The sequence below is a fragment of the Choloepus didactylus genome, chromosome 9 (genome assembly GCF_015220235.1).
Source record: "Choloepus didactylus isolate mChoDid1 chromosome 9, mChoDid1.pri, whole genome shotgun sequence".
NCBI lineage: Eukaryota > Metazoa > Chordata > Mammalia > Pilosa > Megalonychidae > Choloepus > Choloepus didactylus.
Window position 1 is genome coordinate 12332603 of NC_051315.1, and position 66073 is coordinate 12398675.

At 39.8% G+C, this 66073-nt stretch overlaps 3 protein-coding genes and 1 non-coding gene across 4 annotated transcripts; 1 reads left to right on the forward strand and 3 right to left on the reverse strand.

The window, feature by feature from the left end:
- Window positions 1-12124: 12124 nt before the first annotated feature.
- On the reverse strand, window positions 12125-12231 carry LOC119545059. The gene has a single exon (XR_005219036.1). It is a non-coding gene; the product is annotated as a U6 spliceosomal RNA (small nuclear RNA).
- A 4329-nt stretch (window positions 12232-16560) lies between these two features.
- Window positions 16561-26697, reverse strand: TSN (translin). Its single transcript, XM_037850160.1, has 6 exons — window positions 26499-26697; window positions 25239-25332; window positions 24347-24443; window positions 22373-22488; window positions 21591-21670; window positions 16561-19742 (listed from the first exon to the last, which is right to left on the reverse strand). The coding sequence occupies exons 1-6, from the start codon at window positions 26562-26564 to the stop codon at window positions 19509-19511; spliced, it is 687 nt and encodes a 228-aa protein (XP_037706088.1). The 5' UTR covers window positions 26565-26697; the 3' UTR covers window positions 16561-19508.
- A 9609-nt stretch (window positions 26698-36306) lies between these two features.
- Window positions 36307-45457, forward strand: NIFK (nucleolar protein interacting with the FHA domain of MKI67). The gene is made up of 7 exons (XM_037850310.1): window positions 36307-36470; window positions 38038-38166; window positions 40761-40869; window positions 42051-42262; window positions 43219-43284; window positions 43401-43472; window positions 43955-45457. Exons 1-7 carry the CDS (start codon window positions 36366-36368, stop codon window positions 44144-44146), a joined length of 885 nt encoding a protein of 294 aa, XP_037706238.1. The 5' UTR covers window positions 36307-36365; the 3' UTR covers window positions 44147-45457.
- Window positions 45458-49534: 4077 nt separating this feature from the next.
- Window positions 49535-51149, reverse strand: LOC119544293 (AKT-interacting protein-like). The gene has a single exon (XM_037849656.1). The coding sequence runs from the start codon at window positions 50959-50961 to the stop codon at window positions 50182-50184; it is 780 nt and encodes a 259-aa protein (XP_037705584.1). The 5' UTR covers window positions 50962-51149; the 3' UTR covers window positions 49535-50181.
- Window positions 51150-66073: the final 14924 nt, after the last annotated feature.

A 66073-nucleotide genomic window follows, 5' to 3' on the forward strand; every position in this document is an offset into this window, starting at 1 on the left:
GATTTGTTTTTTCTAAGTGATAGAATGTTTGTTTCCTTTGCATTGCTGTTTTGTATATTTGTGTTTTGTGTTGTTTGTTGTGGTGACTGTTAATGTGCAGGCAAGGTGAAAACCAGATGATCTGGATAATGGTGCTTGAAGAACGTAATGATTGAAATCAAGAGAGGCCTGTGCAAAAGGGTGGCATGCAACGTGGATCTCAGAGAGGGTTCCCCAACCATCTCCACTTTTGCTTGCCTCTGAACACACAGGAACCTTTAGATCTGCCAAGAAATTTCTTTAAGCAGAGAGCATGGTCTGTCAACATTTAAAATTAAATTAAACATTAATTAATTAATATTAAAACATTTAAAATGGAAAAACAACATATGGTACAATGGAATATTATTCAGCTGCAAAAAAAGAATGAAGATCTGATATATGTGACATGAATGAGCCTTAAAGTCATCAAGTTGAGTTAAATGAGCCAGACACAAACGGACAAATATTGTATGATATCAATGATATGAGCTAATTAGAATAAACAAATTCATAGAGTCAGAAACTAGAATACAGGGTTCCAGGTGCCAAGGTAAGGGTAGGGAATGGGAAGTTAATGCTTAAACTGTACAAAGTTTTTGTTTAGGGTGATGGACACATTTTGGTAATGGATGGTGGTGATGGTAGCACAAATCCTGAATGGAATTAACAGTGCTGAACTATATATTTGAATGTGGTTCAAAGGGGACATTTTAGGTTGTGCATATGTTACTAGAATAAAAATTTAAAACAAACAAACAAACATAGGACTCTGCAACACAAACAGTGAACCCTACTATAAATCATGGTCTACCGTTAATAGTACAATTATAATAATATTCTTTCATCAATTATACCAAATGTAGCACACTAATTAAAGGTGTTAATATTACTATGGAACCTATATGGGAACTTTGTATTTTCTGAATTATTTTCCTGTAAACCTACAACCTCTCTAATTAAAAAAAAGAAAAAAGAGCACATGATCCCTTCCAATTCACTGTGCAATTTTTCTTCTGGAAAACATTTCTCTGTGCATTATTTAATAAACACTTTAAGAAGAAATAGCAATCAAAAAATAGATTGGGGTGATGAACACATAACTATATGATCATACTATGAACAGTTGATTGTACACCATGGATGACTGTATGGTATGTGAATATATAGCAATAAAACTGAATTTAATTTAAACAGTAAATAAATATAGCAGTCAAAAAGTTGCATTAAAAATTTTGAAAATAAATTTAAGACTATGAAGATAAAATTCAAGAGAAATATCAGCAAATCCTCAATACCAATCTAGCAGAACAATATGAATCTTTTGTGAAATTCACAAATGATCAGATTATGTGACGATTTGGGACAAGGCCAACAAGCTACCTGTCCTGAAGGTTTCTCACATATCTGAGTACCACATTTGACCTCAAGAGATGGCTGCTGTAAAGTTTTTGCACCTGGATTGATATCACATTTCAGCTCCAACTTTGCATCCTGAGAACACGTAACCATTTCTGCAGGTCCACTTTATACAACTTGGAAGACCTTGAAACTTTCTGGTTGACACAAGCATCTCTTTCTTTCCTGCTCGTCCAATAAACAGCTGTGCAGTGTGGTGATAGATTCTCCAAACAAAAAAACCTAGATCAGCAGTTGAGCAAAATTTGCCTTCGGCGGCACTCAACAAATGGAGTTTCCCCAAGCACAGTTCTGTAGGAAGTGTGTGAGTGTGTGAGTATATGTATATGTGTGCCTATGTTTTTTAAGTTATTTGTGTTGTGCACATTTTTTGATTTGGGGGCTTCTGGCTGTGAGTTTGATGCATGACAATTATGGTTAAAAGCATTTGCTTCATCTACAGAAGATCATTAATATTTTGTGACATCTATTTTGTAACAGTGGATTGTTTTATGTGTAGGTATTATTTTTAAATACAGGGAATGTTCCAGGCACAGAATATGAATCATAAGTTAGGGTGGACATTAGATGTGTTTATGATGACATAGCAAAGGCCTATAGCCCAGGTCCACAAGTGCCTGGTGAGGAATTAGAACAAACTGAGGATGGGCCATTTGACATATGGTGCCTAGCCATGTTAGAAAAATACTTTGACTCCAAGCCTTGAAATACCCACATGGAGTCTCCACTCGCCTCACTCACACAATTATAGAGTGCCCTGGACACGAAAACCCTCCAAGGAAAAAGATCTCCCCTCGAGCAGGAACATCCATGTTTGTTCCATAGCATAGCCTGAGTAAGCATGGGGCTGGGCCAGGCCCCAGCGGCACTGATGCTTGGGCAGAATTTGGCTCCTTTAGTGAGTGTGCTGGTTTGGAGCTGTTATGTACCCCAGAAAAGGCCATGTTCATTTAATCCATCCCTGTGGGTACAGACCTTTTGTGGGTGGGACAATAGCTGAAACTAAGGAAACTCATCAGCAAAGAGAAAAAGTATTTCAAGCTCCTATGACACACAGCATTTTGATTGTACATCCCTAGTGAAATACATCCTAAGAACAAAAAGGCCATGAAGAAAGTTTAAACCACATTCAGTAAACTTAATGTTAAGAACATAATTGGACAAATCTATGAATGACAAATATAAATGTATAACTAATATTAGAAAGTTTTTTGTGATATGTTGATTTAAAGAAATGATTTCAAAATAGCATATATAGCAACTAAATTTTAAAGAGGCATAATACAAGCATTTATATATTTGTACTGATGCATAGAAAAATGTCTAGAAGGTCAAGGCCAAATTGATAGCAGGGATTATCTCTTCATGGTGGAATTAAGGGTAATTTTGTTTTTATGTTTTATTCTTGATACTTATCTGCATTTTCTAATTTTTTTCATAAACAGTTATACTGTGTATATTAGAGAAGCAAGAAACATTTAAAAACTTAAATTAAGAAATATTAAAAAATGCTTATCAAATAAAATCCCATTAAAAAAAGAACATAATTAGAAACAATATTTTAAAACTATCACACAGAGCGAGGGAGAGAGGGATATAGATAGGATAGGATAAAGCATATGAGAAATTGTGGCAATATCATAAGGCACAAAAATGTTTAGGATAAGAGAAAAAGGGTAAAATTACAAAATTCAAAAAGTTAACTTAAAACTTAAACTGTAATCTGGAAATTAATCTGGGAATATCAGAATAAACTCATGGATTATTTTTCTATTTTAAAAAGTATAGATTTCAGACTTCCTGGTTGACCAAGATGGCAGTGTAAGGAGCTCCAGAGTTCGCTCCTCCCACAGAATCTTTGAACAATTAGGAAAAACTAACAGAGTCACCTTCCTGAAAACTCCAGGAAATAGTTAAAGAGTTGCAGTAATAAAGTGAGTGATGAATCAAAAATCAAAATGTAAAAATGGTAGGAGAAGCTCATGGGGCCTTTCGGGACCCTCCCCATACCCTCCCCAGGGCAGTGTGGAGCCCGCCCATGCTCCCATCGTGGGTCCCTGGCCCTGTTCAAGAGGGAGCAAAGAAACTCCTATGCACATCCTGGGGTGCCTATACGTCAGTGCTAACATATCGGGTAGCATGCCAATCTATCTGTTCAGCCTTGAAGGCTGAACCAGTACTACTATATTGTATTTTTTGGTATGTAACTCCACTTTTTACTTCTTACAGGTGCTAAAATGCAAATGTATAAAAAGTAATGATAAATCTACAGTTGTGGACATACAATGTACAAATATAATTTGTAACAAGTACAAAAAAGTGGGTGAAACAGTGTATGGGTATGGTCCTGAAGTTAAGTTGGTATCAAATCAAATATGATTGTTATAGATTTAGGACGTTAAATTTTAACCCCATGATGCCTCAAAGAAAATATATGAAAAATATATCCAGAAAGATATGAGAAGGGACTCAAAATGGCACAATACAAAAAAAAAATCAAATAAATATGAAAACAGTCATTAATGGAAGAATTGAAGGTTAAAAAAGGTATTATTTAAAAAGACAAAAGAGCAAAATGGCAGAAGTCCTGCATTATCAGTAGTTACTTTAAATGTTAATGGATTAAACTCTTCAGTCAAAAGATAGAGACTGGCAGAATATATTAAAAAAATAATAAAATAAAAGCATGACCCAACTATATGCTGTTTATAAGACACTCACATTAAATTCAAAGACACAAGTAGGTTGAAAGTGAAAGAATGGAGAAAAAACATACCAGCTGGGGTAGCTATACTAATATCAGATAAAATAGACTTTAGGTAAAAAATTGTTACAAGGGACAAAGAAGGTCACTATATACTGATAAATAAGTCAACTCAACAAGAAGATATGACAATTATAAATATATATGCACCTAATGGCAGAGCCCCAAAATTTATGAAGCCAATATGAAGTAGAAGACTTTAATACTTCAATACACTATTTTCAATAATGGATAGAACAATCAAAATGTCCTTCAACAGAGTAGTGGATAAACAAAATGTGGTATATACATATGATGAAATACTACTCAGCAGTAAGAAGGAATGAGGTCTTGAAACATGACAACATGGATGAAACTTGAAGACATAATGCTGAATGAAATAAACCAGACACAAAAGGAGAGATATTGTATGTAACCACTAATGTGATCTCCGTGAAAAATGTAAAATCAGTGTGTATAATGTTGAATATAGGGGACCTAGAGATAGACAGAAGCTAATGAAGGTGGAATGATAATCTAATACGTAAGATATAATAATAAGGGTGAACGTAAAGGTATGGGAATGGTCAGGTGCGACTATGGTTCATTAATGGGATTATAAGTATCAGTGACACATTGAAGGTGATCATGTTCATAAATGGTTGTTTAAAGGCATGTAACCCAAAGAGTAGCTCACAAACCTGCAGCTGATAAGAGCTCTGGGATGTTTTATGTTATGATAATTGTTTGAAGTTGAGAGTTATAATGATTGTACAACTAAGTGAAGATAATGTAAGAAACTTACTGTTTATCTTGGGATAGAATATATATTAAGTCAACTTAAGAACCCACTACGTAATAAATCAGGCCCTCAACTTGAGGCTTGCTCTTGGGCTTAGGACTGTAAATAGAAAGCTGAGCCTTCCTATAATTATGCCTAAGAGGCACCTCCAAGGGACTTCTCTGGTTGTTCAAATGTGGCCTTTCTCTAAGCCCAACTCTGCAAATAAATTTATTAACCTTCCCCCACCCTCACCACACACACAAAGGACATGACTCCCAGGGGAATGAATCTCCCTGGTGACATGGAACATGTCTCCCAGGAATGATGAGCCTGGCCCTGGCAGTGAGGGATTGAAAATGCCTACTTGACCAAAGAGAGGGGGAAAGAAAGGTAACAAGCTGAGATCACAGTGGCTAAGAGACCCCAAATAGAGTCGAGAGGCTATCCTGGAGGTTTCTCTTATGCAAGCCCCAGCTAGACATTACCAAAAGTAGTCCCAAAATACCTAGGTCCCTACCTGAGAGTCTATAAAAGATTCACTCACTAAGTTTTTCTCTCAGAAACTTAAATCTACCAGAGTATGGATTTAAAAGATGGTTCTTTGAAAAGCTCAATAAAAATCAACAAACCCTTAGCTAGACTGACAAAGAAAAAAAAAGAGGAAAAAATAACTTAAATCAGAAATGAAAGGGGGACATTACTACTGACCCCACAAAAATAAAAAGGGTTATAAATAAATGTGTTTTAGTTTCCTAGGCTGCCTCAAGCAAATACTATGAAATGGGTCAGGTTAAACAATGAGAATTTATTAGCATATAGTTTTGAGGCTGAAAGAAAGTCCAAATCAAGGCATCAACAAGGCTCTGCTTTCTCCACAAAGATACACTTTGGGACTAGCTGCCAGCAGTCCTTGGCTCCACTGGCAGGGCATATGGCAGCATCTGCTGGTCTCTCCCTCCTCTCCGGGGTTTCACTGATTTCAGCTTCTTGTTTTTGTGGTCTTCTCTTATAAAGTGTTCCAGTAATAGGATTAAGAACCATCTTGATTGAAGTGCGTCACACCTTACCTGAAGTAATCTCATCAAAACATCCTACTTCCAATGGGTTCACACCCACAGAAACGGGTTAACTTTAAGAACAAGTTTTTCTGGGGTACATGCAGTCCAAAACCACCACACAACTGCATGACAACAAATTAGATAATATAGATGAAATAGACAAATTCCTAGAAACACAAACTACCTACACTGACTCTGCAAGAAATAGAAGATCTCAACAGACCAATAACTAGTAGAGAAGCTATCAGTAATCAAAAACCTTCCAACAAAGAAAATCCCAGAACCAGAAGGCTTCACAGGGGAATTTTAGCAAACATTCTGTGCTGGTTTGAAACTGTTATGGACCCCAGAAAAGCCATGATCTTTTAATCCAGTCTTGTTGGGTGAGGACTTTTGATTAGGTTGTTTCCATAGAGATGTGACCCACCCAACTGGGTGAGAATTTTGATTGAATATTTCCATGGAGTTGTGACCCCACCCATTCAGAGTGTGTCTTGATTAGTTTACTAGAGTCCTTTAAGAGAGTTCATGGACAGAAGGAGCTCAGAGAAGCTGAGAGACATTTTGGAGAGAAGCTAAAATACGTAATCCAGAGCTTGTCCCTGGGAGAAGGTAAGAACTGACACAGAAACAGATGCTTGGAGACACTGGGAGATGCAGACACAAAGACATGTGCAGATGCTAAGATAAGAGATGAAGCCCAGCCCTTGCTCCAGACAAGCTAAGAGAGGACCCCCAGATGGTTAGAGAGAAACACCCTGGGAGAACAAGCAAGGATGCACAGGAGCTGAGAGAGAGAAACTAAGAGATACAGAAACCTGGAGACATTTTGTAAAAAGCCATTTTGAACCCAGAACCCAGGAACAAAGGACCAGCAGATGTCAGCAATGTGCCTTTCCAGCTGACAGAGGTGTTTCAGACACCATAGGCTTTTCTTCAGTGAAGGTATCCTCTTGTTAATGCCTTAATTTAGACAATTTTATGGCCTCAAACTGTGTGCCAGTTTGGATCTATTATGTCCCCCCCAGAAAGCCATGTCTTTTAATGCAGTCTTGTGGGGATAGACTTATTAGTCTTTTAATTAGGATGTGACCTCTTAAGTGAATGTTTCCATGGAGATTTGACACCACCCTTTCAGGGTAGGTCTTGATTAGTGTAACAGTACTTTAAAGAAAGATTACACAGAGAGAAGAGAGGTGAAAATGCCCTGGATATGCTAAGCCAGGACATGCAGAAACTGCTGGAGCTGACAGAGATGCTTAGAGATGCTTGGAGATGTGGACAGAAAGATGTTTAGAGATGCTAATCTAAGAGACGAAGCCCAGAGTTTGCCCCAGAGAAGCTAAGAGAGGACTCCCAGATGCTTAGCGAGAAACATCCTGGGAGAAAGAAGCAAGGACACAGAGGAGCTGAGAGAGGAGCTAAGACAGATGTCTAGAGACATTTTGGAGAAAGCCATTTTGAATCACAACCGAGGAGCAAAGGACCAGCAGAAGCCAGCCACATGCCTTCCCAGCAGACAGAGGTGTTTCGGATGCCTTCAGCTGTCGGCTGTTCTTAGTGAAGATATCCTCTTGCTGATGCCTTAGTTTAGATACCTTTATGTCCTCAGAACTATAAAACTGTAACTTAATAAATCCCCTTTATAAAAGCCAACCATTTTTGGTATTTTGCATAATGGCAGCTTTAGCAAACTGGAACGCATTCCAAAAAGAATTAATACAAATCCTGCTCAAACTCCTCCAAAAAATTGAAGAGGAGGGAGCACTCCCTAATTCACTCTATGAGGCCAACATCACCATAACACCAATTAGATAAAGATACAAGAAAAGAAAATTACAGACCAACATCACTTATGTATACAGATGCAAAAATCCCCATCAATATACTAGCAAATGAATCCAATAGCACTTTAAAGAATCATACACCATGATCAAATGGGATTTATCCCAGGTATGCAAGAGAAGTACAACATAAGAAAATCAATTAATGTAATCTACCACATTAACAGAATGAAGGAAAAAAACCACAGGATCATCTCAATTGACATAGAAAAGACATTAAAAAAAAAAAAAATCCAGTACCCCAGCTTGACAAAAACACTTAGAAAATTAGGAATAGAAGGAAACTTCCTCAACATCATACAGGGCATATATCAAAAACCCACAGCTAATAAGTAAGACACAAAAGGACAAATATTGTATGATCTCACTAATATGAACTAATTATACTATGTAAACTCATGGACATAGAATCTAGTATATAGGTTACCAGGAGATAGAATGAGGCTAGAGAATGGGGAGCAGTTGCTTAAGATGTGCAGAATTTCTAACTAGGTTGAATTTAAATGAGTGGAAATGATAGAGGTGATGGTAACACATTATTGTAAGTATAATTAACATTGCTGAATTGTGTGCAAATGTGATTGATAGGGGAAGTTTAGAGTCATATATGTCACCAAAAGGAAAGCCAGAGGTTAAAACATGGGACTGATAACTCTAAATCTTGTGGTGGACAATGACTGCAATTAACAATACAACTATAAAAAAATTTCCTTCAAGAACTAGAACAAATGTAAGAAAATATTCCAAGAAGTTAATAATAGAGTGGTATATGGGGGGAAAAGCTCCTCTTGCAAACTATGGATTACAGTTAACAGTAATATCTTAATACTCTTTCATCAGCAATAACAAATGTATTACACCAATGCTAGAGATCAATGATAGGGTCAGGATAAGGGATATGCAATGTTTTGTATTTTTTCTGGAATAATGAAAATGTTCTAAAATCAATTGTGGTGATGAATGCACAACTATAGATGATACTGTGAGCCATTGATTGTATACTTTGGATGGATTGTATGTTGTGTGAATATATCTCAATAAGATTGCATTAAAAAAGAAAAAAACTCACAGCTAACATCATACTTAATGGTAAAAGACTGAAAGCTTTTCCTCCATGATCAGGAACAAAACAAGGATGCCCACTGTCACCACTGTTATTCAACATTGCACTGGAAGTTCTAGTCAGAGCAATTAGGCAAGTAGAAGAAATAAAAGGCATCCAAATTGGAAAGTGTTTCAGTTTGCTAAAGTTGCCGGAATGCAATATACCAGAAATGGGTTGGTTTTTTCAATGATTTATTAGTTTACATACTTACAGTTCTAAGGACATAAAAATGTCCAAATTAAGACATCAAGAGGAAGATACCTCCTCTGAGGAAAGGCAGCTGGCATCTGGGGTTCCTCTGTCACATGGGAAGGCACATGGCAATATCTGCCTGTCCTCTCCTGGGTCCTGGTTTCAAAATTGCTCTCTCAAGTTCTGTGGGTCCTTCTTGCTTCTCCTAAGGCATTTTCTTTCTAAGCTCTCTCTCTCCATGAGCTCTCTTGAAGGACTCCAGTAAAGGATTAAGAACCACCTTGAATTGGGTGGGTCACATCTCCATAGAAACAATTTAGTCAAAAAGGTCCCACTAACAACAGATCTGCACCCACAAGAATAGATTTAAATACATGGGTTTTTCTAGGGTACACAATAGACTCAAAATAGCACAGAAAGAAAGAAGTAAAACTTTCTCTACTTGCAGATGACATGATCCTATATATAGAAAATCCTGAAAAATCCAAAACAAAGCTACTAAGAGCTAATAAATGAATTCAGCAAAGTGGAAGAGTACAAGATCAACACTCAAAAATCAGTAGTTTCTGTATGCTAGTAATGAACAATCTGAAGAGGAAATCAAGAAAAAAATCCATCTACAATAGCAACTAAAAAAATCAAATCTCTCAGGATAAATTTAACCAAGGATGTAAAAACTTGAACACAGAAAACTACAAAACATTGCTAAAAGAAATCAAGGAAGATCTGAGTAAATGGAAGGACATTCCATATTCATGGATTGGAAGACTAAATATTGTCAAGATGTCAATTCTACCCAATGTGATTTATATTTTCAGTGCAATTTCAATCAAAATTCCAACAACCTTCTTTGCAGAAACAGAAAAGCCAATGAGCAAATTTATAAGAAAGGGTAAGGGGCCCCAAATAGCCAAAACTATTTTGAAAGAGAAGAATGAAGTTGGAGGACTTACACTTCCCAATTTAAAAACTTATTACAAAGCCACAGTAATCAAAACAGCATGCTACTTGACCACAGACATAGGGGACTGGTGGTTTGATGGGTTGAGCCCTCTACCACAGGTTTTACCCTTGGGAAGACAGTTGCTGCAAAGGAGAGGCTAGTCCTCCCTATGGTTGTGCCTAAGAGCCTCCTCCCGAATGCCTCTTTGTTGCTCAGATGTGGCCCTGTCTCTCTAGCTAAGCCAACTTGAAAGGTGAAATCACTGCCCTCCCCCCTACGTGGGATCAGACACCCAGGGGAGTGAATCTCCCTGGCAACGTGGAATATGACTCCCGGGGAGGAATGTAGACCTGGCATCGTGGGACGGAGAACATCTTCTTGACCAAAAGGGGGATGTGAAAGGAAATGAAATAAGCTTCAGTGGCAGAGAGAATCCAAAAGGAGCCGAGAGGTCACTCTGGTGGGCACTCTTATGCACACTTTAGACAACCCTTTTTAGGTTCTAAAGAATTGGGGTAGCTGGTGGTGGATACCTGAAACTATCAAACTACAACCCAGAACCCATGAATCTCAAAGACAGTTGTATAAAAATGTAGCTTATGAGGGGTGACAATGGGATTGGGAAAGCCATAAGGACCACACTCCACTTTGTCTAGTTTATGGATGGATGAGTAGAAAAATAGGGGAAGGAAACAAACAAACAGACAAAGGTACCCAGTGTTCTTTTTTACTTCAATTGCTCTTTTTCACTCTAATTATTATTCTTGTTATTTTTGTGTGTGTGCTAATGAAGGTGTCAGGGATTGATTTTGGTGATGAATGTACAACTATGTAATGGTACTGTGAACAATCGAAAGTACGATTTGTTTTGTATGACTGCGTGGTATGTGAATATATCTCAATAAAATGAAGATAAAAAAAAACAGCATGCTACTGGCACTACAATGATAGACATATAGATCAATGAAATTGAATTGAGAATTCAGAAATAGACCCTCACATCTACGGCCAACTGACTTCTGACAAAGATGTCACATCCACCCAATGGGCATAGAATAGTCTCTCTTCAACAAATGGGGCTGGGAAAACTATATGCCCCTAAGCAAAAGAAGGAAAGTGGATTCCTACCTCAAACCAAATACAAAATCAACTCAGAATGATCAAAGACCTAAATATAAGAGCCAGAACTATAAAACGCCTAGAAGAAAACATAGGGAAGCATCTTCAGGTCTTGTGTTAGGCAATGGTTTCTTAGACTTGACTTCCAAAGCACAAGCAACAACTAAATCAATAAATCAATCCTTATCAAAATTACAAGTTTTCATGCATCAAAGGACTTTATCATGAAAGAAAAAAAGACAACCTACAGAAGGGGAAGAAATATTTGGAAATCACAAATCTGATACGGGCTTAATATCCAGAATATATAAATAAACTTACCACTCTGTAACAAAAAGACAACCCAATTAAAAATGTGAAAAAACAGTTAATATATTACTGTATATTTTTCTGGATCTTTTTCTATGCATAGATTTTAGTAAAATGAGATCCTACTACACATTATTTTATCACCTGCCTTGTTTAATTAATAATTGTCATCTTTCAATGTTAATAAATTTTCATCTTATTTAATACCCAGTCCATATTCAAATTTCCTAAAAAAAAATGTGACAAAATGTTAAGTCAGTGGATCTGGGAATCTGAGGAAGGGGGATATGCTGGAGTTCTCTGTATGGGTTTTTTTGGGTTTTTTTGTTTGTTTGTTAGCAGAATCTTTTTTATTCAGAAAAAAAAACAAAAAACACAAAAAAACAAAAGTTTTTCAACCACACACAGGAGGGGTATGGGTAGGGGGAGGTGTCTGTACATCCAGCCCCAGCCCCCGCCCCATGTGGTTTGGGCAGCAATAAGGGATGTGGGGTAATGGCCCCAAAAATAAAAATGGTATGTGTGTGTGTATGGGAAGGAGAGCAGTGCAAAAGCAGTGGGGAATGGTGGGGGGAAGGGAAGGATGAGGTTAAAATATGGAACACTTCACGAATTTGCATGTCATCCTTGTACAGAGGCCATGCTAATCTTCTCTGTATCTTTCCAATTTTAGTATATGTGCTGCTGAAGCGAGCACTCTCTGTATGGGTTTTGTATTATTTTTGCAACTATCCTGTTAAGTTTGAAATTATTTAAAAATAAAATGTTTTTTTAAAACGTCTCTGCCTCATCAGATGTGGTCTCTTTCTTCAGCCAACCTTGCAAAAGAAACTCGCTATCCTCCCTGCTACATGGGTATGTCAGTTTGGATATACTTATGTCCCCCAAAAGCCATATTCTTTAATGGCAATCTTGTGGGGGCAGATTTATTAATCTTTTTAACTAGGGTGTGACCCCTTGATTAGAGTATTTCCATGGAGGTGTGGCCCTGTCATTAACTGTGGGTCTTGACTGGTTTACTGGAGTCCTTTAAAAAGAGAGCTCCAGGCCCAGATGCTTGCTGTAGCTGAGAGAGACATTTTGGAGATGGCAATTGAAAGCAGACTTTTGCTAGCCCAGAGTTTGCCTGGGAGAAACTAAAAGAACACTCTCAACACCCCCAGATGCTTAGAGAGAAACATCCTGGGAGAAAGCCGTTTTGAAACCAGAACCTGGAGCAGATAACCAGCCATGTGCCTTCCCAGATGACAGAGGTTTCCCAGACATCATCACTGTTCTTCAGTGAAGGCACCCTACTGTTGATGCCCTTGTCTGGACATTTTCATGGCCATAAGACTGTAACTTCATAACCAAATAAACCCCCTTCATAAAAGCCAATCCATTTCTGGTATTTTGTATAACAGCAGTATTAGCAAACCAGAACAATGGGACATGACTCTCAGAGGTGTAAGTCTCCCTAGAAATCAAGGACAAGACTCCCAGCGATGAGCCTGGCCCTTGCCTCATGAGAGCGAGAATGCTATCTTGACCAAGAGGGGGAAAAGAAATGAAACAAAATAAAGCTTCAGTAGCTGAGAGATCTCAAATACAGTCGAGAGGTCAATCTGGAGGTTATTCTTACACATTATATAAATATTCCTTTTTAGCTTCTAGTGTATTAGAATAGCTAGAAGGAAGTACCTGAATCTGTTGAATGGTAATCCAGTAGACTTGATTCTTGATGATAATTTTATAACCCATATGGCTTTTATCATGTGATCATGTGATAGCAAAAACCTAGTGACTGACACTCCCTTTAACCAGTTTATGGGCAGATGAGCAATAGAACAATGACAAAAAATATATATAATTAATAGGGGGGATAAGTGATATGGGGTGGCTTGGGTTTCTTTTTTATTTTTTTATTTTTTTCTTTATTTTGGAGTAAAGAAAATGTTTAAAAATTGATCATGGTGATAATGCACAACTCTGTGACAATGCTGTGAGCCACTGATTATATAATTTGGATGGATTATATGGTGTGTAAGTATATCTCAATAAAATTGCATTTAAAAGAAGTCTCTGGCTCATAAATGGCTAGATCCAAACGCACTTTCCTGTTGAGTGCCACTTAACAGAGAAATTGCCAGTGAACACTGGGCATTTCAGGCCATGTTCCCGGGAAGCAGCTGTAACTAGATTTATCCAGAATCCTCACATTCCTCTTTGAGCTTTTGTGCCTTTCACAAAGGCTGTAATCACAGCTCTCACTGCCAACTTGTGCATCGATTCTTCCGTCTCCGCTTCAGCACCCTTCAAGGCCACCCGTAGCAGCAGGTGAGGCGGCCCCACCAAGTGAGGGAGACCTTGAGCCTGGGCATCTTGTAAGGTGCAAATCGTGCCACCATCAGTGCCATGTTGCAGCTGTGGGTGGTGATACTTGCAACTAAAGCCCTTTACTGACCACGAGGAGTTACCAAATGTCCAATCTGCAGTATATTCCCAGAAGAAAAGCCATCTCAGTGAGCCAGAGATACCATTAAGCATATTTTTCCCACTCTCTTCAGTGTATCCTAGAAGTGGAATTGTTGGCTCATATAGTAGCTCTAGATCTACCTTTTTGAGGAACCATCAAACTGTTTTCCAAAACAGCACAAGTTTTGAAGCCGTTTAATACTGAGAGGTGAAAGTGGCAATCCAAATTTAAGACCAGAGAACAAGCTGACTGGCTTGCAGGAGGATGACGACAGAGAGCAGAGGGTAGACTAAGGAAGAAAAGTGAATCACATTGACAGGGAAACCGCTGGGGAAACTTCCTCCTTGGTTTGCCAGGGCCTCCACCTCCTGAGGTGTCAAACATGTAAACCCTGCTCAATTCACCTTACAGGACTGCTTTGAAAGTCAGATGATGGGATGAATGTAAAAGTGCTGTGACAACGCAGAAAATGCATAAAAATGCTTTCTAATCTCCATAGAAATACGCAGTTGTAGCATGTTTGTTTCGATAATGCCCGCTTTGTACAGAAGGGGCAATGAAAACCGTGTTGTGGAAGGACAGAAAGACGCCCAACTGGAGGACCTGAGCATCTCCACGGAGCTTTTTGAGAACTGGAGACCAACATATCCATCTGTACTTTTGTGGGAGAAGCTCAGAAAAGAAAAGCGCCATTCACATGAGCAGTTAGCTAAGTGGAAACACCACTAATCAAAAGTTAACGATAGAATCCATGATCTCGAAAAATAAAGTTTTCAAAAACTAATAGTATATTTTGGATAACTCACAATGCATTATATACATATGTATACACACACACATACACACCTTTGTCGTGGTTTGAAGCTGTATGTACTCCAGAAAAACATGTTCTTAAACCTAATACATTCCCGTGGCTGTGAATGCATTGTAAGTAGGATATTTTGAAGAGGTTACTTCAGTGAAGGTGTGACCCACCTCAATCAGGACAGGTCTTACTGTAGGCCTTTATAAGCAAAATGAAATTTAGACAGAGGGAGAGAGAGTCACAGGAAGCAAGAGGCTGAAATGTAACAAGGAAGAGAAGGAAGAGGCCAAGGGACACCATGTGCCTTGCCATGTGACAAACTAAGGACCAGAAATCTCTGGCAGCCAGTCCCAGAACACCAGTCTTCAGGGAGAAAGCACCAACTTGATGACATCTTGATTTGGACATTTTCCCAGTCTTGTACCATGAGCAAAAAAATTCCCATTGTTTAACTCAACCCACATCATGGTATTTACTTGAGCAGCCCAGGAAACTAAAACAATCTTTATAATTTCTTGTAATTTCCCAATTTTCTTTAGTGATTACATAATCCTTCTATAATCATAAAAATAACACAATCAAAAGAATAGTAAAATTTGCAGAGCATCTTATAAAACAAGAGTATGCACATTTAAGTACTTCCCCAAAAGTGTGTCCATGACCCCTGTCGTTCCCCTGACTACCACGTAGTTATCAGCTACTCCTTCCTTCCAATGTGCATAAAATATACATGACAATGAAAATCAGTTCTCCTTCTGGGGTCAGCTCACAAAACGCATGTGCCAGTTCTGTAACCTTTTCTTTGTTTTTCCTCAGTGAGGGTATTTTGGAAAACAATCTTATTTGCAAACTGTTTTTAGTTTATGAAAAGGTTAGAGAGCTGCTTGATATTGCTAAGCAGGCTATAATCCCAAGAACAGGGAAGATCCTAGGTGTCCATTAGGCCAGTTCTGTTAAACAACAGTTATTTCCTTGCCCTTTGAGGAGTGAGATTGCAGATGAGACAGAAAAGGCCCACTGAGTCACAAAACCTCCTGGGCAGAGTTGCCTGCTGTTTCCCTCCTAACATCCATCTCCAGGACCGGTCCCAAGTCTGGTGGCCAAGCTCTCCTAAGCAGAGTTGAAGAAAGAGAACTTGGCTATCAACGCTTATCCTTTCTTCTTTCTCTTTAGAACTTGAAAGTTAGTTTCTGAGTGCAAAAAAATAAAGTCTAAAAGTTTACTAATTTTTAACACTGAATACGGGTCTTTGTCTTAATGGTATTGGTTTTGGGTCTAAGTAACTTTTTAACTGCTCCCAAAACAATCCCTTAAATGATTAAAACAATCTTGCAGTCTTCCTCCAGAAAGCAAATGCAGTTAGAAAATACATAGAGTAGGGGTTTTGTTTCAGCTTCACTTCAGTTGTCCAGGTGAGCAAAAGGTTCATCAATGGGAGGTTTGACAACAGGAGTATGGCAGAAGCGGAAGGGGAGTCTTTTCTGATTTCTGAACTGGTCTTGCTGACAGGTCCAGCTGGTATGTCCCGATAAGGAGGCCAGTATTCTGCCACTGAAACACTCAGCTGATTCAAATGAATGAAGGCAGCACTCCAGCCAGAGCAGATGGCTGTGGGTAAATGTTAATTAATATTAAATGATACCAGATGATCCTGAGTAACTGATGCAAGTGAGAGAGTAGATAAGTTACTCCTTTTGTCATTTTCTCTACCAAGCCCAAATTTCTTGTTTGGGGAGTATATATTTTCATGGGGTTTTTTTTTTGTCTTTTTTGTTTGTTTTTTTTGTCAAAACCCTGTAAAGTTATGTTTCCAAAATTTTAAGGAAAAAAAGTAACTAAAGAGACAATGACAAATGCAATACATGATCCTGGACTCGATCTGACAGAAAAGGCCCAGAAGGACATTATTGGGACACATGAAAAAATCAGAATATAAACCTTAAGCTTTGTATCAATGTTAAAGCTCTTGAACTTGGTAACTCTTAAGGTGGTTACATAAGTAAACTAATTCTTATTCTTAGGAAAAGTACACAGAAATATCAAGTGTTCAAGGACCACAATGTACACCACTACTCTTAAAGGTTTAGAAAACAGATTAGGCAGATTGAGCAATGGACGGATGGATGAATGGATGGATGGATGGAAGGAAGGAAGGAAGGAAGGATGGACAGACAGATGGACAGAGAGTTAGAATGATATGGCAAATACGGCAAAATGTTAGAAGCTGGTACACCTAGGAAGCTGTGTTGGGGGTAAGCTGAACTTCTCTTTATGTTTTTATTTTTGCAACTGTCTTGTAAGTTTGGATTTCCAAATAAAATGTTTAAAAAAAAAAAAAAACCGTGAAATCTTCCTGATAAGTATTTGTATGTGATAAGAGGCACTGCACATGCATCCCGTTCCTGTCAGTGCCAGCTCCAGCACAGACGGGCTCTGACTCCTCTCCCATCTTCCCCTCAATGTCCTAAATGTCTCCAATCACCACCAGGGACTCCTGAGGTGGACACTTTTCTCCATACACCTCTCCCTACCTCAAAAAGCTCTTTCACATTCTAAGAAATTCAGGTGAAGAAAGGATGAATCTTTTAAACTGGCTTCTTAATGTTTCCACAACCCTAGCAACTAAGCATTGACTGCGGATTTTTCAAGCTCTTAAGTAAAACCCATTTTTTCTAAAATTGCAATCTAAAACAGACTTGCCAATTCCGGCAAACTAAAACCACAGTCAAGGCTTCTCGACATCTTCAGTTAAAATATATTAATTCTCCAATCAGGTAAACCAAACAAACGTTACCTGCCTCTTCCAGTAAAGCAATCTGATTATGTGGTAACTATTACACAGCAGTATGTGCTTAACAGAAAAGTTCTCATAGCAGCACACTAAGTTACAAATAGACCCCCAAAAGTTTTATTGCTTTACAACAAGCCAGCAACAAATACAGCTGAATTATTATAAACACAACACTTAAATTCTCAAATGGAATGACAAGACCAGAATGTACTCCTCCACTTAAAAAGCTTTCATTAAAACTAAAGTCCACAACTTCTGCCAAGAACTTTAATATTCTCAGGCAGAATCAATGAAGAGGCAAAGGAAACTATTAAGTGAGTTACAGTATGTCTGATCATGTCAGTGACAAGCGTTTTATGCACAATCCAGCCTGGGCTGCCACTGCCCATTTCAGGTGACCATCCTGGGCACTTTGAGGAACTTGATGCTCTTTTCTTTCTACAAACTTGTCTGCAGAAAAAAAAATTGTCAAGAAAATTGTTTGGAAATCCAACAATGCATAGCAACTTGTGCCTAATTTCTACTTCTTTCCTCAGGATGGAAAAATGACTCAGTCCTTAACTTGGCTTGAGATAAAAAGCTCTGCTGGCAATGCCACATATCCTATCATACAAACAGGGAGTCTGAATGGGTATGAGGCATGAAATACTTTGTATTATTCTGGAAACACTAGCACCTTCCTTGAAGTGAGCTGCAAGTGACTGCTGATTAAGTCACCATCTTAATAATAATTTCAATTCAACAGCAAAAGTTACCTGGTAACTAATCTTAGTACTATCTGAAAAATGGCAAGGGAGGTTCTTGGGAAAACCAACAAGATTTAAATGACTTGCCCAAAAGTGTAAATCTAAAACCTGACTATATCTATTGGGATAGCCATTAACAATCTGAAATTTCTTACTGTTAAAAAAAAAAAAAAAATTACCAAATCCAGCTAATTAAAAAAACAAACAAAAACAAGAGGTTTTATCTTTCTTCCACACAAAGCACAGCATTTTTCTCTAAGAACATACTAGACAGGGTACTGCTAATTTAAGAGGTGTGGGTGTCTTTCTTCTCCCAGACCAAACTGTCTAGCTACTTGCTGGATAAAAGGTTTCATAGCTTAGAAACAAATCACAAGTGTTAGTTCAGATGTGCATGAAGATGGTTTTTAAGATGAAAAGTTTGCTGCAATAGCAGAATGTTAAGACATCATAAAATAGAAACTACTTAAAATATTAAGCCATACTCCCCCATCTGGTAAAGCATTCCTTAAAATACAGCCAATGACAAAACATTTCTAAATCCCTTAATACAAAAACTTCCCAAAATAATCTGTTGAGCTGGACTCTGCAGTTTAAATTTTTTATATTTTGATGGCAGTTAAAGAGAGCCCTGGGCCTATAACTCCCTTGCAAGAACTTTCAACGTCTGATTTACTCACAAGGCTTAAAATAGAGGAGGAAGAATATAAAATAAGTTCTTCTTTCCCTTTGCTTGGCAACCATCCTGTTAATTATCTATTTTTATACTGGATCCAGGCTATTCCCTGGGTATGGATGGCTGGCTTAGGATATAGAAAACATCGAAGGTCACATCTGGAAGAATGACAAGACAATAAACTTCTCAGTCAATACATCAGCAGAGTCAAGGCAAGCAAAAGGACTTTACAAGAGACTGACATTTACACTTTTTGACATAACTGAAATACACTGGATTACAGAGCAAGTGCACTGAAACAACAAAGAAAATTTTGTCCTTTTGAAGGCTTTTTTACTCCCCACGAAAGTGTTTCACTTCCGATACTCACACCACACAACTGGTTAAGAAAATACAGCGCAGTGTTTAGCAACTGGGTGTCCTAACTACCCTAGGAGGCACTGTGCTCCCCCTCCCTGGCAACCACTGAGGTAAATGAGGGCAGGAACAGGGGAAAGTCTCCTATTTTTCTGCACAAGCAGCTGCCATTTCCTTATTGAAGCCACGGATCGAGAGATCGTAGACCACCTCCTCTACTTTCTTCACGTCATACTTCAAGCCATCATAGCGCTTCCTCAGAGAATCGTTCTTCAGGTTGAGAAGGCGGAAACCAGAATCCAGCTCATTGATGAAGGTGGAGATGTGAAGGGGCCGCGAGTAGTCACCAGCAGTCACGCTGTTGACAGACAGCCTCGACTACACAGGGAGAAATAAACAGGGTACCCATTAACAACATGGCTCTTACTTAGAGCTTCTTCCCCAAAATCACAACTATGAAAAGAAACCAGAGGCCCAGGGAGCTACAATGATGTCATATCCCATGCTAGATGTGAACACAGATAACATATAAATGCCATAATGGAAAGAACTCCACTGAAATTGAGGCAACAATTTTAGCCAAATAAAAGCTTAATACAATTAACATCATCTAAAATTTCTCTAATTTCATGAACTGGCTGTTGTGTCATAAAGTGTGTTAAATTATGTGTGTGTCAACTTTACAGCTCACTTCTGCTAAAATATGAAAGAAGTTGCAGAGGAACCACAGCAGTTCTACCATCTTTTCAAATTTAGGCCAAATGATTACGTTTCTAAAGCTCTCCTACTGAGCTGCAACTCCAGTCACCTAAAGGTAGTAAAATAGAAATGGTTTAAGAAGCTAAAATTAAGTCACACAACATAAGTAAGATTTACTTCAATGCCCAACTCAAGGTACCCCATCTCCAAAAATCCTACCCACTATTCCTTCCAGGCTTCCCTAAGCTAGCCCTTCCCTGCATTGCTACTACATGTGGTCTTAAACACATCTCACGCTTGACAAGGTGCCTCAAGTTTACTGGTCAGGACTCTCCAGCCAGATAACAAGCCTGAAGCAGGTGGCCCAGACTGCCAGCGGGCCCCAGTATCCCCATGCCCCTCAGCGAAAATTCCTCAGACACACACACATCCGTGCAGACAGGCCACTGGAACATTAAGAAATTGTGTGTGCAACTTCAAAGAAATGACATTAAGTGAGGGGGATACCTGTCCCCATTTCCTCCTCCTACTGGCTAGAACTCATGGGAATGACCAAAGCCAGAGCAGCATCCTGAAAGCCAAAGCGGGAAGCTGCAAGCTAGAAGGACCCAAGGCCAAAGGTCAAGGATCAGCATACCAGCCTTGCACTGCTTTCCTATAGAGCAAGGATATGCAAACTTCTTCTTTCAGAGCCAGATTGTACATATTTTGGGTTCAGCAGGCCTTACGGGCTCTGTTGCAATTACTCCACTCTGTTCTCGTAAGGGGAAAGTGGTCAGAGACATTAGGTAAACCAGTGGGCATGGCTGTGTTCCAACAGAACTTTATTTACAAAAGCAGGCAGCACAAGCCACAGTTTGCTACCTCTGTTCTAGAGCAGTGCTTTTCAGACTACCTGTGGAGAAGGACCAAGCTTTTTTATTTTCAATCTGTCATGGACAATACCAACACCAATACAATCATAATTACAAACACAACAAAATGTTCCATACCAATCTTCATAATATCCATGTTTAACAACTGCTTAATACTACTTACCAACTTACTTAATAACTGATTAAATCATTCCCCTTTTATGGAAGTTCCAGCGGCCTACAATTTTTTTTTTATAAATAAAATGCTTTAACAGCTTTTTCCTTCTTTTGAATTATTTTTATGGGACAAGTTCTCAGGAGGGAGACTAAGCAGATAAGGGACAAGAGTGATTTATACAGCTTTGTAAATTTTTCTTCAAAAACCATTATATGAATTAACACAGTTACGACCAATATTTCTGTCTTGTCACTACTCTGAAGGAAGAGTTATCATCTTTTAATAGTTCACGAATTAGTAAATACATACAGCTACTTCACTGAGTGAACCCGCATTTCTTTGAAGACCCAGAAGATGTGATAGAAGCAGTGCACAGTCAACTGACTCCCTGGGGACTAACAGATAATCAGACTTTCTGAATTTCTGTATCTTTTAAGAAACTGAGAGTGAAGCAGAAGATTAAAAAAGCAAAAGGCAAATTATTGAGCTTCTTACCAGTTCACTAGCAAGAATTAAAACTCCTGAAAGATAGTCTTCTACATCCAGATGAAATCCTTTCTCCCGATCTGGTTCAACTAAAAAATGTATGAAAGTAAAGAGAAGGTCACAGTGTGAAGGCAATTTAGGCCTGAGAATATCTACATCTATCTATCTATCTATCTATCTATCTATCTAGGTATATAAGTAAGTGAAATGAAGAAAGGATGTATCTTTTAAACTGGCTTCTCGATTTCAAAAGACTGACAACTAGACCTCACTACAGATTTTCAAGTTTTTAAGAAAAATTCAACTCTTCCTTCTATTCTTCTCTTAAATAATAATACTGCCAAGAATACTATTATAGTAACATCAAGAGAAAATGTCCTTGTTTTAGGGAGACGTGTGCAGAAGAATGTAAGGAAGAAGTCATGTCTATGGCTTTCAAATGGTACACATACACAATAGTGTGAGAAACTATGCAAATATGGCAAAATGTTATTAACTGGTGAATCTCAGTGGGGTGTATGCAGATGTTCAATGTACTAGTCTTTCAACTTTTCTATAGGCTTGAAATTTTTAAAAGTTGAAGGTTGCAAAGAAAAAACACTTTTAAAATATACCCAAATGAAAATAGCAAGCCACTACATATTTTCAGTTTTTGTGTTTCCAGGTAACTGGTTTTCCATTTTGTTCTCATTCTTTTGCTTTAATAAACAAAGTACAAACAACAGCCACTCGCACCAAAAATTAAAATACCATGCCTAATTACACAGCTCACCACTTAAGAAAACACTTACTGCCAAGAATTTCTGTAACCGCTTCTCGAGTCACTAGTGTTTCTGATTCCAAATACACAACAAATGCTGCCAAGAAGACCAAGCGTTGCAACACAAACCTCCAGTGCTCATGAAATCTGTATTAAGGAAGCATGTTTAGACCAAAGGTTTAGGATTTAGAGACCTCGAGCAGGTTTAGTACAGTCACCTTCAAACATTTTAGAAATGTAAGCCTTTTTCAAATAAAATCTTACTTCACGTAAAACCCTAATACATAAGACAAGTAAGAGCAATACAACATTGAAATATATTAAATGAATTTATTATAAATTAATTTTACAAGTTCCAATTTATAAATTTCCTTATTACAATTAACGAAAAGCATGAATACAATTTTGGTGAATATAAAAATTTACAACTGAAGACTATGGATGATAACAGGAATTGAGTTTTGTAAGTTTAATCAATAAGAACAATATTGTTCTGAGGAAAATTAAATGTGCAAATGAAAATTATGGATGACAACTGCAGCTGTACATCTGCCTCAACATTTACTTATTCCTACATTTTGATTTGAGAATATAGTATCAAAAAAATCCTGATTCACATGTGTAAGAAACAATTACCACTTGCAACCACTAAATAATTGGACTGAAAACCTCAGGATACTGCAGTTAAACTGAGCCAGAAGCCTAAAAAAGGAACAATAGAGAATTTTATACAACCACTGGCTATTGATGCTATGCCTTCTGATTTCCACGTGTGGCAACCAATTCAAAAATTTGTCAAGACAATGTATGTCAAACAAGCCACTTCTGAAAGGTCAGACCAGATGACCTCTAAAGACCCTCCGAATTCTATTGTCCTACTTCCCTGTGCTCCAGTTATTAACTTAAAGCAGGGGTTGGCAAACTTTCTGTAAAGGGTCAGACAGTAGACATGTTAGGCTTTACAGACCACCTTTGGTCTCTACCACATATTCTTCTCTGGTGATTTTCTTTTGTAAAACCTTTAAAATTCTCAGGCCTTCCAAGGCAGTGGATCACTAGCAGTTTGCTGACCTCTGCTTTAAAGACTCTTTTTCACAAAAAACTGTACTAGCCCTCTCTGTTAACTTGGGTGATACCATGTTACAAGCGGACTAATCAGGAATCTTTTCACCTAGAGATAATGTACAAGCCCTGGAACTCCTTGTTCTCATGTTGCTATTTATGTACATGATTAAAATCTCAAGTGAAAAAATAAAGACTCTTCTTCTGAGGTGACATGCTACACCTCTTCAAATACTCATCCTATTTACCGCTCATATTCATAGCAAAAAAATGAGAATAAGCAGAAATTCTTGCTTTCCATTTACCATATTTCACCAATACTCAGATGCAATTTTTCACTTTTTTTTATTTGATAAGTTTGTTATTGGGGACATATTTACCATTTGCACCAGTTTTTCTATTTTAACATCTCTGAAATCAGAACACATTTTATAAACTACATATTTCACAATTTTAAATGGCAGCATTTTTTCTCTTAGTGGTATGTAAAAAGGTGTGTCTTAAATTTATGGCATTGTAGATTTAATGAAATATGGCATAAAATATTGGCTAAATATGTCACTTAGCAGTGAAATTCAAACTTTGAGGTAAAATTCAGCTCCATATATATTCTACCACATAATCTGATAACCTAATAGCATAACTCTAGTTTGTACAATTTCACTGGTAATTTAAATAAAGTGAAGAGATATTCTCTACTTTGTCTTTCATACAATAGATGCTTTTGGTTTTCTTTTTTTCATTGCAAAATTAATACACGGTCCTTAAAAAATGTTGAAAGAAGAAAAAAAAATCTGTCACCATTATAATACAATCATTTATAGTTTGATCCATTTCCTTTTTGTTGTTTCTTCTATGCAGAGAGAAATCATTCAGCAGATACAATTTTTCTCCTTTTTTTTCTTAGTTAACATTAAAGGATAATGCTACTTTTCTTACAAACCTGTAGTACTGTTCAGCAGGAAACTTGGTCTTCAGAGACGTTAGATGTGTTTTTACAGTACCAAAATGTTCTCGAGCTTTCAAACACCTCTTTGGAACTGATCACAAAAAAGATAATCAAATGAAATAATGAAAGACTTAGTAAACTTCAAATACAGTTCTGGCTTAATAATCTATGTAGTCTCCTTGGAAACAAATAAACTTTTTTAAAAATGTCATTACCAAATATAGGGTACATAACACTGTTTTTCCACCAGGCTCTCAAAATATCTCATTTCCCTACAGATTAAGCAATACTACCGAATAAACAAAAACTTGCTAAAAGGAATATGTTGGGAAAAACATTAGCAAACTGTCATAAATGACCTCATCTGTAAGGAGCTGTGTGCCAGCTACTCTTGTCATCCAGTCCTGAGAGGACGACTAGAAATTAAACAGCCACCAGCTCCCATGATTTGATCAAAAAGAGCCTTTAACAATTATTCTTGATCTAACAAACTCCCTACCATTGCGAAAAAAGACCTAGCTACTTGCTTCTGATACCTGAAAGTTACATTATTTTAACATCTCTACCTAAAAATATATTTTAGCTGAGTTGGCTGCATCTTACAATAGAGTGACATACTTAATTTTCATAGTGAATAGAGACTCGATGTCTTCTGAATGGAAATTAACTCTCTAAATGGGATATTTATAAAATGGATAAAAACTTTCAAAATCAAAACAAAGGTAAGGAAAATGTTCAGAGATAGATTGTGGTGATGAACACATAACTATGTTATCATACTGTGGACAGTGGATTGTATATCATGGATGATTGTATGGTGTGTGAATGTATTTCAATAAAACTGAATTTAATAAAAAAAAAAAAAAAATCAAAACAAAGAACTTACTGTCTTGAAACCCAGCACCCTGATGGACCCCTTGCAGAAGAGTTAAAATCTCTCGAGCTGTTTGTTCTAAACTCTGTACAACTTTTCGGATTTCCTGGAAAGAATTAAAAATTAAAATGTAAGATAAATTCAACAAAACAATTATCAAAGCCTCAAACAAGATATACTGGATAGCATATTTGATCTATCTCACCTTACCATATATTCATAACACTACTGATCTATACAAGGGCTGAATTTGTACCCAAAATAACCAGGTTAGAATCCTTACTCTTTAACTTACTTCCTCCCTGGGACCTTTAGCAAGTAACTAAGTCTTGAGATTTCGCCATCTGTGCCTTCAAAAAATAACAGACACCCATCCTCCACCCCCAATTATCCCACTGGGACACTATAAAAATTAAAAGAACATGTATGTGAACGTAGTTGATAACAGTTCAATTCAATACAAGTATTAGTATTTTTAATTTATTTATTTTGCAAATATTCACTAAGCAACTTTTGTGCTGGATGGTGTAAACACTGGGGAAGCAAGCAGTTTCTACCCTCTTGCAGTTCAGAGTATAACAGAGAAGACAGACATTTTAAAAAATAACCGCACAAATTAAAAAATGTTTTAAGTATTGAGAGAAAATGTAACAGGAAAGACAATTTAGACTTGGAGGTTAAAGAGATGAATAACAGATAACCAAGAGGGGGTGCATTCCAGGAAAAGCAAGGAGTATATGCAAAAGATCTTGAGGCTGAAAACTATCTGGAGCAGTGAAAGAACGAAAGGGAGGAAGTTGAACATGACATGCAAAGGGAGAGGAGCCTAAAATGAGATTAAGAAGAGAGAGAGAGAGACCTTGGAGGCCAAAGTAGAATCTAGACTCTTATCCTCTGGAATGAGAAGTCGTAGGAGAATTTTAAACAGGGCGGGTCACATGTGCTTTTAAGAGTCACACATATAAAAGGCGCCTTGGCTAAGTCCCATGCGCACACCGAATCTTCAACACAAGCAAGTGCAGAAAAGAAGGAAAACTGACACTAAAAAGAGGCAGATAATATTGGGGAGTCGAGGCCCGAGCACAGGGGCCCAAGATAAAGAAGCAACGTAGGAGCTGGGAGGAGGCACCTTACACAAAAAGAAAGCAACAAAAGGAAAAGCAACCCATCCCCACGTGATCCCCACCCCCCGAGACTGAGGGACTGAGGAGGCCCCGACGAGGCGGCCAAGCTAGGCAAGGCAAAGGAGGAAAGGGAAGGGATAGGGCTCGCCTCTCGAATGTCCTGCTCAGCAGCCAAAAAGCCCTGCAGCTCCACGAAGATCTCGCTCACAGACATGGCGCCAACGGTAAAACAATCAGCCTGTGTAGCGAAAGCGGCCAGAACAGTAGTTTCCAGAAACAAATAGCGCAGTCAATAGCAATGCCGCCACCGCCTCCAGTCGGCCCTACGCCACGACCGTCGCCGGGGTCCTCCGAGGCCCGCGGCGCGCCGGAGGCCGGGCTGCCCTTCGCAATGCCTGAGGCACCACCGCGCGTCGGTAGCTGAAGCCGTAGCGCCAACCCGCCCAGAAGGCAGGGGAGGGGCTGGGGGAGGGACTTGCGTCCGGGGCCTTTGGACAGGCATCGCTGGAACAACCTGGGAGCGGGGGCCTAGGAGCACGTTGGCCCTGGAGAAAGGGGGCGGGTTTGGGAGTGGCGTGAGTGATGCACTGTATATGGTTGTACAGTAGTTACCTGTTTTGTGCAACAGCGAAGGGGAAAATGCCTCAGTATATAAAAAGCCAGGTGCATAGGGAACGTAGAGAAGAGTGTAGAGAGGTTGCAATTTGTGTGTAAAATAGATACTCAAATAATATGCATTTGTATTTACAAAGAATTCACGGGAAAATAAGTGTTGAGGGAGACTATGTAAATGGGAGATGGATTAGGAGGCAGAGATTTCTCCATGTGCATGCCTTTTTAAAATTTATTCTGAGAAGTCTGATCTGCGTGATTGTATTACCTGTTTAAAGTTACATGAATTTTTTTACATTTTTTATTATGAAATTTAACAGTTATAACTTTCAAAATACGATTTAATAAGTAGAGAGCAAATTTCAAAGAATGTTATGGGTTACAGGTCCACCTTTTCAGTTATTTCCTTCTAGCTATTCTAATACCCTAGCATCTAAAAAACATATTTATAAAGATTCAGTATTCCTAATCCTTTGTTAAATCCTTTCTTGTTTGTTGCTACCCCTCCTCTCATTTAATCACATTCTCGTTTAATCACATTCTTGTGCAATCACATTCTCGATTTTCAGAGGTGTCTAGACAAAAACCACCGTAACTTGTTTATATTGAAAAGGAGTGTCAACATTATGGGGAAGGGAGTCGCGTCCGATTGTTGTTCTTAAGGAGGCTATTGCCTCTGGGTTTTAGACCTTGTCTGGCATAGGAACACTTTGGTGGATTTAAGTTTCTGAGAGATAAACTTGGTGAGTGAAACTTACAGAATGTCAGATAGGGACCTAGGTATTTTGGGACAACTGTTGGTTACGGCATGGCATTCTGTGCTCATATGGGATATCTAGCTGGAGCTTGCATAAGAGAAACCTCCAGGGTAGACTGTCAACTGTACATGAATTTTGTAAGTGTGTGCAGTGAAATACAAGTTTCTTTTCCACTCACCTTGCATCTCTTTCCACATTGTGCAGGCAACCATTATGACAGTTTATTGTTTGTCATTCCAGAATTATTCCATACAAATACTGTACAAATACAAATGCATATATATGTGTATGGTATACTCTTCAAATGAATTAAAATTATTGCTTATCCTGACATCTTAGCAAGGCTGCAGTGGCAGCAACTGCTCTCTGAGCTTCACAATGCCCCCCAAGGAAGACAAGAAGAAAGATGCCGGAAAGTTGGCCAAGAAAGACAAAGACCCAGTGAACAAATCTGGTGGCAAAGCCAAAAAGAAGAAGTGGTCCAAAGGCAAAGTTCAGGATAGGCTCAATAACCTAGTCTTGTTTGACAGAGCCACTGTGACAAACTCTGTAAGGAAGTTCCTGACTATAGTACAAGTTTATAACCCCAGCTGTCATCTCTGAGAGACAGAAGATTCGAGGTTCCCTGGCCAGGGCAGCCCTTTAGGAGCTTAGTAAAGGACTTACCAACCTGGTTTCAAAACACAGAGCTCAAGTAATTTATATCAGAAACACCAAGGGTGGAGATGTCCCAGCTGCTGGTGAAGATGCATGAACAGGTCCAACCAACTGTATATTTTGAAAAATAACACTTATTAAATAAAAAAAATTATTGCTTATCAATGAAATGATAAGCACTAAGGAATATTTAGTGCTTGTTTCATGCCCAGCATTATTTTAAGCACTTTACAAGAAAGATCATATTTAATTCTCATTGAAATCATGTGAGGTGGATTCCATTGTTACCTTATCAATAAAGGAACTGTTCTACAGAGAGATTGATTTGCCTAAGGTCATGTGCAACTAGTAAGTGTCAAAGCTGGAATCCAAATCACTAGGCAATTATCCTCTATCTACTATATAATGATAACAGTCACTTGAGACTTTAAATACTTTATCTAACTTGACCCTAACAGCCCTATGATGTGACAGACTAGAAAATCTCAATTTTAGTAGCTTTTCCAAAGACAGTATTTTTTACCTGTGTACATCTGAGATCAGGCACTGTTTTGTGGTCCAAAAATTTAGGCAAGAGAATCTCACAATTGACACACAAAAAAAGATAAATATAACAATAGCTAATATTTGTTGAGATTTAGTACCTGATAAAAATGTTCTAAGCACCACTTTTTGTGTATTAACGACTTCATACAAATGCAAATTCACTTTTCAGATCCTGCAACCTTTGTCTCCATTCCAACTCAAAGCAAATCTTGTGACTTTTACAATTCTAGCAGGAACAGCAGTCTGCAAGATCACTTTTTCCGAAAATAGAAGGCAGTTTTTAAACATCCCTTGCATGTGTCTTTTCTCATCTGTCATGTTAAGATTGGTAATAACTAGCTCTAAAGTTGGGATTACCAACAATGCAGGCAAAAGACTAACAGTGCCCTTCCTTTTACTATTAAATAATCCAAATTCAGCATAAGTGAAAATGATTGAGTAAATTTCCAAGTGCAGATAAGCACAGATAATGATTATCCTGGGCAACCAGCATGGAATAAATGTTTAATAAACATTGGTTGAATGTTATCAAGGTAATGGTTCCTTACTTAAGAATGTGTAACAGACAGTAAGAAGGGTGAGAAGAATAATCTGGGTAGAGAGACACATAATAAATGTTAGGAGGTGGAAAACATCAGTATGAAAGATGGATTAGGCATGCAGGGAAGTCTGAAATTGTTGGGCACAGTATCTCCCCTAACACCGATCCCCCTACTTTACCCTACTTACGTTTCATCTTTCCAGTGTACTCATCAACTAGGACTACACATTGGCTTCATCCTCAGGCAACCAATGAGAAGCATCACCCTGATAACAAAACCAGAAAAAGGCAAGAAATCTACAAACCAATATCCCTCATGAACGTATAATGCAAAAATTCTTGTATTCGTTTTCTATGCAGCTATAACAAATTATCACAAATTTAGTGCCTTAAAGCAGCACAAATTTATCATCTTACAGTTCTGTAGGTCAGAAGTCCAACACTGTCAGACAGGGCTAAAACCAGAGTTGATGGCTTTAACTAGGGTGGTGGCATGGACAAGGCTGGGTACTCCCTGGCGCCTTGTGTCTGACCCATCCTTTAAACTAGCAGAGGCTGTGGATGGAGGAGTGCAAATTAAGGAAAGGCTCACCCTCTGGGCAGCCCAGCCCCTCAAGCACCAGGCTTGGTGGTAGAGCAGAACATCAGCTGGATTTCCAGCCCCCTGCATCCACTGAGCCAGAAGCCTTTGTGCAGGGCACAAACAGCACAAGCATTTGCAGCATCCTTGCTTCTGTCTCAGCTCTGGGATCAGAGTCCCCATAGACCAGTGCTCAGGAATTGTTTGAATGCAGCGATGGGGCAATTCACAATCATGTTAAAAGTCTCCAAACTGAGAAAGAAAGCCTCTTTGTCATCCAGAAAATCACAGTTTGAAAGGGAGAAGCAACAGCTCCAGCAGAAACTTCAAAGCTTTCCTGAATCTTATTGAGAAACAGAAAGAAATTTTCATCAAATATTCAGTTTAGAGCGAAATTCACAGGAGAAGATAGAGAAGCACATAAAAGAGGTCAGCCATGTATGTAAAGCTTTGAACCCTTCTACAAGGCAAGACAAAAGTCTTCCAGAAAATGAAATAAGCTATAGTGGCAGAGAGATTCCAAAAGGAGCCAAGAGGTCACTCTGGTGGGCACTCTTAAGCACAATATAGACAACCCTTTTTAGGTTCAGTGAATTGGAGTAGCTAGCAGTAAATACCTGAAACTATCAAACTACAACCCAGAACCCATGAATCTTGAAGACGATTGCGTAAAAATGTGGCTTATGAGGGGTGACAATGTGATTGGGAAAGCCATAAGGACCACACTCCCCTTTGTCTAGTTTATGGATGGATGAGTAGAAAAATGGGAGAAGGAAACAAACAAACAAACAAAGGCACCCAGTGTTCTTTTTTACTTTAATTGCTCTTTTTCACTTTAATTATTATTCTTGTTATTTTTGTGTGTGTGGTAATGAAGGTGTCAGGGATTGATTTTGGTGATGAATGCACAGCTATGTAATGGTACTGTGAATAATCGAATGTATGCTTTGTTTTTTATGACTGCACGGTATGTGAATATATCTCAATAAAATGAATTTAAAAAAAAAGTCTTCCAGAAAAATTGGGGAGAATCACTAGATGTTAATCAAAGCCAACTTATTACCCATGAGAAAAATGGGATCCTGACTTGGTGGGGCTCAGGTTTCAAGTCTACTTTTTCACTCTGGTCTGAACCTCATTGCAGGGCACAGGCTGAGAGAGAGTGGCCTGGGTATGTTTTGCTCCAGGTGGATGGCACAAGATGGTGAGGAAACGGGGGACACTTCTTTAAGCTTCCATTCAGAACTGATACAATCTGCTGTCTGCCCACATCCCCCTGGTCAAAACAGGTCACATGGCCTAAAGTCAGTGTGGCCAGGAGATCAGCTCCAGGAAGAATAAACGGGACAAATAATATAATCAACACAGTGGACTGTCCCACTCAGTGCATTCACAACAGCCAGGTGCTAAAGGTCAATAACACCACAAGTCATGATGAAAATTCCAGATGCCCTGAATATTTCCAAATGCTCCTAAGGGGGCTGAATCACCACCACCACCCCAATCCCATTGAGGGTCCTTCTCAGTGCCTGGCAGACAGTCAATAGATACTTGGTGAATGAATGAACTTTGTGAAATTACTCTGCAGAATAGTTGCAACTACTTACACGCTGACTGGTGTTAGCTCAATGTCTTTTAAACATTAAAAATCCGATCAGGGCATAAAGGAATCTCATTTAACTTCTCCATGTATGCCTGAATGATTTTTCTTATGCGAACTGAAATTTCTTGGAGGAGGATTCTCTATGGATTTTTTGCACATTTTTCTATTAAAGTGTTCATCTTATTCTTATTCATTTCCAATGACCCTTGTCACATAAAAATTGACATTTTCTCAATTTGTTTTATAATTTATTCAATCAATTTTTAAAATTAAGTTTTATTAAGTATATTCACATACCATACAATCATCCATGGTGTACAATCAACTGTTTACAGTACCATCATATAGTTTAATAACCCCAATCAATTTTTGAACATTTTCCTTACATCAAAAAGAATAAAAATAAGAATAAAAGATAAAAGTTAAAAAGAACTCCCAAATCATTCCATCCTCCCCATCCCACCCTATTTTTCATTTAGTTTTTGTCCCCATTTTTCTACTCATCTGTCCATTCACTAGATAAAGGAAGTGTGAACCACAGGGTTTTCACAATCACACTGTCACACCATGTAAGCTACATAGATATACAATAGTCTTCAGGAATCAAGGCTGCTAGGTTGCAGTTTAACAGTTTCAGATATTTCCTTCTAGCTATTCCAATACACTAAAACCTAAAAAGGGATATATATATATATATATATATATAATATATATATATATATATATATACACACACACATACATATATATTGCATAAGAATGCCCTCCAGAGTGATCTCTTAACTCCATTTGAAATCTCTAAGCCACTGAAACCTTATTTTGTTTCATTTTGCTTCCCCTTTTTGGTCAAGAGGATTTTCTCAATCCCACGATGCAGAGTCCAGGCTCATCCCCGGGAGTCATATCCTGCGTTGCCAGGAAGATTTACACCCCTGGGAGTCAGGTCCCACATGGGGGGAGGGCAGTGAGTTCACCTGCCAAGGAGGCTTAGTTAGAGAGAGAGCGAGAGGGCCACATCTGAGCAACAAAGAGGTACTCAGGGGGAGACACTTAGGCACAATTATAAGTAGGCTTAGCCTCTCCTTTGTAGCAACAAGCCTCATAAGGGCAACCCCTAAGATCCAAGGCTGGCCTACCAAACTGTCAGTCCTCAATGTTTGTGAGGAAATCAGTAATAACCCAGGTGGGGACATCCAACATTTCCGCATTTTTCCTCAGCTCCTCAGGGGGTCCCTACAAATATATTTTTATTCTCTGCCTGAATTACTTTTGCATGTATCGCTATTTCATACTAACCTGCACAAACCCACCAGATCTCACTTCCTATTCAAAGTTCCATTTTTTATGGTGTTTGAATAAACTGACCATACAAATTAAATTACTCAGTGTGCTGTAGAAGACATATATCCTGCACCAAATAAACATCTCTTCCCTTGTTCTCACACAGAAGTTTGTTTAATCACCTTGTAAATGCAGACTTTTTTCTTGTTTTTTTCTCATTTTTGTTTATTTCAAAGAAGTTTTATTCACACACCATACAATTCATCCAACGCATACAATCAATGGCTCTCAGTGTAATCACAGAGTTGTGCATTTATCACTGCAGGCAAATTTAGAACATTTTCATTGCTCCAAAAAGAAAAAAAACCTACACTTTATCCCCCCCCCCATTATTGACACTTAACCTTAATGTGGTACCTTTGTTACAACTGATGAAAGCATATTGAAATATTACTGTTAACTATAGTCCATAGTTTGCATTAGGTGTATTTTTCCCATATACCACCCTAATATTAACACCTGAAATGCAGACATTTTTAATGTGATTTTATCCATCAATTGGACATGCCATGTTTATTAACCCAGTCCCTTATGTCATAGGCTATTTTGGTTGTTTCCAGTTCTTTCTATTATAAGTAACGCTGTATGTAATTAAAGTCTATGTAAGTTCTTATCAGTATTTCAGATCATTTCATCTGATAGGTCCTATGTTTAAAGTTCTTGACACATTTTGCTAAATCACCATCCAGACAGGTGGAAGAAATTTCTACCCCCCTGCCCACTGGGAACTATGTCAGCCAACTTTGGCTATACCCTCCCCAACCTGAAAGTTAACCCTGTAGACATCCGGGGCTAATTTAATGGTGAAATGATACCTCATTTTAGTAACCCAGAAGGTTACATAATTGGTGCTGCACCTCTGCAAGTTTCCTTAAATGGAAAGAGGGGTGGAAACCAGAAGGAAGGGAGGAAGGAGCAACCTGTGCCAGCTTATCCCATCACCGGCAGAGGCCCACCAGCTGCTAGTCTTATTATTAGTTAAGAACACACTGGTAAAGAGCACAATGTACCACGGAGGAGACCTTAACATCATCTCCGCCTACCTCTTCTTTTATAGACAGGATACTGAGGCCCAGAGACAACCTGCCCCAACAGGTCATTCCAACACCTGAGATGGGCCCAGGACCTGTATTTTCCTCAAAAACCATTTCAGGCTGCTCCCACTATGGTGACTCACACCACAAATCTCTACTCTCGCTCCTCAAAGTGTGGTCCATGGAGCACCAGCCTCACCAGCAAACATGTTAGAAAAAGAAGCTATGGCCCTGCCTCAGACCTGCTTACCAGAACCTGCTTGTAATGATCCCCCCAGGTAATCATGTGCTTATGCCCTCTTAGGAAGTGCTGGGCTGTGAGACAGAGAGCAGGTTTGCCAGCTCTGGTGCACCACTCTCCTGGGGGATGTAGGGCAAGGCCAGGAATCCCTGGGAAGGAGGAGTGGGGGAAACTGGAAAGAGGATTTATGGGAGTGAACTGTAGCTTGCTGTCTTCCTTCCCTGCTCCTCTCCACCCTCAGGAGCTATGAGATCTGTCAAGAGTCCATCCCTGGGAAAAAGGAAGGTTCCCACCCCAGCATACACACTGAGGGAGGGGCCTTCAGAGAACCAGGGAGCTTGGTCATGTCCTCTGGACTTTGGGGTTACAAGAACCAGGACCTGCCCAACATTGGGGCCCCAGGACCACCTGCAGCAGCACAAGTAGGAAGAGGCCTCTCCCGCCAACAGTGATGGCCCAAAGGTGTGGCCATTACTGAAGGACCATACGGGACAGCCTAGAAAGGCCCTTCCCATGAGGAGCCTGGACACAGAGAGGCCCTCAGCAGACAGTGGGACCACTGGCAGGGGGCCGAGTCTGGAGCAGCCCATGAGGGAAGCCTCCAAAGAGCTCGGAGAGAAAGAGCCAGCAAGCTGGGATGGCCCCCACCAGAGTTCCCAGGCCATGTGCCACCACCATCACATCACCCTTCCTGGCCATCCCTGAGCTCTCAGGGGCCCCACCCTGAAGGGCCCCAAACAGCAGCTGGGTGCAGGGAGAGGATGAGCCAGGAAGATGACAGTGTGGATCACGACCCCTTGGGGTGTCCTTGGCTGAAGTGGACTGGAGCTGGGAGGGCAGACCAGTGATCTTAGATTTGAAACACTTGGAAAAATGCTTCTTTTCATTAATAACTGAGGGGCCATCGAGGAGCAATGAGCTCACCCCAAAATTTCACTGGGGGAGCAGGAAGAATCCCAGAAGGAGTAGCCCTGAGGAAGAATCAGGCTGCTGCCTCCCACCCTCTTGAACCTCCAGCCAGTGCATGAAGACCTGACGGGAGGGACAGTCCAAGAAAGAGCTGTGGTCACTGCAGGTCAGGATGCTTCCCGGAGGTGACCTCGTGCCGAGCTGGAGAGGATGCAGGCGAGGTTATGGGGTGGGAGGTCCCCCTTCCGTGCACAGCCCTCCACCCCCACCCCAGGCCGCCCCTCATGGGCACACACACCCGAGCTGTTCCCCGAGGCCTCTGCCTGGGCTATCCCTGTGGCCTCCTCTCCACTCCCCACCCTTACTTGGGCAGGATTTGAACACTCCAAGTCAGGAGAACCAGAGCCAAGCTTAAAGCCCTCACATGCCCCAGCGTTAAAATAAAATCCCAGCTCTGCCCCGGGACGCGCAGAGCCCTGGAACTCCAGCCCGTCCGCCTCCTACCACCCCTCCCACACTCTAGTCCCCATCGCACTGCTGTCCTTGAGGTGCTGTCCCCCATCCCCACCTGCCCGCACTGCACCACCGCCGCCTGCCTGTCCCCTCTGCCCGCACTGATACCCTGCCTGGACGTGGCTCCTAGCTCCTTCCCGTCGCCTTCAGGTCTCAGTTCCTTTACGGCCCCCACCCCCCGGGAGGCCCTGCTTGGCCACCAAGCGAACCTCTCCGGGAGCTCTCAGGTCTCCCGCAGCCCGCAGCCCACCCTCAGGGGCGGCTTTATCTACCCTCTTTTGCCCGCCCAGTCTGTAATTCCCTAAGGGTTAGTCGGCCAAGGACACGTAGGAGAGGCTCAGAAACCAAATGAGCAAAAGAAGGAAAGAATAAACGAATGAAGGAATGGTTAGCCAGACCTGAAGAGCACGGGTGTTGTTTTGGAGATTACTTTTAATCCCCCTTTGAAATTGGCGGGCAAAAAGTAGGCGTGACCCTCTGCCATTTCGGACCCAAGGAAGGTGTGGGACCACCGCCAGGCGGCGCCGCGCCAGCAGGTGGCGCCCGAGCTCGCCCAGGCCCCGCCCCCTGCGCCGCGTTCCGCGCTGCGTCCTGCAGCTTCTACTTCCGCCGTGGGAGAGTGGCCCGCACCTAGTTTCCGGGAGTGCCGCGTGGAGGGCTTCGGGTAGACCGCTTTGGACATGGCGGAGGTTTCCGGTCCGGCCAAGCCGCTCCTGTCGCTGGACCCGCAGGAGCAGGCCAAGTTTCAGAAGAAGGTGGCGCAAGTCCGCCAACGCTCGACCCAGGTGAGCGGCCCCGCCGCCCGGAATGCGAGGGGAGGCGGCGGGCGCGGGCCCTGCGCGGGCCCTGGCGGAGAGCCCCTGTCCCTCCTCACTCCTCGACCCCTTCCAAGGTCTCCCCGTCGAGTCAGGAAGCCACCTCGGGAGCTTGTAGGCCGAGGCTTCCCCGAGACGTGTAGGTTAACGCTCGTCGAGAACTAGTGGTGGAGCTTGGGCTCGGAGGTCTAGAGGCCCTCGGGTGGAGACAAGGGGTAGGTATTGGGCTGCAGCAGGAGGCCGAAAAAGAGAGCCAGCTGGTGGGAATGGCTCTCTTTTACTGCAGATTAATTTGGGGTTAAAGCTGTTACGCTTCCGCTTTGTCCCCGAAAATGGGGGCCCAAGACATGCGTCACCCACCATTCGCAAGGTTTGTGTGCCCGGTTGTTGACTTTGGAGATCTTCAAAGACGATATTTGCCAAGTCCCACTTGCTTACTGGGGCCCTTAGCATGAGGTTTGTAATTTGATTTTTTTGTTTGTTTGTTTTTTTGTGTTTTGTTTTTTAAATGAACAACGGCTTCAGCAAGTACTTTTTTTTTTTTTTATTAAATTCAGTTTTATTGAAATACATTCACACACCATACAGTTATCCATGGTATACAATCCACCGTCCACAGTATGATAACATAGTTATGCGTTCATCACCACAATCTATCTCTGAACATTTTCCTTACATCAGAAAGAACCAGAACAAGAATAAAAAATAAAAGTGAAAAAAGAACACCCAAATCATCCCCCCATCCCACCCCATTTGTCCTTTAGTTTTTATCGCCATCTTTCTACTCATCCATATACTAGATAAAGGGGGTGTGATCCACAAGGTCTTCACAATCACACTGTCACCCCTTGTAATCTACATTATTATGTGATTGTCTTCAGGAGTCCAGACTGCTGGGTTGGAGTTTGGTAGTTTCAGGTATTTACTTCTAGCTATTCCAATACATTAAAACCTAAGACGTGTTATCTATGTAGTGCATAAGAATGTCCACCAGAGTGACCTCTTTGTAATTTGATTTTTAGCATAAAATACACGTGTGGAAAAAATTGTTATAGGAGGTAAGGGTGCAGTGGCTGAGATGCTGAGAGGTCCGTCTGCGTTGTGAACGTTAGCAAACTAATCAAAAGTGGTTAAGTGCGAGTAAACAGTGATCTGCATAAAAATTTGAAGGGAGCAAAGCTTGGTACATCTATGCGGAGTTCTCTGGGCAGTAAATTAAAATGACATGTTCAAAGATGTATTTTCTTACCCATTGAGTAAACACACATTTACTTAGTACTTACATTGTGTTCAGTGTTTGGAAATAAAACTAAGACAGTTGTCTGCTTGACGATTGTCCTATTGGGGAGATGGGCATTAATTAGCCAGCTAATTCTTTAATTACAGCTATGATAAATGGAAACACAGAGTAGGTTCTTAGCCTCTTTGGTGAACCAAAAGCAGGGTTGAACCTAGAGCTGGGGGTTTTACAAGTTTTGTTGTAATGTCATTGTTCTAATTTAAAAGATATTTACTTACTTGGTCTTTATATCTTTAGCAAGAAAAAATTACTCCTGGAGTAGTGTATGTGGGCCACATACCTCGAGGACTTTTCGAACCCCAGCTCCAAGCATATTTCTCCCAGTTTGGCACTGTCACAAGACTCAGACTTTCCAGAAGTAAAAAGGTAAAATTTTTTAGAGTTGAATTATTTTGTTTTTCAGATGTATAAAATCCTGGACAGTTTACAGAGCATTTTCACACATTATTGCTTATCAGACTTTGCTCAGAAAGGGGTGGCAATAGAGGAGAGTGGGACTTGGAACCTGAAACAACACACAGGAGCACAGTCAATATTATTTTGAGTCATTTATTTTTTTATTAAGAAAAGAAAGTATTTGCTCCAAATCCTCAAATCAAATTGATGGTCCTGTTCAGTGAACCTCACTTTGAGAAGCTTGTTCATATATCATCTGGCATTGGCATCCCTGTAATAGCCAGAGTTTGTATGGTAAGTTAGTTAAGAGTAAGGACTCTATAGTCAGGCTACCTGGGTTTGAGGCCTGGCTCTTCAGCTTGCTACTTGTATGACCTTAGACAACTTATGTAACCTCTGTACTTTGGTTTTCTGAACTGTAAAATATGAATAATAAAGCACTGACTTCCTAGAAGTATTTAATCAAGGACTAAGTGAAGTAATAAATTAGAACAATGCCAGGCACACAATAATCACTATATAAATGTTGTTAGGTTGATTCTGTCTCCTAATGAAAGAGGTTTATGTGGTTGATTTGAGTGATTTAGGAGTAACCCACTTTATTTTCTGCCCCCCTACCCCTGATTTCTGTTGATTGTAGCCACACTCATCTCTTTGTTGGAATCCCTGTTTTCTTGATAACACTTTTTTCACATTATCCCTCTTAAGTTGCATTAGATGAAAATTAAAATTTATATTTGATTTGACATACGATGAGGTAAGTTATGTATCCTGTCGTCTACCAGTTGTCATGAAACCACAGATTAATACCTTTTAAAAATTGTATGTTGTCAAAGCAACACCTCAACATTGAAGAAAATTTTAAATTAAAAATTCCCTGGTATTTTCTCCATCCTAACCAAAATAACCTATTTTCTCTGTATTCCTTTTAAGTTTTTTCTATTTATCTACTTGTAACATTTGCTTATTATGTTTATTAATTTTAAAACTATATATAAACATTTTTACTCTGCAACTTAGTTTTTTTAATTCATTTATTTGCTGAGATTTATCCATGTAACTTTTGTACATTCATTGTCTTTGAAGTCTTCTTTTGCTTGCATGTCCTAAAGTTTATTTATCCACCCTTGTATTGAAGATTTGGTTTTAAATTTTTCGCTTTTATAGGTGAAAGTGAACATTCTTTGTGCAGTTGTGGACAAATTTCTCTATGGTAGTATGGTTTTCAAACTTTGACCCACAATAAGAAATTTTATAGTACAAGGTAGCACACATGTGTATGTGTGGAAATATAACAGAAATAAAAGTTCTATGAAATAATAATTGACTTTATATTGTGTGATTGTGCTTTGATTTTCTGTTCTGTTTTTTTTTGTTTTTTGTGTTTTTTAAATAGTTTTTTGACCTGCTGAATTGGTGTTGTCCTCCCTCTAAAAGGCCAGACTCGGAGTTTGAAATATCACTGAGCAGAGAGGGTCATGGTCTTTGGAGCTGCCTGGCTCTTAGTGAAGTTGTGGCTCTGTTATTTATTGACCATTGGAATTTACCATTTCCAGCACTGTTGCATAGTAAAGTTAACCACCTTCCCCACCCCACCTGAATTTTTACTTTTTGCTTGGTATTTCCACTATTCTGGGATTACTGGGTAAAGGTATTAATACTTTTTTGACATGAGATGTATTTTCAAATCACTTTTTAAAAGTTTACAATAGTAGTAGATTGAGTTGGATTTCAGTCTCTCTTTTCCTCTCCTACACCTTCTTTTGGAGTTGGGATCATGGAATCGGTCTAGTTATCACTAATAATTGGTAACATTTATTGAGTGTTTAATAGACATTGCGTTGAGCTCTTGTGGATTATTTAATATCTTCAGAGCAAACCTAGGATAGTAGTTATTTTATAGAGAGTAAAAAACCAAGGCGCAGAACGCTTAAAGGCTACTTACCCAAGTAAGTGTTGATTTCAGAATCTGGGCTTTCAGACTTCAGAACCCATTCACTGAGGTCAGTGAGAAAATCTGCTTGGTGGGGTGTGCTGAGGTCAAGATGTTACAGAGATCTCCAGCAGTTCCCTTGCTCCCAGTCTAGGAAGGTGGCCAGTTGCTGATAAATGTGAAAATGTATACAGTGTTTTACAGATGAGCTGGGAGATGCTGAGGAGTTAGTTTCTTCTCAGCTCTTACATAGGAAATGGGAATTATATTACCTGAATTCTTTGAAGCATCATACTGTTTTGGTGAATTAGATAACAAATAAAGGACTGGGACCCTCCTATATCTCTTTTATGCAATGAGGTGTTGCTATTGAAGAAATTCCAGCCATAGTCATCATGTATTTATCATACATAACAAAAATTTCAGGAATGCCTGAAAATCAGCTGCATGTTCAGACTGTTTTGGGTCTTTTCTTTTCCCATACCAGGCTCTGGTCTGTGAGTTGAAGTTGGAATTAGAGTTGTCATGTTATTTGGGAATTGAATTAACGTAGTGTTTAAATTAATGACCTTTTAGGGCTTTAATAGCACATTAGAATTTAATTGGTCCACTTATGAATTTTCCCCTACAGACTGGAAATAGCAAAGGCTATGCCTTTGTGGAGTTCGAGTCTGATGATGTTGCCAAGATAGTTGCTGAAACAATGAACAACTACCTTTTCGGTGAAAGGCTCTTGAAGTGTAAGTGCCCTTATCTTACCTACAGGTTGGCACAGATGTCCCCTGCTGCGAGGTAACTGTGCTGGGAAGGACAGATTAACTGCCTGGACTTGTTCCCTTAAGGAAGGCTGCGAGGATTTCAGGGCATTTTCCAGAAATTTGGAAATTTTTAAAATGCCAAGATGGAATCAGGACAAGTTACTTTGAGATATAAGAAGAGCAGCTAAACCATTCTTAATGGCACGTGGAAGGCTTGCCCGAGGAAGTATTTAAATTGAAATTTGAGGAGTAAATAGGCATGAGCCAGTAAAGGGGGTGGGCATGAACAGTTCTGGCAGAGGGGACAGCAAGTGCCAAGCCAGTGCTTATTTAATAGTATTTGCCTGTGAGGAATGTGGTGGCGAGTAGCAAGAGAGGAGCCAGAAGTAAGTTATAGGCCAGATCATTGCAGGTCTTATCATTCTGAGTAAGGTGTTTAGAACTTAACCCTGAGGGCAGTGGGGAGCCCACTAGCGGGTTCTAGATAGATGACACTAAAGATAGGGAACCACATTTTAGAATCAGTCTAAATAATACTAGCTGTCAGTTGTGCACAGAGAAGCCGTAAGGAGTAGAAGAGAAATGATGACACCAGATTAGAGGTTAGTCCTGCAGAAAGCAGCAAAAAGAGCCACCATCTCTGCCTTCCCAAGGGGTATCAACAGATCCCAGGGCCTTAGGAGGCGGGAGTTCCATTTCTGGCCTCTCTGGGCCATGGCGGAGTGTGGCCATCCAAGGTTCCCAACCCACGTGCATCTGCTCGAGCAGCACCTCTCTAACTATTTCCATTCCGTGAGAGTCTGGGTGGCCTGGCTGATGTCATGAGTCGTCGTATATTAAAACTTGGCTCCTGCCAGGAGGGAATGGGCTGGGTAGGTGGCCTCAAAATGTTGACCACATGTGTAAGATGAATACTATGTGTATCTGACTTTTGAAAAACAGCAAAATTAGGTGCAAGCTTGTGGGATTTTATCGCTCTGTCCTAAAGCATTAAGTCACTCCATTTGAGTAGAATTGGCTCCTTAATCACATTGATAAAGAGATTAGCAACATCTTTATTATGATCCATGGGCAACAGATGATCCTTGGGAAATTCTAAAGTTATTACCCTTCCCTCTTACTTGGTTGAAAACGTTTTTCTTTTATTATTTATTAAAATATAGGTGAGTTTCTAGAATCTGAAAAAGTACACGAAGAACTTTTCAAAGACTGGGATGTTCCGTTTGCAAAGCCATCACATCCAGCAGTGAAACGGTATAATAAGAAACGGACACTTATAGAAAAGCTACGGATGGAGAAACGATTTAAAAACAAAGAAAAATTACTCAGGAAGAAATTAGCTCAAAAAGGAATAAAATACGATTTTCCTTCATTGGTAAATATTCCTTCTTGAAATATTTTTTTTTTGTGTGGTTTTATTTTGACAGGGGAGGAGGTTTTACCTCACTAGATATAACATATATCTACATTTTCTGTTATGATTGTATGTAAAGTACCTGACCCAATGCTTATTACATACTAGGTTTTAACTAAATTTTTGAAACACTGCATTGCATTTAAAGTTTTTCCTAAAAGCCTGTCAGAGCAGATCCTATTATCCCCATTACACAGAAGAGGAAACTCCTTAAAGAGATTACCTGATTTGCAAAACTTCCGTGATCTGATGTAACCAAAGACTGTAATGCTCAAGGATTGCTGTATAAAGTGCCACTACCAGCATCAGTGGAGAGCTGTATACATCTCTTAATAAAAAACAGGAGTGCATGCATTTAGGATGTGGCTAAAAGGCAGTTATCCTTGTTTGGCCTAGTACCTGATTGTTAATTCTTTGTCCAAATCCCAAACACCATCTTCACCAACACTGGAACATCGTGGTGGGCCCTGTCACTCTCATGAACCATTGAGGAGCGGAGGCAGCAAAGCCTGAAAGGAAGCATACAAAAACTGCTTTTCCGGTAGCCTGTTTGTTACTTTGAGGAGAAACAGGCCTGCCACAATCCTGATCTTGGCCAGGACAGGACTTCTCCAGAGCCTACCTTTTCACATTCTTAATGCCACCTTCCTCATCCAGGATTCTGTATGACGAGCTCCAGGTTTTGGCCCTCCCTTCAACCTGTTCAGCTTTTGACAGTTCCTCAACTGGGTCCCTCTTCTTGTTTTGCTCTTTATGTAAGACCATTTTTAAACTCTGTGTTTTTTGAGTTTTAATTTTTAAATGGAATGTTTCTGTCATTTAGGGAGGTTTTACCAATATGTATGAGGATATAATGGTACGTGAAAAAAGTAAAGATGCAAGACTAAAGGTTTATAATTTCTTTATATTTAATTAAGATTTTACGGAAAGAGAAAAAAAGAAATGCTTCAAACACTGTTCTTCAGAAGTCTACGAATAGCCAGGTAAAATTTTATCATAATAACATGCCAGATGTTGGCATAAGAAATAGTAAAGTATATTCAAGACTACTGTGGCTGATAAATATGCAGATTCATAAATCTTTTTAAATTTATTGAAGGTTTTCCCAGACAAGAAGAAACAAAAGGTTTCAGGAAATCCTACCACTCCTAAGAGCACTGGAGATAGCCAGGTAAAATTGTTGTCTTTATTCTGGGCTCCAGGTAGTTTAGAAATAACTTTGGAAGATGAAAAGCAGTTTCAACACTATTAATGTTTTGTTAATCTTGACTTGTGACATTTCTGGTGATTGAGCAGATATAGTGAACTTAGCAAGTTATCTCAAGCTTATTGTAGTTTTTACCTTTTCAAGCAGAGTGAGTCAGGAGAGAGAAATGAGGCCATTATTTTTATAAATGTATGCTTAAGAGTTTTCTACCCAAAACCCTGTAAGGGAAAGTATTCATATTCCAGTTAATTTTGAATTTGCATACTGAGCTTGATAAGCATCTAAGTTCTTTATTACATATGATTGTGTCACCAAAAGATAGAAGTAGTCCTAAAATAACAACCGCACAACTTAAAAAAGTAGGGGGGAGGTGATATTTTTCAGTAAATTTATTCTAGTTCTCACCTCACATTTATGTGCCATAATCTTTTTCTTGTTGCATCCAGGGCCCCACACCAGTTTGTACACCAACGTTTTTGGAGAGACGAAAATCTGAAGTGACTGAAATGAATGATAATGATGAAGATAATGAAATAGTTTTCAAAGAGCCCATATCTGGTGCAAAAGAAGAAAAACAAGAGACTCAAACACCACCTGCACGTTCAGGGAAAAAAAGACGAAGGAAAAGCAAACAGTGATTTTGAATGTATTATGCATAATGTTTCTTCTGACAAATGTGATTTTGTTATTAGGGCTAATTCTTTAAACTTGACTAGGTGCAATGAAGTGCATCTGTTGGCGAGATTTTCAGAAGAAAAACATACTCCTGGTTCAAGTAAATAAACACAGTCAGTGACATTGGCTTGCCAATACAAGGACACATACCAACTGGCAGCAGCTCCACCCACGTGGCCTTTTTGTCCTGTTGGATGTCTCGGTTTTCTTTGCAGGTTTCATAATTGGCAGGTTTAAGTATAAACTGTAGCCTTTGTTGTAAACAAATAAACACCACCAGTCTTGCTTTCCGCTACATAGTTCTCTGTGTTGGGCATTGTACATTGATTCAATAAGAATTCAGCATCAAATGGTTGAAATTGAAAGTTAAACTGCTGAGTGAGAACATGAAATATAGTCCAAGTGTAAACGCAGATTCGTTTATGTGTATATGACTCATTTTTACCAGTAATGTTAAATTAGTCTTTGATGGGCTAGCATGAATTAATAACTAACATTTTGTATCTGTTAGTGTGGAATTATATTCCAAAATTCAAACAGTGACCAGCAAAAACACATCTATAATTCATTTGTATGTAAGTGGGACTTGGGAGTCTTGAAATAAAATAGTTTTTCGCCTTCTCAACTACTTTGAAAAGTTTCTGGTGCCCTTGAAATGTGTTTTTTTATATGGTAATCTGAATTCATGAAGTCATCCATTGCCATCAGGGATGTTTTCCAGCCAATGTTTGTTAAATCTTTTAACACTGAACAAGGTGTTCTGGTGCAAAATGCAAAACAGAATTGGTTTTAACTGTATATAAAGAGCAGATTATACCATTAGAGAAGTACCTGACACACAGAAGATGCTCAGTATATATTTATTGAATGATTCAATAACAGAATTGCCTCCCTTTTCAAACCATCTCTGAACTGTGGATCCAGTCATCCCTCTGGTTGTCCCCTCTAGGAGAGCATTAGATGAACTTAAACACATGGGCGTAAGTCTGACTTGTTTAATCTCCCCAAGGAGCATGTGCACTCAAACATATTTCCAGTGTAGGAATATTTTTCCCCATCCCAACCTGCCACGAAAACTTCCTTCCAAAAGTATGGTATCTTCATCATCTCTTAAAGAAGTGTAAAGAAATTCAGACTATAGGAGAAACTCGGGCCAGGGTCTGGCATGAAAGCCTCTCAGTGAATAAAATTTTGCAATAATAAGGAGCAATGTGTTCGAGTAAGTGAAAAGGGTAAAATTCAAAATTGTACAATCATTATGGCCACAAATATGTAAAAATGCGTTTTTTAAAAATGGAAAATATACATTGAAATACTAATGGTGTGGAATTGGGTTATTTTTGCCCTTTACTAATTTTTCAAAAGTTATGCAACCATGTGTTAACAATAGAATATTATTCGGCTATAAAAAGGAACCAAGTTCTTACACATGGTACAACATGGATGAACCTTGAAGACATCTGGTTGAGTGAAATAAGCCAATCAAAAAGACAAATATTGTATGATCTCGCATTTTTGAACTACCTAGGATATGTGAATTTTAGGGACTAGTAGCTTACAGGTTTTCAGGGGGCAGGGAGGGGAAGGAGTTATTGCTTCACTGAGTGAGTTTCTATTTGGAAAAGTTGGGGGTAATGGATGTTGGTACACGGTAGCACAGTATTGTGAATATAATACTAGTGAATTGCATACTTGAAAGTAGTTAAAATAGGGAATTTTTAGTCATATAAATGTTATTAAAATATAAAGTTAAAAAAAAAAAAAAAGGAACCCACAGATGGTTCAGTTGGAGCCAGCCATTTCACAAGCTGTGTATTGGCTGTAAGAATGGGTGGCAAGCAAATAATTGCTGAACACAAAGTCTATTGCTGGCATTATTTGGAATGTAATGCGACCATATCCGTGGCAGCTGGTCACTGTTGCTGACTGTGGATTGCAACCCGGCTGATGGATGATGTGAGACAGAATAGGATGGGCTGTGCTAACACGAGTTCCAAAATCTCAGTACACCCAAAAACTGAAGCAATTTAGGCAATTTAGAGCAGCCATCTTCCGCTGTGACTGGGATGCAAACTGCTGCTCTCCTCAGCCCAGAACTGATCATGTAGCATTTCCACTTATTGCAAGCCAGAAATAACCATAACCTTACCGCTCAAACCTCACTGCAACAGGCATCGTCTTGGAGCCCAGAGGGTGGCAGTAGCACACAGACCAAATGCAACCCGCTGCCAGTACAGTCCCTGAGCCGAGAATGGTCTATGTTTTTAAGTGGTTGCAAAGAATCGAAAAGAATTTTATGATAGGAAAATTAAATGAGGTTCAAATGTCAGTGTCCATAAATAAAGGTTCATTTTGAAGAGCCACCTTTGTTTATGTATTGTCTGGGGTTGTTTTTGCGCTACAGGAGTTCAGCTATGGCAGAGGTGATATAAGGTGCTTTCATTGCTTAGCACTGCTGCTCCGTGCAGTACAAATTGCAACGATGCAGTTGTAATTAAATGCATTTTGAGTGTCTCTCATATCACGGTACTGTGAATTTCATTTATTTTTATTACCAGTACATAAACATCATGTCAAAACAGGAAAAGAAAAGTGATCTTCCAATGTCAGGCTTTTAAGGCACAGTGGAGTGTGCATTATTTTATCAGATGAGATGCCACAGCATCAGGTTTATTTTGCAATGACATTTTAGCTATGCAAAAAAAAATAATACATATATTCATTACCAGACCAAGCACACATCACAATATCCCCAAATCCCAGGAAAGCAACAGTCAGAAAATGGAATTTCTTCATAAAAATAAAGTGACAATGTGGTTGCAACCAAAGTAAGTTTCCAAGTGGTTCATTTGTTAGCAAAGAAAGGCAAGCCATTACCAGTGAGTTAATTATATTGGGTTTGATTGCAGCAGTCCGAGAAACACGTCTGGAGAAAACAAATGTTTTAGGCTATTTACCTTTGGGTGAGATCAGTTGCTTAAGAGTTGAGGACATTGAAAGCAACATCAACAGCCAATATAAAAATAGGGCATCCATATCTAAAAGAATGAAAGAGGAGGAAAGCAGGAGTAGCAATATTAATCTCAGATAAACTAGACTTTAAATGCAAGGATGTTAGGAGAGACAAAGAAGGCCACTACACACTAATAAAAGGGGTAATTCAACAAGAAGAAATAATCAAATGTTTATGCACCCAATCATGGTGCCAAAAATACATGAGACAAACACTGGCAAAACTAAAGGATACAATGAATGTGACCACAATAATTGTGGGAGACTTCAACACATCACTCTCTGCTGTAGATAGATCAACCAAACAGAAGACCAATAAGGAAACTGAAAACCTAAACAATCTGATAAATGAATTTGATTTAACAGACATAAATAGAACATCACATCCAAAATCACCAGGATACACATTCTTCTCTAGTGATCACGGAACTTTCTCCAGAATAGACCATATGCTGGGACATAAAACAAGCCTCAATAAATTAAAAAAATTGAAATTATTCAAAGCACATTCTCTGACCACAATGGAATACATTTAGAAGTCAATAACCATCAGAGACTTAGAAAATTCACAAACACCTGGAAGTTAAACAACACGCTCCTAAAATAAATGGTTTATAATGTAGAATGTAGGGTAACTAGCGATAGAGAGCAATTAATGAAGGGGGAACAATAACCCAATAAGAACAGATAAGCTATCGTGGGTAAATTTAACATTCTGAGAATGTCCAGGAATGAATTTGGTTTGTTAATTTCTGATGAGTATGGTAGGAACAACTTCACAGAAATGTTGCTATATTAGGTTATTTTCTTGGGTTAGAGTAGGAACATGTTGGAAGTAAAGTAGTTATTTTAGGTTGGTTGTCTTTTTCTTACTCCCTTGTTATGGTTTGTTTGAAATGATTTTTTATGAATATCTTTAAAAAATTTTTTTTTTGATATAGTTAATTTTAAAAAAAGTTAAGAGTTAATGACAATCAATGCAATATATGATACTGTAGTGGATCTAAGAATGGAGGAGAAAAGCTCAAAGGGGGCATAAGGAAAAACTGGAACATAGAATTTAAGCTTTATATCCATATTAATTTTCTTGAATTAACTGCAGTTAATAACATAAGTGAATATCCTTGTTCGTAGGAAATGTACATGGAAGTGTTATGAGTTCAAGGAGTATGATACATGCAACCTGCTCTCAAATGTTCAGAAGATGATAAAAGGGTAGAGAGATAATTGATAGAAAGATAATAGATATAGTGGAAAGAAAGGGGGTGTTGGAGAGAGGAAGGAAGGAAGGAAGGGAGGAAGGAGAAAGAAAGGTATGCAAAGGTAGCAAAATGTAAAATTGGTAGATATGGATATCTGGGGGTGGGGGGGTGGGGGAGTTCTCTGTATGGGGTTTCTATTGTATTTGCAACTGTCCTACATGTTTGAAATTATTTCAAAATAAAAATTTAAAAAATTAAAATTAAAATTAAAAAAAAAGATGACAATTAAATGCCATAGATGATCCTGGATGATATCTAAGAATAGAGGAGAAAAGACTCAAAAGGACACAATTGGGACACAAGAAAAAAATGAAATATAGAATGTAAGCTTTATATCAATGTTAAATTTCTTGAATTTCTTAATTACATTTAATGTGATTACATAAATGAATATTCTTGTTCACAGGAAATGTATATGTGAATTATATTATTTGCTCAAGGATGTGTGCAACCAGCTCTCATATGTTCAGAAGACAGAACAATAAATGGTGGATGATAGATAGGGAGGGAGGGAGGGAAAGAAAGAAATGGTAAAGTGAAAAAATATTAAAGTTGGTAGATCTGGGTATCAGTGGAGGGGGGGTTGGGGTAGGCTGGAGTTCTGTGTATGGGGTTTGTATTATTTTGCAACTGTCCTGTAAGTTTGAATTTATATCAAAATAAAAAGTAAAAAAAAAAAAAAAAAGGTGGAAAAAAAGGGAAAAAAAAAAAAAAAAAAGAATGAAAGAGGACCCCTACCTCACACCCTAAACAAAAATTAACTCAAAGCGGATCAAAGATCTCAATATAAAAGACAGTACCTTAAAACTCCTAGAAGATAATGTAGGGAGACATCTTCAAGGCCCTGTATTAGGAGGTCACTTCCTAGACCTTACACCCAAAGCACAAGCAAGAAAGGAAAAAATAGATAAATGGGAACTCCTCAAGCTTAAAAGTTTCTATACCTCAAAGGAATTTGTCAAAAAGGTGAAGAGGCAGCCAACTCTATGGGAAAAATTTTTGGAAACCATGTATCTGACAAAAGACTGGTATCTTTTTTTTTTTTTTTTTTTTTTTTTTTTTTTTTTTTTGATCATTTATTGGTTTATTTTGTCTCTACTAAGCACATTAGTCATTCATCATTTAAATATCTGACTTCATTAGAAACCATTTGAACACTTTTTCTCCCTCCCACCATAAAAATACAGTAATTTATTTGCTTAAAAAAAATCAACTATGAATAAACATTCTGGTTTTCTCTCATTCATCTAATATATACCTCAGTGACAACTGAGTAAGACAGTAGGCTAAACACTGAGTTTTCAAATGATTTTCCACTTAAAAGTGCTGAGCTATGGAACCTATTCTCTCTACCCATCTTATATGTACAACCAAAACTACTGGCTTTTAAAAACCATTAAATAGTGTTGAATTCTGTCTAGTCTATTTAAATGAGTGCAACTTACCTTTAGCATTATATTCAGAAAAATACTTAAGCTTCAAGGTCCCCAACAATTTGGAGTACTGAACTAGATAACCACCCTAAAGACACTTCTGACAGAAGTAATGCATTACTTAAAGAGAGGTTTCCAAAACCTGCTGTTAGAACCTAAGTATACAGGAAAACACTGGTATCAGTCATTGTTCACACAGCTTTACTCTTCAGGCAGTCCTCTGCCATTGGTCAGCTTTAATTAGGCCAGAGTCCAGCAGGAAAGTGCATGGTGCACCAGATTCACCATCTCTTAAGTTGCTACTGTTTTCTCTTCTTTACTGAAAGGTTGTACTGAGCCAGGCTTTACCCATGACAGGCCAGCAACATGCACACTTTTATTGTGCTGTTCTTCAGGCTTTTTCTGAGTCAGCATCTTGTCTCTGGCTTCCTCATGTACAGAAGGATTCCATGGAGAAAAGCTAATTGCATAGGGATCCTCTATTTTAGGTTGGTCAAACAAACGAGCAGTGCACATCTTAACACTTTCAACCACTTTACTTTTAAAGAGCTGAACATCTTTTTCATACCTCCATTTTGCAAATGCTCTCTTCACATCCAGTTCACCTGAGGTGGGATCAACTAGCGGGTGAAAGACGGGAATATCAAACACCAGGCGTGGACAGTCGCCATCTGGGTAGTTATCAGGGATATAAACTGTAAACTTAAATACACCATCTTGATAAAGTCCATGCCGGATGAATATTACTCCAAACCACATTAATGCAGAGCGATAAGATGGCTGCACATAGACACCAGGTAACTTCTGCTTCACAACCAAGGTAAATTCTGCAAGAAGAGAATATTCCAGGTAGAAGGGTCCGTAAGAAGCATGTGTGCCATTTGTTGACTGTGCTGCCGGGGCAGGAGATGTAGGCTTAGTTATGGGCAAAGCATTTTTGGGAATAGAAGGCAGCTGTTTCTTTGGAGCGGTGCGTGGAGGACTGGTTTTCACATCCCCTGTTAATGACTTCTCTTCACCATCAGATCGTTTGCGTACAGAGCTTGTAGACATGCTCCAGAAAGGGTTCATAACGTGTACTCCAAACAAATAAATTCAGCAGTCTCTGTCATCAAACTCTGACGTCCTCAGCATTCACTTTACCAGACTGCCTGCCAGTGCGCCACCACCCTGCTGCCTTCAAAGCAGTGCTCTCGGCTGCCGAGCGCCGTCGCCGTGCGACAGCATCTCCAGCCACAGCGCCCGCCCGGCCCCAGCTCGCTCCCGGCCCCGCCCTTCCCTCCCCTCCAAGACTGGTATCTTGCATACAGAAATCCTACAATTCAGTGACAATAGTACAGACAGCCCAATTATAAAATGGGCAAAAGATATGAAAAGACAGTTCTCTGAAGGGGAAATACAAATGGCCAAGAAACACATGAAAAAATGTTCTTCTTCACTAGCTGTTAGAGAGACGCAAATTAAGACCACAATGAGATACCATCTCACACCAATTAGAATGGCTGCTATTAAACAAACAGGAAAGTACAAATGCTGGAGAGGGTGTGGAGAAATTGGAACTCTTATTCATTGTTGGTGGGACTGTATAATGGTTCAGCCACTCTGGAAGACAGCGTGGCAGTTCCTTAGAAAACTAGATACAGAGTTACCCTTTGATCCAGCAATTTCACTTCTCGTTATATACCCAGAAGATCTGAAAGCAGTGATGCAAACAGATATCTGCATGCCAATTCATAGCAGCATTATTCACAATTGCCAAGAGATGGAAACAACCTAAATGTCCTTCAACAGACGATTGGATAAATAAAATGTGATATATAAACACAATGGAATACTAAGCAGCAGTAAGAAGGAATGACCTCGTGAAACATATGACAACTTGGATGAACCTTGAAGACATAATGCTGAACAAAATAAGCCAGACACAAAAAGAGAAATACTATATGCTGCCACTAATGTGAACATTGCTGGGGGAGAATGCAGGGGTGTTGGGCTTCCCCACCTCAATGGTTGCTGATGTGCTCACAGACATTGGGGACCAATGGTTTGATGGGCTGAGCCCTCAATCATGGGACTCACCCTTGGGAAGACGGTTGCTGCAAAGGAGAGGCTAGGCCTCCCTATAATTGTGCCTAAGAGGCTCCTCCTGAATACCTCTTTGTTGCTCATATGTGGCCCTCTCTCTCTAGCTAAGCCAACTTGGCAGGTGAAATCACTGCCCTCCCCACTACATGGGATCTGACACCCAGGGGTGTAAATACCCCTGGCAACATGGAATTTGACTCCCGGGGAGGAATCTGGACCCGGCATTGTGGGATGGAGAACATCTTCTTGACCAAAGGGGGGATGTGAAAGGAAATGAAATAATTTTCAGTGGCAGAGAGATTCCAAAAGGAGCCGAGAGGTCACTCTGGGGGGCACTCTTACACACAATATAGACAACCTTTTTAGCTTCTAATGAATTGGAATAGCTAGCAGTAAATACCTGAAACTATCAAACTACAACCCAGAACCCTTGAATCTTGAAGACAACTGTAAAAAAATAGCTTATGAGGGGTGACAACATGATTGGGAAAGCCATGTGGACCACACTCCCCTTTGTCCCATTTATGGATGGATAATTAGAAAACGGGGCAAAAACAAAAAAACAAAAAAACACCCAGTGTTCTTTTTTTACTTTATTTGTTCTTTTTCACTTTAATTTTTATTCTTTTTACTTTTGTGTGTGTGGTAATGAAAATGTTCAAAAATTAATTTTGGTGATGGACGCACAACTACATGGTGGTACTGTGAACAATTGTGTGCTTTGTATGACTGCATGGCATGTGAATATATCTCAATAAAATTGAATTATTTCAAAAAAAAACAGGGCAAATGATTTGGAATGATTTTCCTTGGCTTTTGATGAGTTAACATGTCACAGATACTGCTGTGTTGTTTATTCAAGGAGTTAGATGGTAAGTTTGAAGTGTTAAGGTAACCAACTCACTCCAGTTTGTTGAGGGCCTCTCTGATTTTAGCACCCAGAGTGCCTGTTCCAGGCACACCTTTAGTCCTGGGAAAACTGGGACAGTCTTTCACCCTAGAAATGACTGAAGAATTAGCCTCTATGAATAGTCTGTGTGGAACAACTCTAGGCAAGAATATTTTAAAAGGAGTTGAGAAAAAACTTGAGTATCACCTGAAGTGGAATCTGCTAAGATGTGTCACAACTGATGGTGGTAGAAATACATGTGGAGCAGTTTGTGAAAATGCAAGGTGTTTAAAGTCTATTATTATTAACTGTAATATTCACCAGCAGGTGATGTTCAGAGAATGCTCAAATCTGTTGCATGTTACTGAACCAATAGTGTCACCACTGTGCGTCATGTGCTCTTGTGGCCTTGGCCACCATCAGTTCCGTGAATTTGTACAGAAATAGGAGCTGAATATCCTGATTTGCCCTACCACCCAGCAGTTTGATGGTTTAGGACCAGTAAAGATTGAGATATTTCTGAGCTCAGGGTCAAGTTTGAAATTTTTCTGAATGAGAACCTCCCCTAATCACTGTTATTGAACACTGAATGGCTTTGGAAATTCGCTTTTGCTGAAGATTTGATGATGTTTCTTAATGAATTAAGCTTAACAAATTCAACCAAAAATTACAAGGCAATACAACACCCATATCTGAAACTCATATGGCAGTAAAGTCATTTTGATGACAACTAAGGTTTGAATCAAGTAATGTCAGGCTGCTTTATATACTTCCTGTGCTGTCAACAATTAAAACAAGAAGTGAAATCTCCATACCCACAAGAATTTACAGCAGATGTATTTTTCCAAGCTCAAATTACAATTCCCAGCAGTGTTTTTCAGACCTTAATGCAAATACAAAAGAAATTGCCATATTTCAAAATCCATGTAAAGCTTCCACCTGACATTCAATTGGAAGTGAATAATCTGCAATGTAATGACATGCTAATAGGCAAATACAAAAGAAGAATCTAATAGAATCCTATAGATGTCTTCCAGGAGAGGAATATACTCAATTAAAATCATATGTTTGGGGGTTGATATCAATACTTGGCAGTATCTATATGTATGAAAAGATATCAAAAGATGAAATACGTAAAATCTTACTGCATATTAACATTAACAGATGAACATTTACAAATATCTTTGATAACAGGAAACACTAACTTTACACCTTATACAAAATTTAACTCAAAATGAATCATAGACTTAAATAGAATGTAAAACTAAAAATCTTTTAGAAGAAAACAGAAAAATCTTTGCAATCTGGGGTTAGGTAAGGAGTTCTTAGACATGACACCAAAAACTTAAGCCATAAAAGAAAAAGTTGATAAACTGAATTTAATTGATGTTAAAAACTTTTGCTCTGTGAAAACACTGTTAAGGAATGAAAAGACAAACCACAGACTGGGTGAAAATATTTGCAAATCACGTATCTAACAAAGGGCTTTTTATCCAGAATAGACTTCTCAAAACAAACAGCCCAGATCATCACAGGGAACCCAACTTCTGTCTTCTGACCTTAAACATGAAAGTTATACAGACTGTTTTCAACACTTGTATTCACGTTTAAGGACTCAGGCATGATATGAGCTATGAGATGTTACTTAACATTTATTAAATGTTTGCATGTGTCAGATGCTGTTCTAAGCACTTAAATATATTAAACCATCTGTGATGGTTAGGTTCATGTGTCAACTTGGCCAGGTGATGGTACCCAGGTGTCTGGTCAAGCAAGCACTGGCCTAACCATTACTGCAAGGACATTTCTAGCTGATTAATAAACCAGAGGCTGGCTTATTAAATCACCAGTCAATTGGCTGCAGCTGTGACTGATTACATCAATGAAGGGCGTGTCTTCCACAATGAGAGAATGCAGGTGGCTGGATTTAACCCAATCAGTTGAAGACTTTTAAACAAGACAGATAGAGGACCACTTCTTCAGCTAACCGGCGGAGCATTTCCTGAGGAGATCATTGAACACGTTCACAGACGTTGCCAGTTCATTTCCTGAGGAGTTCATTGAACATCTTCATTGGAGTTGCCAGTTTGCTGCATGCCCTACAGAATTTGGACTAGTTTTTACCCACAGTTGCATGAGACACTTTTATAAATCTTATATTTATAAATACCTCTTGTTAATTCTGTTTCTCATAGAACCCTAACAGCTCATCAGAACAACCCTTTGAGGTAGATGTTACTGTTCCCATCTTAGCTCGGAGAGCTTGCATAGCCCTCAGATAGCGTACGGTGAGCCAATACTTGAACACAGGCAATCTGACTTCAGAGCTGATTAGGCTGGCTCAAGCCATTAAGGTTTACTTCCAACAGGGTGGGAATGAAAGCTAAGTTGTTAGTGGCAATAGAAAGGAAGGATGCAAAAGCCTTGCGCTAATAAGACCTGGTGGTTTTTTGGAATTGGGGGCAGGAGTTGGGGATAGGAATCCGGGAAGGCATGGGAGAAGTAGGCAACGGGTTTCCATTCTTATCTGCTCGGCTTTGGAAGAACTGAGAGCAACACTACACTAGGTGGAAATAGATCCCGGGCACTTAAAATCTGTAGTTTACTCATTTCATTTAAAGAAATCGGCAAACATGCAAAATTACTAAGGGGATCTAGGCCCTAATGTTGACATATTTTTAAAACTCCATCAGAAGTATCTATCTATCTATGTATCTATCTATCTAGATGCTATTAGATGCTGTTTATAACTGTAATACATACATATATACTGTATACAGCACCAATTTCTAGACAACTAGGGGGCAGAACTACTTCTAGCAAATGACTTTCAGCAACTAGGTACTTAAACTTCTTTTCTGTTAATTGATAAGTGTTTTAAAATATATTTGCCAAAGAATTTCAGATAGCCAGCAGTGCAATCATACTGATGCTACAAACCATGAAATGTTTACTTTATGAAATTGTGCCTAGTTGTGAATAACATGGATATATATATTAGAATTTGCTCAGGTCTATTTAAAACTTTGTATTCAAGAGAACTTTGCTTTACAACATAATTAAACACAATCCTTAGCCTGCGGGGTTCAAAGTATTTCCTGTTTTCCATTCACTGTGCTCATTTAAGTTTTATTCTTTATTCACGAGGCCTGAAATATAAGCACGAGATAAACACTGGCCTTGGAATTTGGGGCATTTTTTTTTTAACTTCACTTCGTGAAGCTCAGCGTTTGGGAATTATTTTTCAAGGTCTATCTAAGTGATACCTTTCTCACCTTTTTTCCCCTCTCAAAACAAAAACAAATAACAGCCTCATTTAGGTCAGGAGTTACTGTTCCACTGACCCAATTAGAGAATGTTTCACAACCTACCAACAAATTCCTCCTGTCCCCGTAACAAATCTGAGTTTTATCATTAAATTGCTTGCCAGTACCTGGGTGTCCTGCTCTGCTGCTCTTTGTGATAGCAAAAAGAAGGAAATGCATTTGCAGCCGTATCATGAAAATTACTTTTCTGCATGGATGTGGGCCATTTTTAGAATCACCCCTGTTATAAATAAATGCCGTCAACCCTACGATGCCCAGGAAAAGAAATTCAGACATTTGATACTTACCAAACATAGTTTCCATAGCAGATGTGCAGTGTGTGAGCTGTTGTTCTTGGCAGCTCCATCTGCAGGGCTCTTCTGTGATTTGGTTATTCAAAGCGGGGGATGCTAGGAGGTCATTTTGGGAAAAGCAGGACTTGTGTGAAGGGAACCAAGGAAAATATCCCGAGCATCTGTCCAGAAGTCAAACCGTTCGATTGTTTTTCGGCAATGATACATGGGAATCACGGGCAATTTTTTCTTTCGAAAGAGTGAATGGATTTTTCTTATAACATCCATATCTGTTGTAACTCTTAGCTATATGATAAATATTGTGGCTTTTTCCAATGTTTTTTGTTTTTTTTTAATCACTGCTAGTTCCAGTTTGCTAATGCTGCTCTCATGCAAAATGCCGGAAATGGAATGGCTTTAATAAAGGGAGTTTATTTGGTTACAAAGTTACGGTCTTAAGGCCATAAAGAGTCCAAGGTAGGGTACCATCATTGGAGAAAAGCCATTGGCATCTAGAAAACCTGTTAGCTGGGAAGGCATGTGGCTGTCGTCTGCTTGCACCCAGTTTGTATTTCAAAATGGTGTTCTCCAAAATGTCAGCTTTCAATAGCCGTCTTCCAAATGTCTGTCTTAGCTGCAGCGACTCCAAAATGTCACTCTCAGTCGTTCTGAGGTCCCTGTTTGTGAGCTCTTTATATAGGACTCCAGTGAACTAATCAAGACCCATACTGAATGGGCAGGGTCCACACCTCCATGGAAATTATCCAATCAGACGTTTCACTCACAGCTGATTGAGTCACATCTTCATGGAAACACTCAGTCAAAAGATTCCAACCTAATCAACACTAATACATCTGCCCCTGCAAGACTGCATCAAAGAACATGGCATTTTGGGGGACATAATACATTCAAACCGGCACACCGCTGATACCTGATATAATAATAAACAGTGCATCTGTAGTTTAATAAATGCCAATTGTAGAAATGTTTGCCACCCTGCAAATTTATGTGAAGCCAGATATCTGGTCTGATGTTAATGTGGAAGGAGTTCTATATAAGGGTGTAAGTTACAAATTTGGCTCATTCGTTAGGGTTTTCCAGTGACTTTTTTCTTTTACTTAGTTTATGACCTACATAAATCTTAATGTATTAATTTAATTTATTAGCTTTTGTAATTTCATTCAATTCATTTTTATGCTATACATGCAAATGGTACACAAATTCAAATGGTCCAAGAGAGTGCATGATGGAAAGTGTCTGTCGCACAGGTTGAGGGCTCCGCTCCAGTCCCTGCTGCCTTCGGGGTGCTGGGGCAAAGAAGGGCTCTCCCAACCCCCTGCCTTGCAGCTGCTATTCCCCAGCTCTCCAAAACTCATTCCTTCCAGGATGCTGCCCTGGTCACTCGCATGAAGTGACCCTGTATGTTTCCCCTTCACTATCTTGTTTATTCGTTTTCTAATTTATCTTTCTCCCACCCCAGACAAAGGACATATATTCCCTAAGGGCAGGGGCTGGGACTTGTTTGTAGGGGATCTCACTCTGAAGGTGACATTTGAGCACAGGTCTTAGGGAAATGAGGAGTGGACCAGGCCGAGGTCTTGGCGGAAAAGCTTTCCATGCAGAGGAAACAGCAAGTGCAAAGCCCTGAGGCAGGAGCAGGTCTGGTTATTCCAGAAACATTAAGGAGACCAATGTAGCTGGAGCAGAGCGGGCAAGGAGGGAGGTGGTAGAAAATGAGGTCTTCAGTACAAAGGGAAAGTAAAGACAGCCAGATGGGGCAGGACCATGGAGACCATTGTAAAACTTTTGGCTTGGCTGCTGAGTGAGATGAAAGGCATTGAAGGATTTACATTTTTTTTTTTAACTTTTTATTTTGAAATAATTTCAAACTTACAGGAAGTTGCAAAAATAATACAAAATCCATACAGAAAACTCCAACATACCCCTTACCCAGATCACCAACTTTTAACATTTTGCCACATTTGCCATATCATTCTATCATTCTATCCTGGAGGGTTTGTTTACATTTCACAAAGGTCTCCCTGGGGGTCTGCTGTCTCTAGAACAGTCTATAAGGACACAGGGAAGAAGTTGATGCTGTTGTGATCATCTAGGAGAGATCCGACCAGGGTGATAGCATCAGTGGAGGTGAGAAGGGATCCTATTCTGCATGTATTTGGAGCTGGACAAAGCACTTGCTGATGGTTTTGATATGTGCATGAGAGAAACAAGAAAGGAGTTAAATTTGACACCAAAAATTTTGGCCTGAGCAGCTGGAAGAACGGACCTGCCATTTATGGAGAAGAGGAAGACTGTAAGAAGATGTTTGAAGGGAAGGTGGAGGTCAGGAGTCAAGTTCTAGACTTGATAAGGCTGAGGTGCCTCTTAGGCAGCCAGGTGGAGATGCTGAGTACACAGCTGGAGCTACAGGTCTGAAGTTCAAAGAATTCAGAGCTGGAGACATCCATGTGGGTGACAACCAAGAGAGAGCATGAGATCTTAGAGTAGCACGTGCCCTGTGGCACTCTAATGTCCAGAGGTCAGGGCGATGAGGAGGAGCTGTGAAAGTCACGGAGAAGGAGAAGCCAGTGAGGTGGGAGGTGAAGCAGGGCAGAGGGCTCCAGAAGCCCAGCAAAGGGGAGACAGGGGCCAACCTGGTCCCGTGCTGCTGGGCAGGTCAAGTGAGAGGGCATCACTGGATTTAGCAATGTGGCAATGACCTGGCAAAAGGAGACCTAAGCTCCTTCCCAACCCTGAAAGTCCACAGTTATTCAAGTTTATCCAAATTATTCTATTGAGAATTAAACAATTAAATAATAAGGGAAGAGCCAAGTCAAGCCAAAACGGTCCCCTGCTCAAAGGTTACTTAACACCTCCCATATTGTAGAGCACGGGCATGGGAGCCTCCAGCTGTTCTCAAAGCTACTACTGCCTCGTTCTCTAAGTCTGCCTGGGGACCCTGAGATGGGAGCCAGGATTCAAACCCAGGCTGGTTCCAAAGTCCATGTTCCTTTCTTCTCATTACATTTTTATTTCTTCTTAGAGCAAAACGTTTTCAGCCCCAAAACTTCTGGAAGTTTCCCTCTTCATCTTTGGTTTGGCTTTAGAAAAATTTGAAACTATCATGGAGGGTCCCTTCCAAATACTTTTGTTCTTGGTCTGAAAAACACAATATTCCTTTGTTTTGTTTTGCTTCATTAACTCAAGTCCATCGTTTATTCAGATTTCCTTAGTTTTTGCCCAATATTCTTTTTTTTTTTCATTTTTTCAATTGTGATTTTTCACATACCATACAATTATCCATATATCCAAAGTGTATGATCAGTTGCTCCTGGTACCATCATACAGCTGTGCATCCATCACCACAATTAATTTTTGTTCAATTTTTAGAACATTTTCATTACTCCAGAAAAGAAATAAAGACAAAAAAAGGAAACTCAGATCCTCCCATATCCCTAACAACCCTCTTCCATTGTTGACTCATAGTATTGGTATAGAACATTTGTTACTGATGATGAAAGAACGTTAAAATACTAACTGTAGTATATAGCTTACAAGAGGTATATTTTTTCCCTATATGCCCCTCTATTATTAACTTCTAGTTATAGTGTCATACATTTGTTCTGGTTCATGCAAGAGATTTCTAATATTTGTACAGTTAATCATGAACATTGCCCACCACAAGGTTCACTGTTTTATATATTCCCATCTTTTAAGCTCCAACCTTCCTTCTGGTGACATTCATGACTCTGAGCTTCCCCTTTCCACCCCATTCACACACCATTCAGCACTGTTAGTTACTCTCACAAGGTGCTACCTCTGTTCATTTCCAGACACTTAAGTTCAACCTAGTTGAACATTTTGCTCATAATAAGAAACCACTCCCCATTCTTTAGCCTCATTCTATATCCTGGTAACTTATATTTCATGGCTATGAGTTCACATACTATAATTAGTTCATATCAGTGAGACCCTGCAATATTTGTCCTTATGTGTCTGACTTATTTCACTCGATATAGTGCCCTCAAGCTTTCTTCATCAACCCGTTTCTTTTAAGACGGTTTTGTTCACACACCATACATTCCATCCTAAGTAAACAATCAATGATTCCCCGTATAGTCATGTATTTATGTATTCAACACCCTCACCAGTATCTATATGAGGACATCTCCATTTCTTCCACAAAGCAGGAGGAAGAGTCAAAGAAGGTAGAGAGACAAAAGAAAAAGAAAAAAGAAAGAGAGAGGGAAAAAAATGGTAGCTAGGAAGCAACAAAAGGAAAGATAACATTAAACTAAAGTAGAATACAGAGTCAGACAACATCACCAATGCCAAGAGTCCCATACCTCTCCCTTATGCCCCCCTCTTATATGCATTTAGCCTTGGTATATTGCCTTTGTTACATGAAAGGAAGCATAATACAATGTTTCTGTTAATTATAGTCTCTCATTTGCATTGATTGTATTTTTCCCCCAGTACCTCCCTATTTTTAACACCTTGCAAGGTTGATATTCATTTGTCCTCCCTCATGAAAAAACATATTTGTACATTTTATCACAATTGTTGAACACTCTAGGTTTCACTGAGTTACACAGTCCCACTCTTTATCTTTCCTCTTTCCTTCTGGGGTCCCACATGCTCCTAACCTTCCTCTTTCAACCATATTCATAGTTTTCTTTGTTCAGTGTACTTACATTGCTGTGCTACCATCACCCAAAATTGTGTTTCAAACGTCTCACTCCTGTCTTTTCCTTTCTGTTTGTAGTGCTTCCTTTAGTATTTCCTGTAGAGTAGGTATCTTGTTCACAAACTCTGTCATTGTCTGTTTGTCAGAGAATATTTTGAACTCTCCCTCATATTTGAAGGACAGTTTTGCCGGGTATAGGATTCTTGGTTGGCAGTTTTTCTCTTTCAGTATCTTAAATATATCACACCACTTCCTTCTTGCCTCCATGGTGTCTACTGAGAAATCCACACGTAGTCTTATCAAGCTTCCTTTGTATGTGATGGATCGCTGTTCTCTTGCTGCTTTCAGGATTCTCTCTTTGTCTTTGACGTTTGATGATCTGATTATTAAGTGTCTTGGTGTAGGCCTATTCAGATCTATTCTGTTTGGAGTATGCTGGGCTTCTTGGATCTGTAATTTTATGTCTTTCATAAGAGATGGGAAATTTTCATTGATTATTTCCTCTATTATTGCTTCTGCCCCTTTTCCCTTCTCTTCTCCTTCTGGGACACCAATGACATGTACATTTCTGCATTCTGTGTTGTCCTTCAATTCCTGGAATTGCTCATATTTCCATTCTTTTCCCTATCTGTTCTTTTGTGTGTAAGCTTTCAGGTGTCTTGTTCTCCAGTTCCTGAGTGTTTTCTTCTGCCTCTTGAGATCTGCTGTTGAATATCTCCAACATGTCTTTTGTCTCTTGTGTTGTGCCTTTCATTTCCATAGATTCTGCCAGTTGTTTTTTCGAACTTTCGATTTCTGCCTTATGTACACCCAGTGTTTTCTTTGTAGCCTTCATCTCTTTTGCCATATCTTCCCTAAACTTTTTGAATTGATTTAGTATTAGTTGTTTCAATAAGTATATATTTGAGACATTCATGGACAGGTTAGGAATGCAAGAATCCCATTGGAGGGAACGAGGCAACAAGGACCCAGGTTCTCAGAAGACAATGATTTTGTTCTTAGGGAGCCTATCTCCAACCTCCCCTGTGGTGTTTGTCGTCCAAACCTGCATAACGACAGTGATTCATACTATGTGAGTCCTTGGCCTCCCTGGAATGTCAGAGCATCCCTCATCTGTCCTTAACCCTTGTTCTTACCCTCCCTTGGAAGGTGGGGTTCCATCTACATACAACAGATTTGACAACAGGAATTCATCAATGACATATCAGAGTTTAATTGGCAGAGTGTTTTCTTTCTTAATGGAACATAAAATAAGCAAGTGGCTCACAAGCCACAAGTGTCTCAGATTCGAGGATCTATGACACCATCACATGCAAACTCTCCTTGGTCCTCTCTAAGTTGCCACAGGTGCCCCTTCTGTAGGCTACCCAGCTCCCATGCTTACCTCTGTCTTCGCTCCCAGTGCATCATTTATTCTGATCAACATTAGCTACTCATTATTTTTGTATTTCTTCCATTTGTATGATAAAAGTATTTCTCAGTAACTCATCTTCCTGTTTTGGAAATGGCACTCTGTAAACCAAAGGCATGCCCCCAAGGAAATGAAATCAACATATGTAAGGAGGAAGGGCCAGCTCTGAAAGACCTGGGGATCTGGCCCATACTGGCCATGCAGTACCTCAATGGGGGGCAGGCAGCTGGCCAGCCCCTTCCCCTCTCTGAGCCTAGACAGGTGTTTGCATTGGGGGAAAAAAGTGCTGAATAAGCCAATCTCTTAATCTTCTAGAGTTTTTCACCTGAGTCCACCGCAGATCCTCATCGGAAAGGAAATTCTGATTGGACCCCAGTCTGCTCCGGAGAGGGAGGGAGGCTCCCTGACCCTTCTGGCCTGAGCAAAATTAATGCCTCTCCTCTCTGGTGCTGAGTTAGCAGCCAAAGAAAAACATGCCACAGATGACCACCCCCCAACCCCCACCCCCTCCACATGTTGTTCTCCAATCATCCATCAGCATCTGTTCCAGTTTGCTAATGCTGCTGGAGTACAAAACACCAGAAGTGGATCAGCTTTTTTTTTTTTTTTTTGGGGGGGGGGGCGTCAGCTTTTATAAAGGGGGTTTATTTGGTTACACAGTTACAGTCTTAAGGCCATAAAGTGTCCATCAACAAAGGGTACCTTCACTGGAAGATGGCCAATGGCATCTGGAAAACCTCTGTTAGCTGGGAAGGCATGTGGCTGGCGTCTGCTTGAGCCCAGGTTGCGTTCTCCAAAATGGCGTTCTCCAAAATGTCAGTGTCAGCTTCCAAGGGCCATCTTCAAAATGTCTGTCTCAGCTCCAGCTCACTATAAGCTCCTTCTGTCTGAGCTTTTATAGAGCTCCAGTAAACTAAACAAGGCCCATGCTGAATGGGTGGGGCCACACCTCCATGGAAATTATCTAATCAGAGTCATCACCTATGGTTGGGTGGGTCATGTCTGCCCCCACAAGAACACATTAAAGAATATAGCTTTCTCTGGGGGACATAAATATACAACCCGGCACAGCATCTAACGTCCAGAGAGCTATTCCCAGGAATCCATATGGGGAACACAGCAAAGGGAGCAGGTCCTGTAGGGAGCTGAAGGGCACTCCCCACTGTCCTTGCCTGTCTGTCCGTCTTGCATGGACTTGGGGTCTGCCCTCGCCCGCTCACCACACTCAGCAATCAGCTGCCTAGAATAGGTACCCAGGAAATGCTGAGTGAGTGGAGAGTTCACATGTGGCTGACCAGCGACAGTGTAAGCGGGAGAAATGCCGAAATGACTAATGAGGAAGAAGGAATAAAGCAAAGAAGGAAAACATCTGATTCGGTTGTGGTGATTAAGGAAGACCGAGGGGTCAGAACACTGATGGAAAAAGCCAGGAGGATAGGAAATTACTAAGAAGCAAGGAATTATAGCTGAAATCTGTTGTTTTTTGCTTGCCTGGCATCCCTTCCTTGTGCACTGGCCCCCCAGTTTTCCTTCAGTTCACCACTTCTCCGCAGTACCAACCCCTTGATTTGAATGGAGTGACCCTGCAGGAGGTCTGGCAGGTGACCCCGTGGCCCAGGCTACTGGGACAGGCATGAGAGAAATAAACAAAAGAGAATCCTCCCTGGGACCTTTGATAGAAGGATTGGGAACACGCATCCTTTCCCCAGGGGTTTCTGTGTGGCTCATACCAACCACCAAAGGGAGATCCAGCCTGGGAATAAAGCCAACCCAAAGGAAAACTGAACCAAGAGGTGTAAGGAACCAGAATCTTGACGCTCTCGTTTGATCCTTTGATCCAGCTATGCCCCGCCCATCCCCTGAACTTTCAGTAATGTATGCCCATAATTTCTTTTTTTCCCCTTTAAACAGTTTGAATTTCTGTGACAGACAACCAAAAATATCCCAATTAATACAAGCACTAGATTGTGAAAAGAAAAAAAAAAAGATTTGAAACAACCGCAGGCTTAAAAGATTAGTCTTATGACGACAAATATCCTCAGTAATTATATTGTCAGAGACAAGCCCGAGAGCAATGCTGGGAAAGAACTAAGCTTCCAGAGCCAACCCTTTTGTGCCAGGCTGACTGCATCCAAGGGCAGGGCGGCAGGGGCAGGAGAACATTCCTTTCATCCCAAGGAACTCAGGAAATAGAAACCTCGCTCTGTGTGTCATCCTCTAAGCAGGTGTTGCTGCCATCAAAGAGTGTTGCAGAAGTCTCAGGAAGCTGAGAGCAGCAAGTCTCGGAAGCCAGTGGGGGGTGTTTAGCACCCGTTTTGTGAGTAACACAAGCAAGCAAGCCCTGGCTACCCTCTGGGGGAGGCCCATGTGTGGGGAGTCTCTCCCCTACCCCCTTTTACATTGTAAACGTGTCTTGCATAATTTAAAAGCCTCTCTTTCCTGGCTAAATATTACCCACAGCTGCCTGCTAGATGGAAAAATGGCCAAAACATCACTGAGGGGGTTTGTGCCAGGGAAGAATTTCCCACTCACCGGAGGGGATATTGACCCTCCCTTTTAACACCTGGGGGTAGGGGGCCGCAGAAGCCACTTGCACAGCAGGTGTGGGTTTGCACACCATCGCACACACATGTGACAAATGTCAGGAGCCAGGGCTTCCTCTGATGGCAGCCCGTCCCTACATCCCACTGGCATGTCCTTTAAGAGAGACAACACGGGGCCAGAGGCAAAAGTTTTTGTCTGCTTTTCCTTCCAAAAGCCATGTTTTCAGAGAAGCTTAAAAAACGTGCTCTGCTTTTTAATGCACTGAAGCTTCACCTGCGTTCCTTGGAAACGGGACATTCTTTGATGACACATTCTTTATGGAACTGGACCCTGGGGAGGTGGTTGTTCCTTAAACTATATACCAGGTAGCGAGAGGCTTTCAACATACTTCTCTCACACGTGGGCCCAAAAAATATATACATGTGAATATGAGTTTTATTTTTTAATGTAAAAGTATCGTTCAGACAAGCAAACATAGGCTCAGACAGGCTGAGCGACTGGTTGCAGATCCTGCAGCTATACGTAGGTGAGGGGGTTTTCAAACCCAACACTGCTGAACCAAAAACCTCCACGTTCTTTCTATTTTCTACCACTTCCTCCCCATCCTCACCCCCACGCCCCTGAAATGACAGAATGGCAAAATTTTAAATTTAAGTGGGGAAAAAAAATTGTGAATTGATTTTCCCCTTTTTGGAATTCTAAAAGCATGTACTGTCTTTTTCTTCATTTTTGAACATTGGCTTTATTGAGACATAGTTTACATATAATAAAAGTCCCCCATTTTAAGTGTACGTTGGATGAGTTTTGACAAAGGTGTATATCGAGTAACTAACACTACAATCAAGATACAGAGCATCTTCATCACCCCAAAAGTTCCTTGTGCCCCTTTGCAGTCTGTCCCCTCACCTCAGCCCTTGACCCAGGCATTCACTAACTTCTGTCCCCATAGTTCTGCTTTTTCTATAATTT

What these genes read in the sequence shown, in the direction of transcription:
- NIFK (XM_037850310.1), top strand. Translation starts at nt 36,366, where the DNA reads ATGGCGGAGGTTTCCGGTCCGGCCAAGCCGCTCCTGTCGCTGGACCCG. An exon ending in CGGTGAAAGGCTCTTGAAGT is followed by an intron (nt 40,870 to 42,050) that starts GTAAGTGCCCTT and finishes ATTAAAATATAG; the next exon opens with GTGAGTTTCTAGAATCTGAA. An exon ending in AGAGCACTGGAGATAGCCAG is followed by an intron (nt 43,473 to 43,954) that starts GTAAAATTGTTG and finishes TGTTGCATCCAG; the next exon opens with GGCCCCACACCAGTTTGTAC.
- TSN (XM_037850160.1), bottom strand. Translation starts at nt 26,564, where the DNA reads ATGTCTGTGAGCGAGATCTTCGTGGAGCTGCAGGGCTTTTTGGCTGCT. An exon ending in GGGTGCTGGGTTTCAAGACA is followed by an intron (nt 24,444 to 25,238) that starts GTAAGTTCTTTG and finishes TTTTGTGATCAG; the next exon opens with TTCCAAAGAGGTGTTTGAAA. An exon ending in GGTTACAGAAATTCTTGGCA is followed by an intron (nt 21,671 to 22,372) that starts GTAAGTGTTTTC and finishes TACATTTTTTAG; the next exon opens with TTGAACCAGATCGGGAGAAA.
- LOC119544293 (XM_037849656.1), bottom strand. Translation starts at nt 50,961, where the DNA reads ATGAACCCTTTCTGGAGCATGTCTACAAGCTCTGTACGCAAACGATCT.